This window comes from Orbicella faveolata, unplaced genomic scaffold, assembly GCF_042242905.1.
Source record: "Orbicella faveolata isolate gen_17 unplaced genomic scaffold, um_ofav_v1 contig_3, whole genome shotgun sequence".
Classification (NCBI taxonomy): Eukaryota; Metazoa; Cnidaria; class Anthozoa; order Scleractinia; family Merulinidae; genus Orbicella; species Orbicella faveolata.
The window spans coordinates 21,565,525-21,631,117 of NW_028301558.1; the positions used below are offsets into that span (position 1 = coordinate 21,565,525).

A 65,593-nucleotide genomic window follows, 5' to 3' on the forward strand; every position below is an offset into this window, starting at 1 on the left:
TTATTTTGTGTTGAAATAAATTTGGAAAATTCTCGGAAATATTCGATGATCCATAACTGTACCCGAAGATTTCTGAGAATTCTCGAGCAATTTTGAAAAGTATTGAATTTTTTTCGTTTCCCGAAAATCACTTCGCACCTGCAGGTTAGGTTAAACTGGTTTAACCTGAAATTAAATGTTTTCAGTGGGCGTTGGTGATGCTAATCACAGCTCTGGAAGACAATTAATAGGAATCGAGCAATTTTGCTGCGCAGTGACAAGAAGAGACTATTAATCGTTAGAAACTTCATTTTGAGGTATGAGAATGCCGTGATATTACCTTTCAGTCACATGTTTCCATTCTTCTATTTTATAAGTAACGGTTGATCAAAGAGAAACCGATCCGGGTGCAACGCGATGGCAGGTTCCCGGAAGTTTCTTTGTTTACATGTTTTAGTGGGAGTTATACATGTAGAGACACAGTGCGCGAAGCTTAGCGATCAGTAACTAGCTCGATATTCTGAAGTCTGCTCAAAGTAACCGCGCGTTATTAAATTCCTTCATTTAGGAGTGTTTAAACGTTGCGGAGCTCAAAGGACTCTATTCAGTTCACAGTTGTTATGTTATGCATGCATGCATGGATGCAGACACTCACCTTCGCATGTCGTAGTAGTACCAAATTGTCTTTGCATTAGTGTGACATTTATCCTAAGAGATATTAGCAGAGTGCTAGCAGATAAGAGTTTCAAGATTATGGTAAACGTAGGGTGAATGATAAATATATTAGCCGTTTGAAATCAGAAATACGAGGTCAACTTGATTAGCATGCGCTTGTTCTTTATATGAAGTAAATTAAAATGATAAAGCTGCATCTGTACACGTTTATACAATGCTATTGTTTTCTTCTCGTCCTCAGCAAGCAAACGGGTTTCTGCTAACTACAAGATGCCTTTAGACACAGTGTTATGCCTCGATACCTCGGCCTCCATGGGTTTTAATAACAATGAGGGTATCAACCAGCTTAAAGCTGCCGCACTCAAATTCCTGGAGGGAGTGGAGGAGACTGCAAGACAGGCCAACTTAAAGGTAGAGTCGACGTGCGAAGCGTTTGTGATGCATTAATCCTAAAGAACTACATCTGACAGAGAAACCTGCTAAGCGGCCAATAAGAGTATCGATAATTAAGCCGTGTACGGTTTTGAAGAAGAACGCTTTGCAGGTAATTGTAGAATCAAAAATATTATGTATCATATAGTTTTGTTTGTATTGCTGAATTCCAATTCAACACGCGATAAATTCACTGGTTGCACCTTCGGTCATTTTAGGCTTCCGGGACAAAATAAAGTTATACTGTGGAACATTGTTTTTGAGGAAAAGTACGTTTTATAAGCTCATTACTGACTTAAGGCCTGTCGTGGTTAGTAATGCAATCACCAAACAGGGATTCCTCTCCAAATACAAACATATTTCTGTTTCCAGTCAGCCGGTTAGAAAGAGAGTATTAATATATCGATAATTCCGTTGCTCTGTATCTGAGACTAAGTAACTGCGCTTTTTCATGTGTATCTAACAGCGAGCGAAGTACAGTCGGAGTTTGCGATTGTGTTATCGATCGTACATGTTATCGATTAAACATGTTGTGACTTTGTTACTTTTATTGCTAACTGCAAAATCTATCGGAGGCAGTGATCTTTTAACCTGGTTTCAGCTTCTCAGAAGACCTTTTCTTCCGTCTCGACGTACGGTTGCTTAATTGATAGATTAAACCATTAATAGACCTCATTCACCGCCTCTAGCTGTCGTAAGGATGTCACCTGGTCTCTATTGGGTAGAAAACAAAAATGAAACCCACTTCACTGAAATTTCTCATGGCATTTGGGTTTTTGCATAAGATTCGGAAGCTAAGCAGGCATGGTTCATTTCTGTGTTTAAGATTATTTCACGGCCTCCTTTAAGATATACAACTTGTAAAGTAAGGGGATATTACTGAATTTTATTGCAAGTTGGCTAATTTTCGAGAATGCCCTATTTAAGGAGCTTTTTTACGGTCAACCCTCATGACCCTCACGGATATTCGTCTTCAAATATTTTCATAAACAAGTTCATTCTTCAACTTTATTATTCGATTGATTTTATGACCAGACTCTTCAAACATTGAATTTTGACAGTCGCATTCGTCAAAATATTAGAAATTTCCTTGAATATTGGAGGAAATACAAGGCGACGAGCAATTAGGCAGATGACTATGCAGACAGAGACACAGTCACATGTAGCTATCACGGCAAACGACATGAGATCTTCTAAGGTCTTCTGCATTTTGTTAACTACGTGGACACTACGTTACATGTTTATTTTGTAGCGATTAAACACCTAAAATCAGACACTTAGCGAGGTTTCTTACTAACTGTAAACCAAAAGCTATCAGTTTTCTCTTTTCATTTCAGTTTATTTTGGCAAAATTAATCTCAATCTCCAAGAACTGATTAATCGAAAAATGACTCTAAAAGTTTGGTAATAAGCAAAGATTTTTGTGGTCCAAATCATAGTGTTTTTCTACGCTTTTGGTTTTGTTTTGTTTTCACAAATGAATACAGATTGCTTCTATCTATTTAATCACGGTTGATTGATGAACTGATCACATGAGAGAGCACCGCTGTTATAAAGTGAGAAAATAATAATCGTAGGGGAAAAAAATGGAATAAAAGAGAGAGACCTAAATATAAAGCCGAAATGTTTTTCACTATCACGGTTCCTGCTTCTCTTCAGTGTTGTAGCAACTACACAAGAGTATATACGCATGAATGACAAATGTTTATCGCGTTTCAGCTTCCGAGCTAGAAATTAAGTAACTTTTTAGCTTCCTTGATCATGTCAAAACCACAGCTACATTCGCTAGTCATTGGCTATTGATAAATGTCCGATTTAAGGGTAATTATTTGATCCTAAGCATGACATATGCGCATAAGTAAATGTCACTGAACATATGTTTAGGCATAGACCATTATAAATTTACGGGCGAGGGAGTTCATAACGCGGATGGCCAATAGACCTTATCACGGTTTTGGAAGCCATGTTGACGGGTAGGCATCACATGTAAGAAAGCTCAGTGTTTGTATGGGAATCCGATGGCAACAGGAGCCATAATCGGGGACGAAGACCGTAAGTCTCGGGATCCGCGCGCACCTATGATATGGGACAATTTTTCTATTTTTAGAACAAATTGCGCCATCCTGACGTCATATATCCGCGTGGATCCACGCACGTGTCAGGGGTTCTCGCGTGGATGTTGTCACGTTGCATGATCAAATGGTGAGAGTTGCGAGATTCTCTTGCAGATTTTTCACAGCGATGGCAGGGAGTAAGGCAAGGAATTAGATCCAGGGCTCTTATATGTAGTTTTGTGCTCTGAGCTGATGGAAAAGGTGAGTTTTTCAGTGTCGAAAACAAGACTTCAATTTCGCGTTGTGAATGAATAATATGTGCTCGCGCTAGTTGAACGCGTAAGCTTTTGCTTTTGTTCTGTAAAGAAAAGTTATGAAAGAAAACTCTTTACTTTGGTATCGAGTTAATTTGAGAGTTTCCCGAAACAATGCTTAATCATAGCGAAACCCTGTTTTTGATAGTTTCTTGTTGCTTCTGTTCGTTTGGCGAGTTTGCACAAGATTTTTAACGGAAAGTCTGACGCGTACATAAGTAGCTCATTTGCATAGTGCAGCGCGTGCACGTTCAAATCCGAGTCGGTGTTTTCAATTGTCAACAAATCTTGACAAAGATTTCTTTCGTTGTCTTTTGCGCTGAGAAGCTGCAACAGTTTTCACCAACGCAAAAAGGCTACTAACATCGTGTGTATTTCTTTAACATGGTGTAATTTTACACTGCGAAAAGAAAAAAAAAAAAAGAAAATAGACATAGAGTTTTCATAACTCAACCAAAAAAAATTAATCGAAATCGTTAATCGAGTTGATTAAAGAACGCGTCATCGTAACTTTGCTGATTATTTCTGCTGTATTCACATATTTTCAGCTAAGCATACGAATACGTTCTCAAACATTTATCAACCTTAAACATATTTAAAAGCTAGAGATATTATATGAGTTCGATGTACGCTTTCACACAAAAGTGGGGAAGTCCAATTTGTCATGTTTTACTGACTGTTCAAAACACGCATCGGCGGGCGCTCTTATTCATCGAGAACAGACAATTTATTGGATTTTTACACAAACAAAACTGAGCAGCATCTACAGACATAAACCTCATTGCCATTTATTGGGCCTTGATAAAGCATCAACCGTTGCTTACAATTCAGGCGAAACTCAAACTTGCAATTACTTTATTTTACTTTTCGGTCGAGATAGACCTGGCGAAATCCTCGCAGGCGTGTGGCAAGAGGAGGGAAACTTTAAAGTCCTGAAACGGTACTATATCCAAATATATCCAACTGTTTTTTTGCTGTGTTATGGAAAAGCTGTTAATCTTCAACATATGTGAAACTTAGAGTAGAGTAATGTGGAGCTCTTGTAAATGAAGCAGCGGAACACAACTTGGTCAGCGATATGAAGCGGGACATAACTAAATTCGGCACTGTCTTACTTCACTCAAACTGTAGCAGCTTACGACGAAAATACTGAAGCAAAATTCCAACAGACATGAACGTATTGATTTGTGGCCAAAAACATCAAACATTTCGGGAATTTTGGACGCCATTTCCCCGCGCTATATCCGCAAAAATCCACGCAGCATGTACGCGCGTGTGCCGCACATGATGGCGCAATTTGTTCTAAAAATAGAAAAATTGTCCCATATCATAGGGACAGCCCCAATACTAGAAATAGCGCGCGCTTACGGTCTCCGTCCCCGATTATGGCTCCTGATGGCAACTGATTTTCTTTCAAGTGGAATACTGAACAATTTATGAATAATTATTAGACAAAGGATTGAATGTAGCTGTTCCAGAAAAGGGCCACTCACGTTTTTACTTAAGTGTCGTGATACATTTCTTAGTCTATAATTTGTGTCCGCGAAGTGGTGCGTACTCAGCCGCGTACAAGTTAGCGGGAAAAAAATGCAGACATATGTATGAAATATTAAAAACGTCTAGTATCTTGACTTTGTTGGTCATAAATTGTTCAGAATTCAATTTTAAAGAATCTTTTTTTTTTTTTTTTTGCCATCTGATTCCCATACACACATTTTTTTAAAATGTGTCAGTAATTAAAATTACTGACACTGTTGCCTACCCTTGAAAGCCATGATGGCGTATATTGCCTAACTGAAAATCCTGTTCAATTCTGTTGATTTACTTACCAGCCACTAAGTTGTTGTTATCCATGCATATATTGACATTCGTTCATTCACTAATCTCTGCAGCCAGTGTTGTAATGTTATTTTAATCCGTTACGATTCCACATAGGAAAACGTTGCAATCGTCGAGTTTGGAGCCAAAACACAGATTTTGCACAACTTGTCAACGAACTACTTAAGCCTTAGAATGAAAATAGGTAAGTTTTTAACATGAACATGTACTCTTTCCAAACTTTGACTAAGGAAACATTTAGCTCGAGTTTAGTAAGTCATGTCATATGGGCGGCAGATTAAGAAATCATTAGAACTCTAGAACAAGTAACTTTCTGCTGTGTTTAAATTTCAGGTAACTTGCGCCCTTAACTTATCCGCGCACAAATGAACTGCTTTGTAACAGAGGAATCGTTATTAACTCTTTCGAGACCGGGGGAGGGGGGGGGGGGGAGCTTTTCAGGCTCTTCAAGAGTTTGAATCGCCGTTGTTGTAAAACTGCACTGAAACATGCAATAAACCCCAAATGTGGAAAATTTTCCTAAATTAATCTTGGAAACAGTTGGAAAAAGTTAACTTGTCATTGGTTATAGATCTTGGTCAGTGTCCATAGCAACCGTATTTTGACATGCACGTTTTTAAATCCGCGCTTTGAAGAATATTTTTGACTTTCTTAAAGTAAAATTCTTTAGATACTTTTAGCTTTCCTTGTCAGTTTTGAATATTTTTGAGCCATTTTTGGTGGTTTCTAGAGTTTTGTGAACATCATAAAATCCAAGGTGGTAGCTCTTCGGAAATACGACGTCAGAGCTACGTCATAACACGTCATCGATCCACGTTGCAGACTTTAAAGGCAATATATTTGGGTCACATACGAGCTATGAATCTTTCAAGTTTCATTTTTATAGCCTTAATACTCCAAACAGGAGTAAGAGGGCGAGACTCTCGCAGAAGACCAGATAAATTTCCGGTCTGAAAAGGGTTAATTTCTCTTCTATTTTTGCAGCTGGACTTCAAGCTAATGGGACGACCCCAATGAAAGACGGCTTGTTGATGGCACTGCAGGAGATTGGAAAAAATGGTGAGAAATTTACTGCTTAGCGATTTTTTTCCCACTGATCCGACCGAGTTAATTATCTTGCGCGACATCCAATGAAATCGAGACGGATTCGAGGAATGAATCATTTTTCCTGTGAACTTAAAAATTGCGATATATCCTCTAGTTCTTCAAATCACCAGGTCAAATGAAGACGGCATTGACTCGCCGGAGTTTCTTATCGTCATTTAGGGCAAGTTATTATGAGCAACACCAGCTAATTTTGTAGCGCAGTCATCTCTTCTTGTTTTTTTTTTTTTTTTTTTTCCGTTTGTTCACCCTACTTTTTTTCTACTTAAATGGAAACAATTTGTTCCAATCAACCAAAATGCCCTTGCGAAACATTTTTCAAAGCGATTGGCTTCGGGCTCGCTGAAAAAGCCCGGTTTGATTGAGTATACTTAACAATTATTCCACGACTGACGCGTTGAATATGAGTTGATAGATAACCAACAATGCCTATAGTTATCTCTTAACCAACGAACGCGAGTTGAATTATTAATTTATTAAAAACTTCCCCCAAAAATAGAAAACTAAAATGACATAAAAAGAAAAACGACCCAAATATTACATGTACGCTTACCATATTTGAAGAGCATGCTATAATGGCTCATAACCCATAATGGCTAAGCCAATGAAAACTCTCGAATTGCATTATCTAATGATCCAGTTTTTAATAATTACGATTTGCCCGTGATCTATCCTACTAAATTACACTTCTAGTCTTTTGACCTTCTTCACATACCTATATTAGGACAGCGAGTCGTTAACAGGTGGCCTTCTAAATCCTTATGTTAATTACAGGAGGAGTGCCGGGTAAATGTAAATGGAAGGAAGCTTTGTCCACGTATCATTCTTATGACCGACGGAAAGCCTACCGATGAAAACGGTCGTGAAACACAGCAAGTAAGAACATTTATTATATTACAAACTGAGCGAGTGGTGAAGATTCTTCGCTGCCTTTGTCCGTCTCTTGTCTACCCAAGCGGAAAAGATGGAGCTATCTTTGTTATCTTGGCAAATTTCAATCTGCCACGAACATTAGAACTCGCGGTTTTTAGACCTTTATTTCCGAGAATTTACGGCCGCCATTAATTTTCCTTGTTGAGAATTAGAGAAAATGATGACGTCATATTCTCAAAAATACCGCATGGGTTGAAATTATAATGACAATTCATGTTGAAAATTGCACAAACATATGAGCCAAAGTTTTTGTTATTTTTTATGCGGATTGCTGTAGTAATTGTTATTATAATTTCAACCCGTGCGGTATTTTTGAGAAAATGACGTCATTTTCTCCAATTCTCAGCCAAGACTTGGAACAAGGAAAATTAATGGCGGCCGTAAATTCTCGGAACTAAAGGTCTAAAAAACATGAGTTCTAATGTTCGTAATACACTAAATTTGCCAAGATATCTAGGAAAGATCTATTCGGTACGAAAATGTAAAAAAAAGTGGGCATCGAGGATTTGATCATAGTGGCACTTAAATATATTAATTAACATTTGATCGGTGATGTCATAATCAGTTTTTACCTTTTCGATCAGTCGTGGCAGAGTTTACTAGTCTAAAAACAGCGCGTTTGGCCGCTCCGTTTTTGTTTCGTCATTTGAAATAGTTTGTGAAATTTCGTTTTCTTTATGCCATGCTTTGTTCAGTCAAGATGACTGGATATAGGCTACGTGCTTTTTTTTTTTTTTTTTAATTCAGTGGCGGACCTAAAGAATGCCCCCCCCCCCCTTATTTTGGGTAAAAAATAAAAAATAAAAAACCGCAGAATGAAGAAAAGCCGGCACTATTGCCCGATTTCAAATATATATCAAAATTTGCGTAATTAACTATAGTTAACTAAGCCTTATCTGATTTGATTTTTAGGAATTGACAGGAGTCTTATTGGTTGCAGTGCTGTTCGGGCCTCGCTGGCAGGAAGTGGGTCTTCCATACAAAATCCCCATTGCTTGTGTTGGGTGTGGAAATGCCGATAAGGTAATCTCAATAAAGAACTATTTTATTGTAAATAAATGGAGCGTGCTGGTCTGAACTTTAGGCAAATTTGTTGATGTAGCAAAGATCTTCTTTTCGCAGGCAAATTTCGACCTCAGAAAATTAAACTGGAAAAGTAAACTGACCAAGCACAAACACGTCTAGTGCAATTGACATCGCGAGGAAGGATCGTACTTACGTTTGGTCATCTACATCGCTCCCTGGATTTGGTGTCACAACCCTCCACAAATGGCAAATAATTTCTTACGAACCGTCACTATAACTTTTCAGTTCTCACAAGAAATGACCACCCATGTACAGAAGAGTGCAACACTGCCCCTTGAACGCAGAGATGATCTTCGTAATTAAGAATCCCTCGCCGATTTAAACTAGTTTTCTTGAATTAACTTGAGTAAAGAGAAAGAGGGGAGCTAGGGGGATTAAAGGTGTTGTTTAACTTTTTTTTTCCTTTTAATTCCTTTTTACTACTGAAACTTTGTATCATAGTAAATGGTTTGAACCCAGTAGTTCGAACTACTGAAACTTTGTATCTCGGTTGATATTTTGTTATGAAGAAACTTTTAGAGAGTATTGCACAAACGACTGGAGGGATGTACGTGATGGTTCATAACATGGATGAGCTCAGCACATTCTTTAGGAGGCAAGTGTTGCTGTCACGATTCATCGCTCAGACTGCGCATGGTGAGTGACGTAACGAGTACTTTTGTGACAATTGCCAGGATATGCCTTTGTGTACAGTTAGGGTGGCGAATGGTAGGTATATACTTCGAAAATCCTGAAAATCAATTCGGAAACTTTTGATCCCATCTTGAAATCCATTTCTCGGAATCCTCCCTGATGAATATCGAGTTTATACTATTAGCTTACAGTCACGCTCTCTAATTCAGGCACCAAAAGGATTCGCGCACCACAAAGGTAAAGATAGGGCAATCAAAATGCAATCTACACTGTAAGTGTTTTAATGACACCACATAGGCCCAGGGACATGATTCCTTCATACTGTCAGTGTAAGTTAGAGCAGAGTCCATGACTTGAAGTAAAAATTCGTCCTTGATTCAGTGCTAGTGTTTACATAGAGCGAATTATGTTAAGAATTCTTTCCCTACGAATTCTGTTTTTCTGTATTCATTAGTCACAAGCATATTCCTCAGTATTAATGTACTTCCTCCCTTCGAGCAAATGCGACCCGAGATCAAATTGCTCAAGCCCTTATCCCTGGTATGAAATAAGCTGATTTCTAATCATATTGGCTTAATTAAGTCTTAATGGAGACGTGGTCTGCAAGGCTGCTCATCCGCTTTGCACTTGCTTCTTTGGTGTTGCCCTAATCAGTCATAAATAGTACCTCTTTTTATTGACCTAAATGTCGCTTTATATTGGCCTATGATTATGGCGGTGTTTGTAAGTCGCATTTGGGTCAAACTCGGCTTTTACGATATGAAGAAACTCCTTCTCCAGCATGAAGTCACTGTAAATATTGATACTCCTCAGGAAAGGAATATGGTCCAATCCCGTCCAATCCAAAGTCAGGTGTTTTCAGGTTGCACTAAATGCTCGTTGATTGGTATCCAACAAGTGAGCAACTCCTTCTCGATAATAGCTGTAGAGTAAAATATTGCTTTTCCATCTCAACAGACATGGCTAAGCTTCATTCGTTGCTCGCGTTACAACAGTTTATGCAGGGCCTCGGTGAGGATATGGATGAAGCTGAGCTGGTAAGATCAACCGGAACAGAGGCGAACGAACGAAACCAGCGGACGGACAGAACGAATTAATACCTGGACGGTAAACGGACTGACGGACAAATGAAAGGATACATATACGACTTCTAGCCGGGTTTCGTTAATGTCCATACCTCTAAAGCTTGACGCAGCGTGATAATATTCCCAAAACTGTGCTTTCTCCGATCTGTACTAAAGGCTATCGACGATAATTCATTTTCCAAGTCAGCAGAAATTTGGTGGCACATTTTATTTTATTTTATTTTTTACTTCACTTCACTTTATTTTGCACTTACATCTGGAATTACAATATTAGCATAAAAGAGAAAAAAAGATACATATATAACAACAGGAACCATAATCGGGGACGGAGACCGTAAGCGCGCGTCATTTCAAGTATTGGGGTTGTCCCCATGATATGGGACAATAATTCTATTTTTAGAACAAATTGCGCCATCGCCTGCGGCACACGCGCGTACATGCTGCGAGGATTTTTGCGGATGTCGCGCGGGGGAAATGGCGTCCCAAATTCCCGAAATTTTTCATGTTTTTGGCCCACAACTCAACGCGTTTACGTCTGTTGGAATTTTGCTTAAGTATTTTCTTCGTAAGCTGCTCCAGTTTGAGTGAAGGAAGACAGTGTCGAATTTAGGTATGTTTCGCTGTAAGCTTATATATATCGCTGACCAAGTTGTGTTCCGACGGATGCCTCTTTTACATGGCTGTACATTACTCTACTTTAAATTTCACATATGTTGAAGATTAACAGATTTTCCATTACACAGCAAAAAAACTAGCTGGATATATTTAGATATAGCAGAGCTTCAGGACTTCATAGTTTCCTAGCTCCTCTCGCCACACGCTTGCGAGCAATTTCAGTCTGTCGCGACCGAAAAGTAAAACAAAATAATTGCTAGTTTGAGTTTCGCTTGAATTGTAAGCAACGCTTGATGTTTCATCAAGGCCCAATAACTTCACTTCCGTATATACTGTTCAGTTTTATTCGTGTATAAATCCAGTAAATTCTCTGTTGTCGATGAATGAGAGCGCCCGCCGATGCGTGTTTTGTACAGTCAGTAAACATGACAAACTGTACTTCCGCCGCACTTTCGTGTGAAAGCGTACATCGAACTCAAACAATAACTCTATAGTTTTTAAATATGTTTAAGATTGATAAATGTTTGAGAACATATTAAAAGCTAAGCTGAAAATATGTGAATAAAGCAGAAATAATCAGCAAAGTTACGATGACGCTTTCTTTAATCAACTTGGAATAACGATTTCGATTTTGTTGATCGAGTTATCAAAACTCCTTGTCTATTTTCATTTTCGCAGTGTAAAACTTCACTATGCTTATGTTGAAGAAACACACATGATGTTAGTTGCCTTTTTTGCGTTCGTGAAATTTGTTACAGCATCTCAGCAAAAAAGATAACGAAAGAAATCTTTGTCAAGATTTGTTGACAACTGAAAACACCGACTCGGACTTGAAAGTGCACGAGCTGCACTATGCAAATGAGCTAATTGTACGCGTCAGACTTTCCTTTCAAAAACTTTGCAAACTCACCAAACAAGCAGAAACAATGAGAAACCGTCCAACCAGGTTTTGGTTCTGATGAACCATTGTCTGAGAAACTCACAAATTAACTCGGTAACAGAGTAGAGAGTTTTCTTGCTATATTCTTAAGTCAGAACAAACGCAAAAACATACGTGTAAGCTTACAACTAGCGTGAGCAGATCTTATTATTCATTCCCAGCGCGAGATTGAAGTCTTGTTTTCGACCCTGAAAAACCCACCTTTTCCGTTAGCTCAGAGCATAAAACTACATATAAGCGCCCTGGTTCGTATTCCCTGCCTTATTCCCTGCCATCGCTGCGAAAAATACGCAAGAGACTCTCTCAACTCTCACCATTTAATCACACAACGTGACAACATCCCCGCGAGAGCCCCCGACATGTGCGTGAATCCGCGCGGATATATGACGTCAGGATGGCGCAATTTGTTCTAAAAATAGAAAAATTGTCCCATATCATAGGTGCGCGCGAATCCCAAGACTTACGGTCTCCGTCCCCGATTATGGCTCCTGATAACAATTAAAGGTCACTATGGTATATGGTTTGTGCATGGAGGCCTGCAGAACCGCGAGGTTATCGAGTTAGCCTCCATCTCGTTTGAGTAAACATAAAATACATGGGAGTAGAAGGACGGATTACTAGAGGAAAGAGCTAGAAGAATAGCGGAAACTTACGTTCGATGTTGCTGAGATAGAACATAGTTTTTAACACTTTTGGAATTTGGAAACTTACGTTTGATATTGTTGAGATAGAACATAATTTTTAACACTTTTGGAGAAAGCAAACTGATTTAGATCTTTAAACTTCCATGGTATTTCTTGCCAATGGCCATATATGAAATCATTTGTATTTTTTGTAAGTTTCAACGCCTTTTGCCAAAGGCTTTACTTTACTAAAAAAATAATAATAATAGCAATAATAATAATTATAATAATAATAATAATAATAATAAAGAAAAAAGGCTTTACTGAGGTAGATTATAATTATAAACTGAATTCATGTGAAATGAATGTCCTCAACAACACAATCATTTTTTTCAATCCTGTGAATTGTAGATGCTACGAATCTGAACAAGGTTGTTTAAAATATGATTAATCAAATTTAACAACGCTTTAGTTTTGCAGTTGTTGTTGAAATGATAACATTAAATAATCTTCAATGAGGAGGCCTACTTCACGAAGTTGCTTACAGAAGGGTCTTCTAATAAGATTGAATAAGAGCAAATATAGGAAAAATTAAATGAGCTGGATTATGAAAACAAAAAACAAAAAAACTGCGGAACCACTCGCCTGCGGCTCGCCACTTTGACAGTGTTATGACGCAATTTATCATCAATAAGAGGGCAGACGCATAAAAAACATAAATGGAACATCTTTTTATGCACTAAAATTGTGCTTTTTCCCCTACTTGCGTGATTTGACCGTAAAGGAAGGCATTTCGGTGCTTTAAGACAAAATGAAGAATTGTGGGATGTTTCCCCAGAGTTTAACTCCTTTAACCCTCGGCTCAACAAACCTATGGTTAAGAAGTCTCGCCTCGCTCGGATTACTTCAACCTTGGCCCAACACAAGGTTTACTTAGACTCTTTTGAACAACCAGGCCTGTTCTTGGTACAAATTAAAGCCCTCGAGTAAGAAATAAGAGCCAGATTCCACTTAAAGCCCGTGAAAAGTGTCATCATTAGAAATTTCTCTATTTGCTTACTTCTAATTAGCAGGCGTGAAAGCTTGGTTTAGAAAGATAACAACGGCTTGAGAAACGTATTCCTTTTCAAAACAAGGTTTGTTTATCCACACGTGGATGTTACACTCATTTTGCCTCGACTTCAATGTAATTCACTGCAAATGCAAATAGTTCGGGAGCTATACATCGTTGAGAAAGACATTCTTAACTATATACCTACAGAACGAAATTGTTACACTAGGGTAGATCTTCGAGATAGTTTGTTCAAACAAAATACGTAATGACAACAGCACTGGCCGAAAATTGCCTTACACATTCAAAGGTAGCTTTTCCTAACTCGCGCCGGGTTAACCGATCTCAAGGGCCCATGACAACTTATACAGTAGGATGAAACGGCTTGCGCCAGACACCCTAGAAAAATCTTACGGCATCAGGCAGCAGTTTGTTTATGAAAATCGTAATATATAACTTTGATTCTGCCTGTAAGCGCCTGAGTCTGGATCACCATTCAAAAAACATTATATTCGTTGCAGATGTCCAGTTGATTTATCACAAAAACAACAACAAAATCTCAGAGACAAAAGTAAAATAATTAAACAGATGTTACCTCCCACTAAGCTCCCGAAACCTCTTTAACACACACACTGGGGTGGCCTGAACCGTTTACAAGGTTTATAATTGGCCAAATAAAACAATAGGTCAACGACAGAAACAAAGCCCCTGGTCCTAACAACAAAAAAAGTGCTGATTAACAAGAACAAATCAAAATAGAGGTTTTAAAGTGGTGCAGGTCAACTGGGGGCTAACAAATGGGATACAGTTCGAAATCGAGATTTATCAACTTTGTCGGTAAGTTTAGTTTGCAAGAAGTAACCGGGATTTGGCAGCAATAGAAACGTGGAATGACATAAAGGGATTTGTTTAATTCATTCTTTAAAAAAATAAATAAATAACAAAACAAAACAAAAAAACAAAAACGTTTATATTGTGGATATTATTTCTAAATCCCCAAATTCCTAAACGCTAAAGCACTAAAGCCCTGAATGGCTGAATTCTCTGGAAACCAGTAATACATAGCTAGATCAATATGAATTCTTTATTTTAGCACGACTCTATGCTTGAGGGTCCGTATTAATCAAAGCTAATACAATAAAAATTAATCAAGAAATGCTAATTATAAATATATACACCTACAGCTATAAAATTACTCAGAATGAGTTGTGACCTTTTTTTTTTTTTTCAAAACAAAAAATAAAACGTTTATATTGTGGATATTATTTCTAAATCCCCAAATTCCTAAACGCTAAAGCATTAAAGCCCTGAATGGCTGAATTCTCTGGAAACCAGTAATACATAGCTAGATCAATATGAATTCTTTATTTTCGCACGACTCTATGCTTGAGGGTCCGTGTTAATCAAAACTAATACAACAAAAATTAATAAAGAAGTGCTAATTGAAAATACTTACACCTAAATATAAAATTACTCCGAATGAGTCCTGACCTTAGTTGCGAAAGATGTTAAAATCAAGCAGTAACCTAACAACGGTGGTCTTGCTAGAGGACGACCCAAATAAAACAGTCGAATGCAGATAACTCTGCTCCATGCAGAGCCTTAGCGTTATAAAAAAGGGAGGATATAATACGATTTTATTTTTATCTTATTTTACAAAAACATGTCTTAAAATTCTTTGATGTTTTTTTTTTAAGCAGTTACATCCATAAACACGTAATTTCATCTAAATAACATCAAAAACAGCAATCCTTCTTTTATTTTAAAAAAATAAATCAAATATTGAAGATCAATTACTTGAATACTGGAAAGAAAGGCTAGGGCTATTGGGCCCACCCACTGGCTCAGAACTTTCCTCCGTTAAACGGGTTTTGATGTATTAACAGAGAGATCGTGGATACAATTTCTTAATCCTAAAGCCCTTAGCACGTATTTTCTTTAAATCTTTAAAGAACATTCTTATTTAAAAAAAAATTTGCATATTGGGTTAAATACTAAAAAAGGATATCGAATTTCAAAAAACCGTCAACACCGACAACTGTAGTAATGTACTACTTGGAACTGGTTTATCAAAGTAAGTTGACATTGAAAATTTGCATTAGGGACAATTGGAAAACATCTCTCGTTATTAAAACCAGTGTTCTTTTTTCCCCTCAGTCTTTACATAGATAAAAAAAATGAAGTGTTTGCTTCCCTTGTCGCATTCTCGCAGCTCTGTCCCTTGCCTACTCGAACCCACAGAGTCACTTTTGAGTTTAGTTTAAACAGGAGGTGTGACTACAACGCGGAAAAACTCAAAAAAGTCAGTCTAACCTGCCACATATTAAAATGCATATAGCCATTGACAAGTTATTTATATTCTGGTTAGCCAAAAGGTTTAGTACTTCAGTTTATTTCTACCTCTGCTTATGAAAAAATATCTGTACTATGCCACTTATTCCACTGAGATAATCTCGATTCCACCCCTCCCCCTCTCCCACCGCCCAACCCCCGCCCCACCAGGCCCGTTCTTGAACTCAAGAGTTACTGAGTGCGATTTTCGTAAATATATATATTAGTCCTACACGTGGCATTTGTAAATCCGTTTTAAATGAACATCAATGTGTATCCTAGGTGGTATGTGTTGATAAAGCCGTTTCGGCAACTATGCACACAATTTCAATTTCTGTAGATTCACTTGCTATTACGTACGTGTTCAAATTAACGAATATTTTTTTATCATTTTCGCGCGCAATTAAACACCTGATATGACCAAATGCAGTCCAGTTTTGAGATTTTATAAATGAAGCATTCATAAACGCTCAGATTTCCTAAGGGGACAGCACGGTTCTATATCATATAACCAATAATGTTTAGATTGGACAGCACGTACATTGTAGGCACGCATTACGCATAATACGCTTTAGTTGAAATTGGCCCATTTTGTTTGTTTTTTGTTGTTTATGTTATTTTTGGATTGTTTCCTTTTATTTTTGTTGTAGCGTCCTCTCATGGCGCTGCTCTTGGCAATGTTAGTCGCTGATGATGATGATGATGATGACGATAACGATCGGGTGAGTGTAACTGCCTGGAGTAATCTGACGCTTTTATGATTAATGTCTAGATACATTTTAGTGTGTGGTATCCCTGTGTATTTCAGTGGTATTTAGGCGAATTCTTATGACGAGGTAAGATAAAAATCTACAAGTGCGAGCTTTTGAATTACTGCGAGTTGCGACAGTGAATCCTGCATTAAGCGCACACCCTTGGGACCCTCACTAGTGTCCGTTCTAAATAGGCTCTAATACATTGTGCAATGATAGTTAATTATTAACCCTTTTGTGTAACAAAGCGTAAGATCAAAGACTACTCATAGCACTATGTCCAGTCAGTCAATGCCTCAATTTGGAATAATCCCCTTGGCTTTAAAACATCGCTGAACAATTTTAAAGGAATCTGAGCTGAACTTTTAGAAGTAAAAGTAAAAAGTCCTTTAAGTGTCCGCGCTTAACTTATTGTAGGTTTGTGCAACAAAATGGCTTAATATTGGTGTCGGCGTCCACTTAACAGAGGTGTTCGCTGAATGCAGGTTTATTCTACAGTAAATGTGGGGAGACTCAAGCTGGTGTCCACTTAATAGAAGGTGTCCGCTTAATATGGGGTCCACTTAATACCGGTTTCGCTGTATATGAAGAAATATAGGGTCCAATGCAGTTTTATATGCATAAAACTATTTTCAAAATAATGTTGCAAATTTGCCAGCATTAGAGGACTGCTTTTATATGTTGCCTTTTTTTATCTCAAATTCTGTCATTTTTTTCTGAATGCTTATTGGTTTTTATGCATCATCATTTCAAGCCGTCACATTGTCCTATAGGAAAAGACTCAACAAGAAAATAATTTCAGCGTGTCCCACCACTGGGTGGCAAGCAATGCCAATGGATGCAAAACCTCATTGCTACTGGTACAAAGATAATTATGTAATACTTTTCAATTGCCGCATAGAAACTAATGATTATTTGTGTCATTGAACTCCATCAGAATTACCCCAAACCTCCTCCGGTGGGGTCACGTGTTCGGAGGGGAGCACACTGGAAATGGGGAAGTCAAGATGGGGGAAGAGCTGGTACCATCGTAAAAACAGATGGTACACCAGGTCAGTTCCGCCATCGGCAATGCTTTTTTAAATACTTCTACTTTATTCTAGTGATCTGAGGTGGAGACTTAAGCTCTATCTATCGCGTCTATCATTCTTGGCAAGTTATTGTATACTCAAAACGGCTGTATCTGCTGGGGTTCGTCCCAAACGTAGAATCAACCCGGTCCATGATCCAAGGCCAGGCCAAGTAATATTGAACTCTGATTGCATCACGAATATTTTCAGGTTGGGTGGATGTTGAATGGGATAACGGGAATGAAAACTCCTACCGTTACGGAAAAGATTCTGCTTTTGATGTTAAGGTAAGACAGATTTCTCACTGCCAAAGTGTTTTTAATTGGCACGCGGGCAATAACACTGTCAAATTGTAGGTTGTTGATGAAAACAGACGTGTGCTACTTCTGGAGGGAGTTCAAGTGGGATGTCGTGTGATCAGAGGTTAGAATTCTCCCAACTTAGGCCTGGTTCATAGGATGCACTTCTGCCGTGTTAAATTCAATTCAGTGAAATGCGGCTGAAATTGAAATTGAATTCCACACGACAGAAATGCGACGTATGAACGGGGGCTTACTCGTCAACTGTCGAAAGTAACTAAATTGTCATCGAAACAGCATCGAAAAATGACTTATTAGCAATCGGCCGGAACGAAATCCAAAACAAGATGGTCTGGAGGGGATGCTGGTATCTCCGGTTGAATGTTTAATTCTTGAAAATTTGTCAGCTGTATCACTATATTTCATAGCTCTCACATGTCACTTAGTAGTTAAAAATAAGTCATACATATGACGGACCTTTAGAAAAGTCTAAATCTGACTAGATTAAGTGACATCAATGCTTATAAAGACTACCTTCCTGCCAGTAACAACTCTCCTAGTAAGTCTATTTATTATACTTTTTGAACTTTTAGGACCGGACTGGAAATGGGGAAACCAGGACGGTGGAGCCGGAAACATTGGTCGCGTCTTTAGTGCTAAGGGTGGAGTCGTAGAGGTAATTGTAGTTGTTGAGGGTTGTGAAAACAGGCTATACCTTATCGCAGTCTTAAACCAGTTACATAAGTTGTCAGTTTCAGACATTTCCAAGATTTGAAACTTAAATTCATTCCCTGCTTGGTCTGAAAAGTTTGAAACGTTTTTACCCATGCGCAGGTTCGTTGGCCCAATGGACACACCAACACCTATCGCAACGGTGCAGAAGGAGCAAATGACGTACTCGTTCATCCAGGGGTGAGAATTAGAAAAAAAGAAGGAAAGAGAGAAAGAAAGAGAGGAGAGAAATCAAAATAGCTTGAAAGAGAAACAAACAGTTTCTCTATATTTGTTTGTAAGCCAATTTGATTTTATACCGATGAAGTACTTAACATATACCCGGATTAAGTGCTTAACATATACCCGTTTGGTTTCTCTTTTTGAGTCTCCACAGGGAGAATACAATAGACCTGAGTAGCATAAATGTAAATAAGGATCGTATAGGATAAATAGCCTACTTTCTTTTCTTTGCCATCTCTCAGGTGATATACTTCATTTTCGCACCTCTCTCTCTCTTTCTCTCTCGCTAAACCCCTCTGCCAATCTCGTACCTAAAGTGTTTCTTTTTCAAATGAACATCGCTTAACCTGTGGCATTTTTCACTGTTTTTCATCTTAGGACGTAGTCATGATACCTTCCCTTTCGGGAGGTTCACCAAGAGGAGGAATGCAGTCTGAGGCTTGTCACGTGATGTAAAGCCAATCAGAAACATCGTAGGATTCCTATTGAGCTGGCATCATGACTAAAGTTAAACAGTCCGTATTCTAATCCTGTATTCGCCTAAGTTAGCTTTGAGCAGTTGAGAATCAGAGATTCATAGTCATCTCTAAGCTCAATCAGATTACGTAGCTGTTACTTGGAAAACTAAACTGCTTCCTATTGATGAAAGTTGAAATTTTAAAGGACCGAGCGGAGTGATATTGATCGACGAAACAGTGATGTGATTTCTAGACACCGTCTGTGGAAACGAAGTAAAACATATATCGGCCTCACTAGACAATATTACATTTTTCAGAGAGTTCACTAAGACATCCGTATCTTGTTATAATCTGATGAAGTGGGTTTTCAACTGGGTAGCAGTAAGTACTCAGGTAACTTCCACATTAGACTGTTTCAGTTTTAAAAATATTCTTTTTATTACGAATTTGAAAACTGTATGCTCGTTGATTTTCGTATATCCTATCATTAACTCAAGTACTTGTCTTCCCGTTTAGAGCCAGTTTACATGTTGTTAGTCTTCCAAAGTCACCTACATCCTAAAGACACGTATTCCTTCATTATGTGTATCGTTTGCCAGGGCTGTTTTTGCTAAATGGCGTGCAAGTTTTCGAGTAGGCCTTAAAAGAGATTGGTGTTTTTGTATTTCTGATCGCGGGCCAGTCTCTACTACATGTTGTAAGCTCACGCATTAAGAGTGATTTTCTGAGAGTGTCGAGAATAGGAAGACAGTCACGAAAAATCGATTTTTCTTTTATTTCGCCAAAACATACCCTTGGATGAACTTATTCATGGAAAAATGGTTTAAAGTTCCAACGATTTACTTTACGGCCAAAATTTGAGAAAGTTCGAAATTTGCATATCATGGCGGTTTTCGCGGCTTAAAATGTTCAGAATTTCACGCTGCTTTAAGAAAACAGCGGGGCGTAAAAACAATCCTATGAAAACAAAACTTGGCACAAATATTATTTCATTCTTATACTCGTGATAAGTTTCTTGAAGTTTTGTTTGTAGCTTTGTAACGAAGGGTATTTGTACAGTCGCCATTTGTGTCTCTTGGCAAGGAACAAATAAAGGCCAACTTTGACTAGTATAAATGGCCTCTGGTATATATCATTTGGTCAAAATATCTACATTTCAGGAAACCTTGGTTATTGGTTTCTTCACCCGAAAAGTTATAGCTCTGAGAATTAAAATGTTCTCCGTCAGTAAAATAAGATGTTACGGCATGTAAGCGAGTTCAATTTTATGCAAATCACAAGGTTATTCTTTGGAAGTCAACGGTTTAAAACAGGAAACTACGACTCACCGTTACTTACCTTCCTTCTGCTGCTATAGAAACGATTTTAACTTCCCAGTGTCCTTGTGAGCTGTTCTGTAAAATATTTCCAATAAAACAGCGAGCATAAACGGCCATAAAATTCGACAAAGTCGACAATGTTTATATTTGAGATGAGACGGTGAGTGGCACACACAGTCCTGGCCGTTTTCATCGTCTTGCACAGTCGAGAGTCCTTAAAAACATGATAGAATATACGCTTTAAACCGTAGCAAATTAGTTTCTCATATCCATATGCCTCATGTCGACTCATGAGTAAATAAATCAGTCCCCGTACATTGAATTAACAACTCGACTGACCTCTTAGGTTAGGAGGTCACCTGATATGTCATTATGTTACTTTTTCCCGGTTTCACATTACACGCGTATCGCCGTATTTAAGGACGCTCGCGCGAAAATTTTCCAGTCGATAGATTTTTTCTTAATGTTTACGGCAGTCAGATAATGAGTTACTTGTGACAGAAATACAAAAAAAAAAATGGGCGTCACCGACTTCGTTTCAGAGATAAAGCGTGTAGAAAACGACCTGATTTTGAAAATTCAGCATGGTCTACAAGGGTTTATAGTTAAAAATATCGAATGTGAGTCAAAGGAGGCAAACGATCTTACTGGATAGCACCCCGCCTGTGGTTTTTAAAGCAGCGACTATCCCGGTCAGATCTCCAGACATCGTCAGTTACACGGACTAATAAGTGGAGATAAATAATGCCCTCTGCAGTGAATGCGTTATTTAGTAACACGAAAGAAACGATCTGAATACGCGAATCTCACGCGAAAAAAATAAGCTTTGCTCTCGCTGCTCGTATATCACCAGCCTTTGCTAACTAAAACGGCACAGCCTGTGTTTCTGTGTTTTAATCATTTCAGTCACTTATGACGCTCAATGTTGCTGTTCTGATGAGGTTTTAGAAGTAGCCCTAATCCACCCCCACCCCACTCCCAAGAAAGGTAATTTCAACAGTCGATCGTGACGGCTAATACTCCCGAAAGCAGAATGCAAGCTGCATTTGTATTGAGGGGCACTAGCCTGCGAGCAGGCATATGTTGGAGAAGAGAAAGTAGGAACGGAATAAAGGAATTAGAAGTGCCACCGAAGCCTGTTCGCCTTAAAAGAATTTACCTGGACACACTCTAAAAAGCCATATTACCATTAAAACGGATTAACTCTGTGCTGCTGTAACTGAGGATCATGTATTAAATTTTTGTTTAATTTTTCACACAAAATGTCATGATGCTCTTGACAGATATCGCACTAACTTTATAAGGAAGTGAACATGTTTGATTTGCACTAACAAGCGCAACTTAAAACTATTAAGAGTACAACTTCAACAAGTAAATAATAAATGTCTGACACTTTTTTGACGCCTTTACGACACAGGCAAATATTGGACCTTCTCAAGATATGTGATTGTCAAGTTTTACAATAATCAAATGAGAAGGAATGTCTTCAAATATGGCCGGGATAGGAAATTGAACGGTAAATTTGGAAAGAAAATCTTAAGTCTATATAACAGAAATTTCAGATTAGAAAAATAAAAGAATGAAACAAATGTAACTAAGCCTTTATTTTCATAGCGTAAGTTTGTCACTTTTGCCAAGCGACACGAAGCGTTACTGAAAGCAGGTTGCTTGCGTTACTCGAATAAATAATATGCAGAATTTAAAACATTATTATCTTCGGCGGTCCAGCTTTTCCTGCAGATAAACGGTTTCTTATTTTGGAGTATTTATCTTTGCGCACGTTTAAATGTGTGCCAAATGTTACTAAGCGCAAAACTATGAATCGCGTCGACATCAAAGAGATCAATCAAGTGTTGAAATTATGTCAGGGTATCATGCATTTGTGAACGATATCTTAGAAGCTAACAATTATGTCAAAATGTTGCTTTTTCGATTTTCTTTTTAAATCGAAATGTCTTCAAAGAGAATTTGAATACCGTAATTCAACTAAATACAGTGATGTTGAATACGGCGTTAAGCGTGTAATGTGAAACCGGGGAAAAGTAACATAATGGCATATCAGGTGACCTCCTAACCTAAGAGGTCAGTCGAGTTGTTAATTCAATGTACTGGGACTGAGTTATTTACTCATGAGTCGACATGAGGCATATGGATATGAGAAACTAATTTGCTACGGTTTTAAAGCGTATATTCTATCATGTTTTTAAGGACTCTCGACTGAGCAAGACGATGAAAACGGCCAGGACTGTGTGTGCCACTCACCGTCTCATCTCAAATGTAAACATTGTCGACCTTGTCGAATTTTATGGCCGTTTATGCTCGCTGTTTTACTGGAAATATTTTACAGAACAGCTCACAAGGACACTGGGAAGTTAAAATCGTTTCTATAGCAGCAGAAGGAAGGTAAGTAACGGTGAGTCGTAGTTTCCTGTTTTAAACCGTTGACTTCCAAAGAATAACCTTGTGATTTGCATAAAATTGAACTCGCTTACATGCCGTAACATTTTATTTTACTGACGGAGAACTTTTTAATTCTCAGAGCTATAACTTTTCGGGTGAAAAAACTAATAACCAAGGTTTCCTGAAATGTAGATATTTTGACCAAATGATATATACCAGAGGCCATTTATACTAGTCAAAGTTGGCCTTTATTTGTTCTTCGCCAAGAGACACAAATGGCGGCTGTACAAATACCCTTCGTTACAAAGCTACAAACAAAACTTCAAGAAACTTATCACACTATTTTAAAGTATAAGAATGAAATAATATTTGTGCCAAGTTTTGTTTTCATAGGACTGTTTTTACGCCCCCGCTGTTTTCGTAGAGAAGCGTGAAATTCTGAACATTTTAAGCCGCGAAAACCGCCATGATATGCAAATTTCGAACTTTCTCAAATTTTGGCCGTAAAATAAATCGTTGGAACTTTAAACCATTTCTCCTTGAATAAGTTAACCCAAAGGTATGTTTTGGCGAAATAAAAGAAAAATCGATTTTTCGTGACTGTCTTCCGATTCTCGACGTTCTCGGAAAATCACTCTTAACAACGTCATTCCCGTTCAGACAAAGTTAGATTCCTGTCACCTTCATCGTAAAGACACGCATTTCTTTCATTCTGTTTATCAGTGCCATGCAAGAAACTGATAGTAGGCTTGATAGTAGGCTTGCGTAGGCCTTATTTGAGATTGGTGTCTTTGTATTACTGATGGAAGGCCAATCCTTTCTAAGCTGATACATAAAGACCAGCTCAGACGGTGTATTGTTAACAACGCCATTCCCATCAACATATTTAGATTGCTGGGTATACACTTTATGAGTGTAGAAAGATAGAAATCAATTAGGGCTGCTTCGTATTGAGTGGATGAAGCTAGCATTTGATGCGAATTTATCTGACTATGGAAAATAAATGAAAAAAGATAATTGAGTTGTGTTACACCAATCTGCGTTCTCTTTATTTCGAGCCTTAACACAGATTTGTTTGTCTGGTTGTTTCCCTAGGGGTGCTCCCCGAATGTTTTAATTGGGTGCTTACGAAACGCCATCGGCAGAACATTTACCTTACCCCACTGCACCAAATTCTAATCTTTCTCCCTCTCAGTTCAAAGCGGTCCAAAACTTATGCCCTTTTAGCGCCGAACATTCCTGTCTAGCTTATATTTAGGAGTATCGCCCAGACAAAAAAATTGAGCTTACGTGCGTGTAGCAAACTGACAGACTCCTAGAACTTCAAAAGAATCGATCCGCAGTGACGGCAGTACTCACCTTACAAATTGTCAAGCAGTCGTTGAAAATGTTATCCATTCGACTTCCTTGTTACAGTAACTTGTTTTAACCCTGGAGGGCTTAGTCTTTCAAAGCCTGTGGAGGCAAGATTTCTACCCATTGGGGGTTAATATTTTACATTATTAATCATCTAACGCATACGAAAACTCCAAAAACATGTGAATCTTGTTCGCAGCCTGCACTGACGTTAACTTTGATTTTTAAGCTACTTGCTCCAAGGATATTCGAACGCTCCGGATCTTCAGCAGACGCCGAAGATTGTCGAAGGCGTTTGGCCAAACCAAGGGCCTTTGTCGCTTTCAGCAAGGTTTTTCTTTTGTTCTTTCCTTGACAATATGGAGCTTTTTCTTTCTTCTTTGAGCCGGTTTTTTCGTTTTCTTTACCCAAGGCCTTTTTTCTGCTTTTGATTTTTCCATAGGAGTTAGCGTAAAGAGCTTCCACGTGGGAATTTTTGTCAAGTGCGTGATGTAAATAAAAATATGCAAATGACATGAAATACGAGCGATGAGCGTTTGCCGCGAAAATTTCCCCAGGGTTCTCGCCCGTTGACAAGATTGTGACACCTTCCTAGTTTATTAACTTTATTTGAAAATACGTTTTTTCTAATTAACTCGGCCGCTTTTTGAGATTTTTAATGTTTTTTTTTTTGGAAACACTAGATAAAATGACGAACTTAAATTTTGTCAAATAAAAGAAAAAACGATTTTTTTGGCCTCTGAAGGTGGGAAGTAACCTTAAGCAAACGTTTTCAAGTTAATTGTGTGTTACCTGACAAACTAAATTTCTTTTTTTGAAATATCTAAACAAATAGATTATAATGGTGTGTAAAACTGCGTCATATATGCATAATGCTGGCGAAATGTGATGGGTTAATTGGAAATAGGCTATCTTTAAAACGAAGAATGGGGAATCGGGGAAAGGGGAACGGGGAACGGGGAACGGGGAACGGGGAACGGGGAACGGGGAACGGGGAACGGGGAACGGGGAACGGGGAACGGGGAATCGGGTAACGGGGAATCGGGTAACGGGGAATCGGGTAACGGGGAATCGGGGAACGGGGAATCGGGGAATCGGGGAACGGGGAATCGGAGAATCGGGGAACGGGGAATCGGGGGACGGGGAATCGGGGGACGGGGAATGGGGAACGGGGAATCGGGGAATGGGAATGGGGAACGGAGAACGGGGAACGGGGAATCTTTAAAATGGGGAATCTTTAAAAGCGGGAATCTTTAAAACGGGGAATCTTTAAAAGCGGGAATCTTTGAAATGGGGAATCTTTAAAAGGGGGAATCTTTAAAACGGGGAATCTTTAAAAGCGGGAATCTTTAAAATGGGGAATCTTTAAAAGGGGGAATCTTTAAAACGGGGAATCTTTAAAAGCGGGAATCTTTAAAATGGGGAATCTTTAAAAGCGGGAATCCTTAAAATGGGGAATCTTTTTTAAGCGAGAATCTTTAAAAGCGGGTGATTTCTTGTCAACCACTGTTTCGACTTTCCGTCCTTGTTCGTGGTTTTTGTGATAAAAACGGCTCCAAACGACCCTGCCCCTATCACATCTTGTTCGCCGAGATCATTCCACTTAAACTGTGGAAGACCTTCAGAGCGACCGATTTTTTCTTCTTTAAAGCGAATGCAATGATCACTTTGAAATTGTCTTCGCGTGACTGCACGGCGTAGAAAGAGGTATCGTTAAACACACGATGACGGATTATACACGAAATTCGCCGCCACATCGTTCGGTCATCGAGCATCGAATTACTTTATTGCTGGTTTTCAGTGTCACGCCGTTCAAAATAAATCAAAATCAAAATCAAAACAGTTCAAATGATAAAATCCTGAATCTTGAAGAGAAAGAAGGTAAATATGCAAAGACTTTGGCCAAGATTCAGGTCATAGCAATGTTTCTTACGCAAGATATGCGGAGAAATTTTTTACCCAAATATATTGAGATTTTGATAGAGACGCCATGCTGGCACCTATCCGGAGGGCGGCCGGAAACAAACAGAAACATCTGTCACTGAGTTTTGCTACAAATTATAAAAGCGTGAATTTATCTCTTCAGGAACTCAAAAACATTTTATAAATAATACTTTTTCTAATACATGAACTGTTCAGATAGCCAAATTCCCCGAAATAAGTCACTCTTTTAACCAACACGACAGCTTTCTTGCCCGTCATGTAAATGCTGCGTCACGCAAAAGCTTAGAAATTCAAGCGTAGTCTATTACAAAACCAAGAACCCACTTGGAGCTAAAATTTGTATGAATATTAGTTTCCAGCTGCTCTTACACATCATGAAAGTAAAATCTCAGGATGATTAATAGTTTTGTAGTTTGAATTTTAGCGACGTCATGTGAACCAGATTTAGGGGACTGTTGATTTATCGATTAAATAGCCAAAAACGTGTTTTCCTTGCCATATATTTGTCATTAAGTCGTAAGTCCTTCCATTAGCACATGATAAGGCTACGACAAATATCCATCGTTGTGAAACTCAATTTAAAAACGTCACAGTCCGGAGTTAAGATAAATCCAGGTGGTTCGATTCTTTGGTCCGTCTGGCGGATCTCAAAGAGTGGGAATCGAGATTTGAACCGCTCCACTATCCCACTAAACCGATGTGCTTTAATAGCGTGCAATATAATTACAATGAATAAATTCCACAACTGTCTCTGTCCCTATTGAGTTGATACATTGTGACAGAATAAATAGCTTCCGGTGGGAAACTGAGAGATTCTCGTTCACTTTTAAGTAAAAGATTAACGCTATTAAATATTCCCCATTTTAAAGATTCCCCGTTTTAAAGATTCCCGCTTTTAAAGATTCCCCGTTTTAAAGATTCCCCGTTTTAAAGATTCCCGCTTTTAAAGATTCCCCATTTTAAAGATTCCCGCTTTTAAAGATTCCCCGTTTTAAAGATTCCCGCTTTTAAAGATTCCTCGTTTTAAAGATTCCCGCTTTTAAAGATTCCTCATTTTAAAGATTCCCGCTTTTAAAGATTCCCCATTTTAAAGATTCCCCGTTCCCCGTTCCCCGTTCCCCGTTCCCCGTTCCCCGTTCCCCGTTCCCCGTTCCCCGTTCCCCGTTTCCCATTCTCCGATTCTCCGATTCCCCGTTCCCCGTTTTAAAGATAGCCGGCTCTGTTTAACAAGGTCACTTACGCACGTATGGGATCTAAATCTGACCGGAAGCAGCTTGCTCGAGGCATAACCGCATTGCCCTTTCGCTGATAAAATATGATGGCAGAACATGTTCCACGCAGCACAAACGAGAGATTGCTGGTGTTTTTCACTTCATATTAAGTACTCTAGACCCTAGACTCAAGTGCCTTGGTGCATTGCGTGCAAATGAAATTGTTCACTACCTCTGCCATATCTTCGTGTGTAGATAACCTGAAATAGGCGATCGCCCCCATTAAAATGGCACGCCAGGTATCCATTGTGAAAACAATTGAATTCTACTGATCAAAAACAACAGGTCTTCCTTTCAATTATTTCAACCTATCCAACAATTCAGAATCTTTGTTAAGGACTTCTTATAGTTCATGTATACCGATTATCAGTTAATGAAGTTTTGATGACTTTATCACAAATTCTACTTCATGTTTGTCGTAAGGCGCTTTTATTAATTCGACCCCCTACAATGTAGGTCAAATATCGAGACAAGACGTGCTTTTGTTCTTTGAAAAATATTTTAGTCATATCCATGCTCTTATCATTGGTGTGCTTGTAGTTATAGCTGCGTTCTGGGGTGCATTATTTTGAAACAAATTTATTCCACCATAAGAAGTGGGCATTATTTAATAGTCATCGCTAGCTAATCTGAATCTAGGTTTTAAGCAGTGTTGATATTTCCTGATGTTTCCCTTGCGAGGAGCAAGTGGATGATAGATGACATAATACAAACGACACGTGTCGCTTCCATTAGCGAACACGGCACATGATCAAAGATTCCTGACTACGCCTTCGTTCGGTTATCAGAAAGTTCAGGTTGTTTGGTCTTATCTGTTCTGGAATTTTACCTTTTACAATTTTAGATTTGCGCAAACTCAAACTGATCTTAAATTCTCTAACTCGAATCAATTACGTTATTCGAATTAAGACGGCAAATTGGAACCGCGATTCATGAATAATGGCACAAGCTGGACGCTGGGTCCACTTACAATATCTTGAGAAGATTTTAATCCGAACTGATATTAACCAAATGAAATCGTAATTGTTGTCTTTAGCAAAATGTTATTAAAGTCTTAATCCACGATTATGTAAGAATATTCCAATATTAGTGGTTTTGTGGTGACAGGCTAAATCTAATAAGATAAACTGTTTACACGATAATTTGGCGTTGGGCTTTACTTGTTTGCGGGTGTCACCATAAATGCAGCCTTTTGTTTTGTATTTTTACAGCAGTTCGCTTGTCTTTCTCCAGGCTAATTTTTATTTACACGCGGGATTAAACGCTTACATCAGTGTACGTTTGCATGCTTCCATGCCAGTTATCAGTACCATATGAGAAACACTCCAACCGTCGGAGTGATTCAGTAAACCGCTAGGTGGAATTCTCAAGTTTCGTGCTCATAGCCCAGAAAATTTGAGTCGTAGTGTAAGCCTCCGAGATCCATCCATGACTTGAGATTGAATTACTCGCGATGAAATGGACCAGCAAGTTCAGTGACTAAACTGTGCCCACAAATCGGATGAATGAAAATTCTCATCGTTTTGAGCACTGAGGGTATCGAATTAAGTATATTCATTCCCTTTCAGTGGAATTTCTTTAATCTTGGCAAAAAGCTGTAGTTCTAAATTTGGCGTCAAACAAAGAGATGATCAACTTAGGAACGTAACCTCGATGTATTTTATCCGAACTTTACTGCATGCAGCCATAATTCCAATAACAATGATGGGCACTGGTGCCACTACACAATTCTCAGCAGAATTATTTTGTTTACTGACCAGGGACATTAAATCGAACTTCTCGTTTCAAGTTAAATCAAAAGCTTCGTCCAAACAAAACCCCTGTTCATGTTCGCATACTTGCTAATCAGTCGGAAAAATTTGCGTGAGGCTTTAAATCGTACAACGGAGTCACGAGAGGTTAGGTCAACATAACGGTACTTGCCCTATAACGTACAAATCCATCCGGAATATGTTTTGTGTTGTCTAATCAAAAGACTCATGAATGAGTCAACGAGGAATAAATCACTGAATAGAAGAAACGCTAACATAGGAAATTAGCCAGCCAGCCCAATAGAAATCAATTAGTTTCATGCAGCTGATTAGGAACGTATCTGGTTTGTTTTTGTAAAAGCGTAGGCGGTTTTGAAATCAGTACTTTATACATCAGCGAATTATGACCTTATCTTTTCTCGGTATGTCATATCATTCTCCAATTTCCGCATGCTGTGTGCTCTGTGGCGTTCAAATTTCGATTCCCACTTTATCCTTAAAGTTATGACTTCCTTTGTTTTCAAAGCTATAAATTCCTTTTTATTTTTCCTTTCTCAAAGTCATGACTTCCCTTTACCTCCGCGTTATTCCTTAATTCCAGTAGTGATTAAAACGATTAAAGTCTTATCTGAATAACTAAAAATAGACATTAACCCAAGAATACCGATCTATGAACCTATTTATTTTTTATGCCGTTTGATTTTGTGTTCAGAAGCCAACATGGCGGCAGCGCAGACGAACATTCCCTAGACTCCCTGCGCTTGGAAGTTAAAAAAAAGAAGAAAAAAGAAATCAAAAACAAAACAAAAGGAAAAATACTAGGTACGGTAATTACACATGGACGTAGTGCTTTGTGGATGGAAGCAGTTAAATTATGAACTCTTTTTAAATCTGGTTGGTCGGTTAGTAGTAGCTCAGATCAAAAGCAGTATTTAGTCCGAAGGAAACAATCACTCGAGGAGTAGCGATTTCAAAGGTAACTTCTAATAAAAAAAATGGAACCAAAATGATCTGATCAAGGTTGTGTTATGGATACAATGTATCGATGGCCCATGCCTCGAAGGCAATATATATATCCCGCTTGGTGTAACATAGATTCATTTGTTTCTTTTATCTATATTGAAAACCTATTTAATTTTATAAGATCTATAGCCCTGCAACTGGCACTCGTTTAACCCCAAAGAAACAAGGGTCGTTATTACTCCGGAAAATTGTGGATAACTCCTACGGGCACAGACATAACAAGCACAACCAATTTTAATTTGCGTGCATGTACTTAGTGGTCTGAGTAACTGCACGGGAGTTTCCGCCACTTTCCTAGAGATAAATTTCGAGTTTCGCGCTGTGAATGAACGCAGGCAGCGACAATATTTGTGGTTTTACCCCTCAATCTTCAAGTATGTAGTGGTTTGAAAATCTTGTTATAGTAATTAAAGTTCAACTTTTCCACTGATTCAACCCCGTCAGAAACCGCTTCCTAAAGAAACATTTTACATATCGTACACTCCACCTTTAACTACTCAGTCTGTACTAGCGACTGTATACGAGTTACTGATCATGGGGTGAAAACTTTAAGTTAATTATCTTCCCATTCCATTTAATATTAGCCCACTTGTATTCAGGATGTGCGGCGCACACTAACTTAATTTCGCGTTACTGAAGAATGAGAGACATTCAGTGGTTGACTTCACTTCAAAAGTTTCTTAACTGACTCACTTTCAGAAATTTCAGATATGCTTAATCACTATCTAATTTCGAATTGATTAGGTAAAAGACATGAATCTCTCGTGCAAAATGTAATGAATGTAATCAACCTTGAACTACTACAAAAAGGAGTTTTCCTGAACTGGGGCGGGAGTGATGTGCTATCATTTTAACTTGTAACTGAAAAAATGGCGTCGATGAAACAGTGTTAGAGCTGAGAATGGACTAAATCTCTGAAAATACTGGTTCTTCTCTGTTTCCTTGCTTCTGAACAATACTTGTAAAGTAAAATTAAATTTTCTGAACTGATGGCGTCTAGTACCAGCTTCAGTAGAGCTTGATGAACTTTGGATGATGATACCAACTGTATTCTTCGCTAAGACAACTGAAACGTCGCCAACTATAATTGTAAACATGTCAATTTTACGGAGAGCTGGCATTGCAAATTGTAATCCAGCTCGTTAACACGTGAATCGTCGCGTCAGCGATACAACGGTGTTGCATCTAAAGAACGTTCCAACAAATCCGAATAAATCTGGCTATCTACATTTATTAAAAAGAAGATGAATCATGATCACACCGGGGTGGCAATTTAATTTTTTCGCAATACCGTTTATCTCATACCGCTGCCGTATAATGCGATCATTGATGCCTAACAGACACACAGCATACTTAACATATTTTCCACTAAGACGCAGGTCGTATTTCTTACCACAGCTTGCTTCGTCAACGAGCTGTTTAGTCTGTTCTCTATTTTTATGTTATTATAATTATTATTTTTGTTTTTCTTGAGATAGTACCTTAAAGCACATTGACTTCATACTTGGAATATCGTTTTGGTAAAGTTGCCGATCCGTCATGACAATTCTCTTTAACAAGATTATAACTTTAAGAGGTTTTCAGCTCGAGCTAAAATAATTATCCCTTTGAAAAGGCAATGTGTAAATATTGGAGCTATAAACTACCAACACCGAAGAAACATATTAAGAAACATATTATTGCGAGTGATATATGATTTATCCATGCACGTTAAAATATTTCCTTAGTGGCAATCCAGTGAGAAAAGTTACCACGATCCATATGCATTATTTTGATGGAATAATATTACGGCAGGGAGAAAAAGCAATAAAAGACCTAATTAAAAAAAAAAAGGATAAATGTCTATTAAATCCATTTGGAAAGTTAAAGCTGCTACCATGCCAGTTAATGTTTTTCCCAATGCCTTTTTTAATCATAGACGAAGCAAACATCAGCTGGTTCCTTAAAAATGTGCCGAAATATAGTTTTGAAACATTCAGATATGTACGTGCAGCGTTATATTCCAAGCTTATGTGGGTCGTGAACCGAATAAAGCTCTCACTAATAATCCAGCGATGTCACCTCACGGCAATTCCATTCTTTAAGTGCGTTATTTTTATCTGTTCAGTGCATCGAACACATTCTCGGCATATCATTTAACCTCATGCCAGATCGTTCAATACATATGTCGTCAGTTGTTGTTACCAAAGATTTATCGTTTCAATGAGAAGTCGCTGATCTGTAATTGATGTTTCATGAGGTATGTTCAGTTCTTTTGGCAACAAAAGACCTATGTAAATGTTCTCGGCCTCAGATGAAGATGTCACACGCTGCTATGTTTTATTTGTGAGTAAATGACTGGCGAAATAACAGACACAGTCGATTGTCATTTAAGAAAAATATCCTTTCAACATCAAAAAAATTCCGCTTTGCTGACATTCGACACCTAACACCAGTTCGTAACATGTAAATATTTTAAGCTTCAAGGTTCGGAGTAACATTCCTTGGGGTCAATGTTGAACTTCGTGTGTTGTGTCGAAATGACAAGGGTAGTGAAAACCAGAACATTCACAGACATTGCCTAAGGGATGCCATTGTTATTGCGCTCTCCTCCGGAAAGAGGCACGACATAAAAGCTGTTAGCCTGAACTTGGACAGCACACTCTACAACTTGCCCTAAACTTGGGAACAGGATTCCGCTCTCCTCGTGGCTTGACTTAAATCTTTCACATAAATTTTCCGTGATTAGAAGGTAGGTTTGAGGTCATTTCAACTTCCCTACCGTTCACCACTTAATTAGGCAAGTAATGGTAAGAACTACACGGTGACAAAAAAGGGTATTAATTGAAAGATTTGACATTCTTTGAAAATCAAATATATACTCATTATCTCAGAGTTTTCTTACCCGCCTTCGCGATAGCGGTATTGAGTGATCGAACATTGGAGTGGGCTACACGTGGCTAGCTTGTCAGTTTGAGGAGAAGCTCATGCTTGGGTCCATGATCGATATCATCCAAGTGAAATATCTTTAAGCCGTTCAATCTCTCGTTTTTTAGTAATCCTGGTCTTAAAAGAACTCGCAAGAATTCTAACTAGACAACGAAGTGTCAGCGGAGACGCAAGGAATCTTTCAATCAGAAATGTGTCCAGAGTTGGAGTGGCCCTTCAGCGCGTGGACGCAAAACTCTATTTTACTGTCTGGAGTTGCGATCATAGCCCTCGGCCTCGCTTCCTCCTTCGCATATGTTCTGGGCAAAGCCTACATCCAAGTACGAAACTTTGATGGTCCACCGTGCCACTGGATCAAGGGACACATTGATCAGGTGTGATGGAAATAAGCATGTTTTCACGTATTAATCTCCGTTGCCTTTTCATTCATCGTTTGTTGTTGTTTTCGTTGTCGCTGTTGTTGTTGTTTTTCATTGTTGGCCACTCTAAGCTTTAAGCTTGAATGATTGTGCATCTCTGGACTTGTTTTCACTTGACAGTGTTACGCAATAAAGTTGAATAAATATGATATATCATGACTCGGCGTGCTCGAGTTCACACTGCAAGAAATTTCAAAACAGTTCTCCAGAACGGGCTGCGACTGTGTATCTAACAACATCTCTTATTACTTAAGTCGATTTAGCAAAAGCACGTGGCCAATTGTGATCTTACTTCTTTCACTAGTCGAGTCGGACTGTAGCCGAGTGAACCCCGCTTAGAATTGAACAGTCCTGTATGGAAACAATTGATGTGAAAATTAGATAACCTAAGTTAGATTTATAATTTTACCAACAATAATCCTCTCTCCTTGTGAGTAAAACTACGAAAAACTGAATGTAAATCAGGAATATGTATCTTGTTGTAGATAACATTTCTTCAGTAAATCTTCTAGATCCCGGAAATCTGCCCTTTTGGATTCAAGGTTCTATAACGACAGGAGTGTATAACATGTTTCACACCTTTTAATATCTTCTTCAGCGTTTAGCCTGATCTCTCTCTTTATTTTAACTGCTTAATTTTTAGCAAAGCCTTTCCGGACTACTCATCATCCTAAATCGAACGTTAACTGATTCAAAACCGGATACGTTTGCTACTTTCAATTAGAATAGAAACCACGGAAGAGCAGGCAAACATGGCTGTCTGCGTAGATATGTTTAAGAAATTACTCGTGATTCGAGTATTCTTTGTTAAATTTTCTTTGCCGTGGAACAACATAATAGTTCGTAAGCAGTTTACCGTGTTATCTCGGGTGTTAGTCGTTGGATTTAAGTTCAGTTTCCTCAGTGGCGCAGAGATCTTCTAACTGAGGCAGTTCATCCGAACGGAATTTGACATTTGCAGCCCGTAGTTGAGAGATAAATAAACACGTGGTAACACACTTCATCGCTTTAAAGACTTTCTTCGTATCCAATCTGACGGATAAACAGCCTTTAAAATATCATTAAAAACGTTATATCGATATTAACAGAGTTACAGCGCATGTATAAACCTTTCACTCCACGGACACCAAGAACGCAATGAAACCGTCTGTAATTTCCAAACGCGTCTGTTAGAAACAGATTCTTGCGCCGTTTGATCCCTTGGGGATCCTTGGGGCTTGAAGAATTTGAGTGGCTAGGTTTCTAAAACCTGAGCTTAAGACCGCATTTGGACGTATTTTAAGGAATTAAAACAGCACGTATATAAGGATATATACAATGAAAGGTTGTTTTAATCAATCAGCCAAGCCAAAAGCATGTTCAAACAAACCAGGCTTGTTGCAATATCTGATCTGAATCCGTCTGCATGTCTGGTGACCGTTTCCTGTGGGCAGAAAAATAATAGCAATAGCATTTTACCTTAGAATATTTAGTCCTGAAATACCTAATGCATTCCGATCCACGCATATATACCGACTGCATGAAAGAAGATCTTGTAAACCACTCATGAGAGTAATTTTTACAAGGTACGTCATCGCAAAAATAATCGCATAGTTGTGGCGTGATGATATACATACGTGTTGTATGTCATTATGAGATAACGTGGCTCCGTAACGTGCGAGGTTTCAGTTTGGTGGCCGACCGTCTCGCCAAGTGGTATTAGCATACCACTTGCACGTTGAATTGGGAGCTATCAGCACAGTGTTCAGATTTCGAGTGTCAAATAATTAAAAAAAAAAGAAGAAAGAAAAAGAAGAAGAAGAAGAAGAAGAAGAAGAAGAAGAAGAAGAAGAAGAAGAAGTAGAAGTAGGAGGAGGAGGAGGAGAAGAAGAAATCATTCTAGTTATATCGAACTTTATAGCAGCGACTAACTGATATTCACCGAATTACTTCTCGCAATATACTGTATCAGACATCACAACATTAAAATCAGCATGCCAAACGAAACTTAAAAGCCGGATCTCAAAATTGTTTTTGATTGTTGAAAAACATTGTCCCAAAAAGCCCTGGGAACGAGGCTGTCCAAGCTAGTGTGATAAGAAAATCCCCGATTTAGTTTGTTGCTTCGTGGTAAAGCGAGCCAAGTCCACACGGGACGCCCTTGCGATGGTTGAGCTAAGATTCATCTTTGTTTCTATCCAGGGAATTTTAGGTAAAGGAACTCAATACTTATCTCATTAATTACTTCGTTGTCCGGCACAAGTATTCTATTTCATTAACTGGATTTGATATTATTTTACACTACCATTACCATTACATTACATTACGGTTACCACTGCAATTGCCATTGCCATTGCCATTGCCACTGCCGTTGCCATTGCCATTGCCATTGCCATTACCATTGTCATTGCCATTGCCACTGCCACTGGCATTGCCATTGCTATTGTCATTAAATTTATCGTCCTTTCCGAAGACGCAATTGCTGAACGCCACTTTTGCTTTAGAGTTGTGGTATTTCACGGTTTTATCTCTATCTGCGTACTGCTGCTTTAGTTGATCTCTCTTTGGCGGAGGGGGGGCGGGGTAGGGGCACTGTGGTCCACTGTGGTCTACTGTGGTTCACCGTGGCTTTCTCTCTTATATTAGAGAGGAAGAACTGCTACAAAGTGCTGACGAAAATAGCGCGTGATTACAAACGTTGTAACTTCTGCCCCCCCCCCCCCTACCCCCCTCCCCCAAAAAAGAGAGACTAAAGCAACGGTACGTAAGCCATTCAACGTATCTTGAAAATTTATACTTTAAATTTGTTGTCCACTACAGGCTACATTTGATGGTCAGGGCCTGAAGTTTCACCTGGAATGTACAGAGCTTTACAAGACTGCCTATCGTGTTTGGTTTGGACCTTTAAGGTCGGCAGTTGTCCTCTGTCATCCTGAGACGATCAAGCCAATCCTAGCCACAACCTTTAAGGAGAAAACAGTCTGTCATCTTCTTTCTTCTTTTCTTGGTAAGTTTGTGGAGAATGAATGAATGCGAATGAATGCGAATGAATGCGTTGAATGCTAGCTGTTTTTTGTTTGACAGCAGCATCGAAAGCTTGAAGTTTTTAATGACCAATAAACGAAATGCATTGAGGACGGTGAAGCCACGAGTCAACTAAGACTATCGATAGAAACCGAAAGAAAATATTCCGATTGTCTGAGCATAATTTATAGAGGATAATTCCGTATATAGATGGTGTCATTGAACCCTCCTTTCTCATAATGCATGATAGGAGTTTCTAGAAGAGATAACTGAAGGAGTGGAGAAACTCGCCCCTGGCTCGTGTACAAACAGTTGTCCTTCTTTATTTACCAAGTCGTCTTTCTGTAATTCTACTGATCTTAAGATAATCACTTGCGTAAAGATAAAGGTCAGCGAGTTATTTAATGTGTCTTAAGTTTGATTATAGTTTATGACTGTGTTTTTCTAGTAACTATGTTTGTTTATTGTCAGGTATCGGTCTAGGTCTTCAAAAGGGGGAAAGATGGAAGAGTACAAGACGACTTCTGACACCAGCATTTCATTTTCCTAAAGTAGAACCATACTTAAAGATTTTCCAAGAGTCAGTAAAAGTCCTGTTGGTAAAGTTTGAGATTTTTTTGCGTTCAAGAATACAGGGAAACAATAATTATGAGGGTTTTAAGAAATACCTTCAAGTTTTTGCCTCCTCCATGACTGATATCCAACATTTTCAATTCTAGCCTATGGCCTCGGTTAACCTTAGTATCACGCTTTTCTAAGATAAGGCCTGATGCTCAGGTTGGGCCTTTATATAGCTGTAGTAGGTGTAGTCAGTGAAGAAAACCACGAGGAAAAGGGGGAAATAGTTGTTTGGCAATCTGATGCAATCACACCCGCTGATGTTGATGTAAAACGAACGGTGTCCAGAAGATTAGCTCGAAGGGAACGAAGGAATGATTTTTGGAGGGTGAATGAAGCCACAAAGTTCCTGGAAAAAAATATTCCATGGTACTTGGCACGTATAGTAACATTCCAATGAATTGTTAGTTTCACTTCACATGGTATATCAACTTCATTATCCTCATCCAAATTACTTGATTTTCATTGGTCGAGAGCAGTACTATTAATCCCTTATGTCTTGTGTCTGTTGAAATCTATAGTGCAGCCAAAGGCGGCAAATGTGGAGTTATTTATGAATGCAAAGGATTTCTTTTCACATGTCAAAGGGTCGCCCTTGCAAGAATTTTGTGTTTGTTATATTTCAGGCAAACTGGTCGTTATCCACGAATAGCGAGGTGGAGCTTTTTCACGACATTGGCTTGTTGACGCTGGACATAATTTTGAAGTGTGCCTTCAGTTACCAGAGTGATTGTCAAGTCAAAAGATAATTTGCTTTGTCTCTTACACATTCTTCACTATGTATTACAATTAAACTTGAGTATCAGTAAACCAGTTAATAAACGTAGAGCCTTGGCTGAATATCTTAAAATCGACTGTGACTTTCTCCATTCCGTTGAAACTTCGTACTATAATTACCTACCAGGTCTGGATACTTAAGATAAGAACAGGCTGTTCCAGGCAAGCTTTTTTTGATTCAATTCTTAATTTACTTCTCTGCTAGGATATCCTAAACTATGGTAAATTTGCTCTGGAAGTATCATGCCCACTTCTACATCCGTAACTGTAAATATATTTATTACTTTAAGCAAGTGGTCAATAAGCAGATGCTTATCTTCAGTTTTATTTTCCCAGCACGCCTGATTCTTTCATGACAGCGATTCACGAGAATACCCGAGCAATCATGGATAGATTTTTGTAAGTAACTCTCTTGCTATGTTTGCTACGTTTTTGTGCACTATATTAAATGCAATTTGTTTACATATTTTAAATTAAACAAAGTAGGGTACGATCCCTCTGTGCGGTCGAGTCCAAAACCACATGGGATGGATAGACCGCCTAGAGGGTTTGAAGAATGTTCCAATACGTTGCACTTCCTATTGGAAGACCCTAGCCAGTATAGTGAGTTAAGTTTAAATATTAACTGAGGGACAGAATATATTTTTTATTGTCTGGACAATAATTTCTAAAAAAGGATTATAATTGTAATTGTGCTATTCTCAGCGACGATAGTTTGCAGCCAGCCTAAACGTAGATGACAGGGATCTAGAGAGACAGGGTTTTCCTGATTGTACTCAATCGCTATTTATCCAGAAGGAAAACTAAACTATCTAGGCGAGGGTGTCTAAATCATGATTAAAGTTTGAGGTGTGAGGGATTTTCTGGGAAGGGACGCTAGTGAAATAGCGTCGATTTAGGATGTTCATCCCAAATGATTAACGTTAACTCTTCGAGCAATACCACATTGACACATAAAATCTGTCATCAACTTTGCTGACCACTCCAGTCTAGAAACTGGCTCTCTTATTTCCACCAATTCTGGCTCTTTGTACCGCCAAAGATATAACAGAAACACAGTACAAACAAACAAAATTAGAGAGAAAATAAATAAAGGATCGGAATGGAGGAAGAAACTGTCACACTGACAGCTGGACTGGGTACATATATGAGGTCGCTAATTTATTTTTACTCTAGATCTAAGATAAAAGCAAACCTGCGCCAATAGCTGATGTATTTGTTTTTTTTCTCTATCGTCCTCTTCTTCTTCTTCTTCTTCTTCTTCTTCTTCTTCTTCTTCTTCTTCTTCTTCTTCTTCTTCTTCTTCCTCCTCGTTTCCCCCTTTAGAAATCCACTTTACCATTCAGATTTTATCTACAACCTGACTCCCACTGGACGAAAGTTTAACACTAATTCTGAAATTGTCGCCCAGAAGGCTGATGAAATAATCAAAAAGAGAAGACAAGCCATAATAGATCAGGTAAGTGTGTCTCGTAAACGTTAATGATCAAGACAACATTAGTGTCTCCTTTTCCTGAAACCACAGCACAGGGAAAAAAACAACGATGACATCTGACATGAACCTTTCGACGTAATTCGAATTGTTTGAAGTAATTCTCCAAGGACTTCAAAGTGACGGAGTGGCTAGTGGCTAGTGGCTAGTTGCGTTGTTAGTTGCCTTGTTGGCTGTTTTTCGTGTTGGCTAGTAGCCTTGTTGGCTGGTTGCCTTTCTGGCTGATTGTCTCGTTGACTGGTTACCTTCTTCGCTGGTTGCCTTGTTGGCCTGATTGCCTTGTTGGCTGGTTGCCTTGTCCTTGCATACGGTGGCTGCGCCAGCAGTACGAGCGACAGTCAATAGCGAGCTGTCCCACCAAAACGACACGATGATAGCCTTTTTCTTTGCAGTTAACAGAAATAAAGACAATGCTAAAGTTGCTTGTGCCCCTTCTATTAGTAAACTTGAGAATTCCGGGTTTAATTTGACGAGGAACAGCATATTTGTGTAAAATAACACAACTATTATCCTACATGGCGACACTCGACGAACTACGAGAAAGTTGCCATGCCGAACACCGGCAACCTATTTTTGACGCCAAACGAGAAGCTTGCAGACACAAAATGTTTTCTATTTTTCACTTTTGCAATCTGATATGTTTTTGTAATTGCAGATCCCTTTTCGTGAATATTTAATGCCATCTCTAGTGAGAAAAGCTGCCTGATTTCAATACCTTTCCTTGCCTTTCCTGTTAAATTGATTGACGTCAGGACAGTGAAGTTTTCCCCGCCTGCTGAATCCTGATTGGTCAATTCAAATTTCAGGCCCGCCAGCCATAGGCAAGGGTTGTCTGGTTGCCTTATTTTCCTGACTGCCTTGTTGTCTGGTTGCCTTGTGTGCCTCATTGCCTTGTTGTCTTGCTGCCCTGTTGACCTGATTGCCTTGTTGGCTGAGAGCCTTGTTAGCTCGTTGCCATGTTCGCCTGGTTTCCTTTTTGGCTGGTTCCCTTAGTGGCCAGGTTGTCTGGGTTGGTTCGCTTTATTGGTTGGTTGCATTGGTTTCCCTACTGGTTGTTGGACTTAGTTGTGTTGGCTGGTTGGTTAATTGGTTGGAAGGTTGGTTAGTTGGTTAGCTAGTTAGCCGATGGGCACGGTGAATCAGCGTGTATCAGTTCCACGCTAATTTACTTGTCGCATTGGCTGACCTAGTTGGATGATCGGCTGTTTAGTTCAATTGACTGGTTGGCTGGCTGCATCGGTTCAATAGTTGTATTGGTTGGCTTGTTGCCTGCATGGTTGCATTGATCGGGAAGAAAGTTTGGATGGCCTAGTTGGCTGGTTGTTGGTTGGCTTCGTCTCAATGTTAATTGGCTTGGCCATGGCTTTTCGCTGGGTAGCTCGCATGCTAGGTTGGGCTTCCTTTAATTTTTAATCGCATATCTTTCTAATCTGATGTTTTCCAGCCTAGGCAGCTTCATTGGCTATTTGACTTGTGGGAGTGACTGACCTGGTCTGTTGGGAGGCTGGCTCTTTGGTTTGGCTTCTTTGGCTAGTCAGCTAATAGGGTAGTTGGCCAATATAGTTTTAACAACTATAGACTGCCCGAAGCTCCAATTACTTGATTAACAGAATTATCTGTTGTCATATTATACTGATTATAACAAATTGTTTTTAGCCAATGGAGGAAGCATTACGGAAAGACGAGCATTTAGACTTTCTTGACATCCTTCTCGAAGCCAGGGTACGAAGTTTTTCTACTTTTTAAGAATATGTTTGTTCCGTTTGTATATAATGTTTATAAGGAACAAAATGAGCTTCGAGTGGTCGTTTCATAAACGTAAGTGACGTGAGTTTTGTTTATTTGTTGAAGTATAGTGTGCATGTAACTTAATTAGCAGCTCAAAACGTGTTGTCAGGTTTGGTTAAAATAGTACCGTTTGTTGAGTAATAGGAAAATTTCTAGCTCGCTGAATTGGTCCGGGTAAAGTTATTATAAGTATCGAAAGAAACCCTTGTGGATGGGAAAGTCTTTTGTTAACTTGTAGTTGATTAAGGTGAATAAAATAATAAACTTTATTGGGAATGAAGTTAAACAAAAAAACAAAAAATGAAAACAAAAAAAAAAGAGAGAAGAAATAGAAGATAATAATTCCCAAAAGGGAAAACGCGAACAGGACGCGAGGCGCTTCCCAGAGTAATATATGTATAAAAATATAAGCTATTTACAAGACATATGATATTTACAAGGCATATGATATTATGATATTTACAAGGCATGTAATATCATTAAATAAAAACCCGCCATAGTGAGTTTTTAATATGACGTTTCAAACGTCAGCCTCTTGCTTTCAAGTTGATAAAGAGCTCTGAGTTGTTTCAAGTGTTTGTCATGATCAAGAAGTAGTCTGGATGGGTATCATTAATTTATTTTGATTTTGAGTTTATCTTTCGTTACTTTCTTATGGCATTTCTGTTGATATCGCATTTTTTGATATCGCATTTTACCTTCAGCGTGAGAACGGACAAGTTTTAACAGACGAGGAAATTCGAGCAGAAGTGAGAACTTTCATGTTTGCGGGTTTGGACACGGTGACGAGTGGTGAGGAATTCGTGAATCCCCTTTTCTTTTCTTGCCCCTTTAAATTTTGAATTATTACTGTAACCAGAAACGTATCCATAAGAAAAAACGTTTTCTTCTTGTGTTTGCACTATGAACATTCTCACAAAGAAAACGAACTGTTAGAATAAAAACGCTCTCTGGTTAAAAATATATTGAAAACATAAGCTTTCAACGAACGAACTGTGTTAAACGAAAACGAACTGTGTTAAAAAGGATGCAGTAGGCACTGTTCTTGTTTTCGTTTTTTATTTTTCCCTATGGTGGTCTCTTCTTTCTGTTATCCTTAAAAATGACATCGCTCACCCATTAAAAAAAATGCATTTATTTTTCTTATTTGCAGCGATTAGTTGGATTCTTTACTGCCTGGCATTACACCCTGAGCACCAGCAAAGGTGTCGAGACGAAGTTGACTCCATACTTGAACAAGACAATGGCCTGCAAAAGTTAGCACTCAAAGCCTCATTTAGCGTTATTTGTCATTTGTATCATTCATTGATCAGGTTACTTTGGTAACCAGCTGAAGCGCCGAGAAACAGAGCTGCTTAAAATGACCGGTCACAGGTGCTGTCATCTTGGCTTGTACTCTGTATCCTGTGATCGAAACAAGAGCTACTTGGTCACCCCCTCCCGCACAAATGCTTCTATTTTGCGTGCCAACCCTCGTTACCGAGGTTTTTCCTTTCTAATTCATGCCTCTTTCACAAACGGTCCAAAAATTGCTTCACTGATCGTCAGATACGTGACGGTAAACCATTGGTAACCATCAAACAATTGGTCTCTCCCTATCTTATTGCACATTGAGTGGATTATGGCTTTGTTCCTAGTTAGAAAGTCAATTAATTTTGTTGCGTTATGATTAAAAAATGAATCCATCTATATATCCTTGCAGTGAGTTAGTCTACATGTTAATGGTCCAGCTAACTGCAGTGCAGTCATTGTTATCGATACTGTTTTATTCATAGAGCAGATCTGTACAATGTTCCTTACTTGAAGCTTTGCATCAACGAATCAATGCGACTATACTCTCCTGTTCCAATTATCTGTCGCTCATCGGACAAGCATTACGATTTGCAAGGAAGAACTGTTCCTCCAGGTAAGACTAACCTCTTGCTTTTTTAAGTCAATCGTCATGCCACCTACAATGGTTTCTTAGACAGATTGAAAACAAGACCAGCTTTAGAGACTTGTTTACCTCTCAACAACACGCGACTAAATATAACTGTGATAGTAATATAAATTATAATTGGTAAATGGGCCATTTTCGAGTTACCTTGTGCCTCTGTTTCAAAAGACGAGTCCTCGTGTAAAACCTTTCATATGAAAATTCGCTAGATTTGCATGAAAATGAACCTGTAGGCGGAACACGTTTTCGTATGAGTTGGTTTTTCACGCAGACTCGTTTTGACACAGAGGTAGAAGGCAGCTCGGAAATTCGCCTCTAGTATACCTTAATTCCAAAAAGATTGTAAATAAGAATAATTGTACTATTAGGTCCAGCGTCTAATAATTTCATGCCATTTACTTATATTTTGCCGCAGGTACCTTTTTGTACGTCAATATCTTTGCTCTCCATCGTAATCCTTACGTCTGGGAAAATCCAGAGGTAGAAAGAAAATAATTTGTACACTTATCAAATCATGACATATGATTCAGACACCGACATACTAAGCAGCCGACCAAGACTCGACTCCATTGTCGTCAACATTGTTTATTTTAGTTTTCTTATTCCTATTTTTTTTCTTTTTTTTTTTTTTTTATTGTTTCTACGTATCTGCTTTATATGTATGGTTTTTACGAGTTTCGTTAATTTATACAACTATCAAGACAAATGGATAATACTTGTTGTGTTATTGCATGTTTATTGTAGAACGTTTTTTGTTGTATACGTGGCTGTCTTTGGTTTTCACTCGGTACTCCTGATATATTATAACAAAACTGCTGAAAACGTTAACGATGGGAAAAGGTAATTTTAGATTCAAATAGAAACACACAAAAAACAGAAACGAGCAAAAATAAAAAGATAGAACGTTCAGCCGCATTCTGCAAGTAAGACCTTCTTTCAAAAAGTGCGTCTGCGTATGGGCCAGCTGATCAGAGTTTGAAGACAATTATTATCAATATAGAATATATCGGATGAAAATTTATTAATCTCTACGTTGCTTTTCTTACAATACAACTTCAGGTTTTTGATCCCTTACGATTCAGTGAGGAAAACCGTAAAGGACGACCCCCGCACGCGTTCATGCCATTTTCTGCAGGAGTGAGGTAAGGTCTACCATTCCATATAAGGTATATTACAGATATATTACTAACCAAATAGTGCTCAGGCAGCATTCTAACACTAAATGCAGCTCATCATTCCGTAGAGTTTCGGGGAGACCCGCAGTTTTGTTCCATAGTCATATTCGGCCGAGTTGTTCTTAATTGTTTGCATGTTCTAGTCATGTAAGGTAAACTGAGGGACAGTGTCCCGACTAATTTTGGAAAGTTGTCGTCTTCCCATATTGTATTATACCGTGAAATGCCACCAAATGCTCTGCGGCTCACACAATTATTTTAAATTCTGCTTAGGTATCTTGACATCTTATAACTAGATAATAACAAAAGGTGGAAAGATCACCAGGCTCATTTTCAACGGTTTGTACTGTTGCCACAAGGTGTTCACCAATTGCGTATTTCCTTGATGCTGTTATTGCAGCGGCTGCTGAACAAAAGCGGCAGTATTTTGATCTATCGGAGTAGACGGGCTGAAAGAGGGTGAAAGATGCTGAAAACTAATAAGAAACGTTGCCTAACTGAGACACGAAAATTGCATTGATTGAGTCTTTCGTACGCTGAAACATCTCTCCAAAATGTAGGCATTTTTTTTCCCTTTATTTCGCAGTGTTTTCTAATTAACTTTTGTCCATGATTTGACTTTGCAGGAACTGCATAGGACAAAACTTTGCAATGGCAGAAATAAAGACAACTCTGGCTATGATTCTTCATCGGTAAATTAATAAATCCATTTTGAAATGATAAAATTTTCTCACTAGAAACAATCGGAAATATTAAGTGTTAGATAATTCACCGACGTTAACTTAACGAACTGCGTATATGTGTCACATTCTGGCGTAACAATGCTACTTGGTAGACTGGCGAAAAGCAAAATTATGAAAGGAATGTGGATATGAAATCAATTGATGAATTTTGTTGTTGTTGTTGTTTTTTTTTTTGCTTCAGGTTTGAGCTTACCGTGAGTCAAGATAAACTGGTGTCAATGGATGATCTGCTTACAGTGCTTGTTTTACGCAGTAAGACTGGAGTGAGAGTTAGCATTACGCCAAGAAACCACAATCATATTTCACAACCAGTACCTGGATAAGAGCATTTGAACGCTGACGGAATTCGCACTTGCTAATGAGGCTCGAAGGGCAGGCCATGGAATATTACACAGTAGCTCATAGAAACCTTGACGTGCTTTATAAAGTAAATACAGTATAATTCAGTGGAAAGAAACACAGACAAGGACGACGTACTTGTGAAACAATTATTAACTGGAGAGAGATATACGGCCTGCGGGTAGATAATACTGTCTCGTCGTCAGGCAATTCTTCACGACCATAGGGATGTCTCAGTTAGAAAGCTGTGAAAACGAATGTTGGCATGGAAGGTACTATTGTTATTTATTGTGTCTGTATGACAGAGGAATTGCAAAGTGCTTCAGCGACAAAATATTCGTGCTGTGGTAATTATGTAGTGCTAACATATTCTCTTATCGCCCCGGTGAATTGGGCCTAATGACCTATTTATATCACATTAATTCAGGCCTTCTGAATCTTTCACTTAGTTGCATAGCAGGTCGCAAGTCACACCCAACTTCTACCAACCACCTCGCTCGTCGCCACGGATATCTTTCGTTCTAAATCTTGCAAACCAATTTTCTAAGTTTTGCCCGAGCAGTGATTAAGAGATATTTGATGGAGTATAAGATATATATAAATATAGGGAGTAAGGCTGCAAACTTTTAACAATTTTAATGCATCGTATACAACAACAACAACAACAACGCGGTAAGTTGTTTTTGTTTTAGTTACTATTTATCTTATTTGTTTTTTTAAGTTGTCTTTATCTTTTGGGGGTTTCTAATTATCATTACCTTAAATAAAGTTTTGGTTCAATGTTCGGTGGCAGAGCATGAGGAACTAAATCACAGTCGCTGTGAATATAACCGCGTGTCGCGTGTATTACGCTAGAGAGCAGGAACTGGCTTGTTGGTGGCTTGTGATCCTTATCATTACATAAAGACCGAGAAGGAGATACTAAATTCTTATTCTTTAGTTAGGAAAAAAACTGCAAGACAATAATATAAAGACGCGAGCGAGGTTACCTCAACATATTTCCTAGTCTTGCGCAAATGTTACAGGTCTCGTCAATAGCGACGTCGCAGAATTTTTCTTGAAGTACGACTTTCATTAAGAAAGTCATTTTAAAGCAGTAAAACAACAGCAACAACAACAAAACAGACGGATATAGTCTACAAATTTGTAATGCATGCGGTATTGAAACTAAATGCATGGTTAACGATGTTGTCATAAAAGAATGACACTTGAGAATACTGATATTGAGAGTTTTATTCGTGTAATTATTATTCAGTTACGATACTTAAACTCTTAAATAGTATAGATTCTAAGGAAAACGACCGATTTTTTTACGCTTAAAAGACATGTTTCGACAGAACTTCTGTCATCTTCAGTTGAATGAATGATTACAAAGCAGGTTGAATAATAAGTAGGCAAAAATGCTATTTAAGACAAATAGTAACAACAGAACGTGAAAAGGTGTAAATTAAGTGAAGATGACAGAAGTTCTGTCGAAACATGTCTTTTAAACTTAAAAAAATCGGTCGTTTTCCTTAGAATCTTTACATGTCTGCTGCTATCTAGACCTTTTAAATAGTATACTTTTTGAAGTCACCAGTAAAGTATCTTAAAGTGATGGTTTGTTGATCTTTCTTTCTCTTTTCTACGTGTAAAAATAATATATATGCTTGCAATTGCAAGTAAGAGAAACATATGCAATGTACTAAGGAGTGCTCACACGACAGCGTTTGAAATGTTACTGCTGAGTTCACCTTTTTCCTGAATGTGACACTCAAACTCAGTATTTGGCAAAGAAACCATGAAATGAAATGGCGTCCGTTAGAAACTGGCCTTGTGCGTCAACAATAACGCCTAAAAGCAACCCCTTAAAACCGCATTAAAAAACATGAGCATAACTCTTACATATTTTCTGTTGAACATATCATTATTATATCACCTAGTGTGAACACTTCCTAGTGACAGTGCATCCGTTTTACTTCAATCCTTATTGTTACAGCTTACATACTGTAATTGACCACATCTACTAGACCGATAACACAACAATATTCTATTTAGCTTTGGCGGATCATAGACCTTTTTGAATTCGCTCCACTACCCTGATAACTCTATTGCCTTTTACTATAAATCTAGAAGTGAGTTAGCTGTTATGCTAATAATTGTGAAGAATAACAGATAACATATAATATTATCCTCTATTTTGAAAAAAAGAAAGAAAGAAAGAAGTGGTCTGTTTTGGGAGATGCATTTTTGTGGCGGTTTCACTTTTTCGACACACAAACAAATGTTTTAATCTGCTTTTCATTATGACTATTTTTTAAGGCCGCAATCGTGCCAATTCTTCGCTGCAAAAACATGTCCTCTTTTTGCAGTAAAAACATCACATCAACTGTGACTTTGATATTTTCAAATTTTAGACATATATTGAAACATATGATACCTTTCACTGTTTGGTGAATTTTTCAAACTCGAAACATTTGGCGCAATCTTTGATTGATTGCGGTCTGACAGGTTCTGTCAAATCCGGTCTTGAATAATGGCAAATAATATCTGATCCCGCTATAGTTTTGACTATTAGAATGGTCTTCACTTGAGCCTCGAAAGTAATTCGTACTTGGTCTGGTTTTATATTACCACTGTAAGTGATTGATTCTTAAAAAAGACGGCCACTGTGTTATTCAATCAGTTGTAAAAACAAAATTCATCCTGACTCGCTCGCGCACGTTTCACGCGTTTTGTATTTGTGGTGAGTTTTGATCGGTTGGAAAACACATAAACAGAAAATCAAATATATACCCTTCTGCAACTTGCTTACGTTATAAATTTTATGATAAAATTCATTTACACACTTTACCAAACTCTTCTAATGAAAGCCTAGTTTTTCTCTTTTTGTCTTCACTCGCACTGGCCTGACGCTTCGCGCTCGTGCATGTATCACATCTGTGCTCTTCCTCGCTAAACAGCATGTTCTACAGACCGCCTGACCTCAAAACACCTACTATGGAGTGCAGTGAGCTATGTTGGATCTCTTTTCTAGCTAGTTTGAGAAGAGCAGGGTTTTTTTTTGTTTTGTTTTGTAGTTCAGGTGCTACACATCATTCGACACTTTACTAAAATATAGCAAGGTTGTTTGAAATAATTTGATAGAATATGGGTTAAATTACCAATATTTTTTGGCGAAAATGAAATCACCTTCATTCGCAGTAAAGCTAAAATTTCTCTATTAGATTTGAAATCTATTGCTTATTTTCCCTTCGATTCAAAGACTAGAACCTTGACTATTTTAGTGAAGCTTAACTCGATATTTCTGTACGAACGTTTACTCTGGTGACGTGCGGTACAAGTGTGCAATAAGTACGCATGGATTTTGGGAAAACACTTCAAGCTCAGCCACGAAAAACGATCGTGCGTGAACTGCGTTCGCTTAAATCGTACTACAGCTAAGTTATCTACTGCATGCATCTGATATATTATTTTATTCCAACCTTAGTAAAGCACTCCATTTTGCCTAGAGCAAAATTACAAGGTAGGTGTTTAAAATGTCACCTATTCTAAAGGACAGAGCACTTACTCTCCTGAGTATGCGGAGTTTCCTCGGAATCCTGGGTAATATCCGCTCCATCGCTCCACTTGAACAGTTTCTTGTATTCGTCTCTGAAGGTCTTGTTCATTACACCATAAATAACAGGATTGATCACAGTGCTCAGCTGACCCAAAAATGTGTACATGACGTACATCTCGCGAGGAAGGTTCCAGCTCCCTTGACCAAACCCGATGAAATCCACGATCGCAATCGGTGTCCAGCAGATGAGAAATCCGCATACTGTGAGGAATAAGGTTTTCGTGACGTTGATGTCTTCAATAGTGATTTTCACCGTGGTCTGCTGGTCGCCTCGGCGTCTCATGCTATGAAGCCGCTTTTTGTGCTCTTTCAGGGCCTTAAAAACGTTGTAGTAACAAAATGAGAGTACGACCGTGGGAATGGCAACGAAGACGTACCCCAGCAAGGTGAAAAAGTCGACCTCGACGACTTGAAAGCAAAAGAACTTCCCTGCGTGATAAACGTAACGGTGATTGGAACACAGATAAGGCAGCGGCTCCATCAGTGAAAGAATCCAAATCCCCAAGATCATCCATCGAGTGCGTTTAGTGGTGAAAAGCTTTTGGTAGTGCTTTGGTCGTACGATCAAGAAGTACCGATTCACGGCAACCAAGGTTAACGTCAGAAGCGAGACACAGGAGAGCATGGCGACGACATAACCTTGAAGCTGACAGACGAAATTTCCGTAGGTGCGCTTTCCCGCCACGAGAACTGTAAGGCATGGCGGTTGGCAAAGTATAGCCATTCCGATATCAGCTAACGCCAGCGAGACGATGAACAAATTGGGAATTGTTCGAAGATTTTTATTTTTGCACACCATCCATAGGACTAAGGAGTTTCCAACCAAAGCTGCCAGGATTAAGATAGCGCAGACCAACGCTTCAATGACCACCACCCCAGTTGGTCTTTCCGCAAGGAAAGTCACATACTTCTCCAGCGAGGGATGTCCTTTGCTATGCTCGGACATTTAGGTTCCAGCTCTTTCAAAAATTGATAATTGGCTCGAAACTAAAGAACAGCAAGCCCAAAGGGCGCTCGCAAAAATACTGTCGAAACTGAAACAGCAGGCCCAAATTAGGCGTGTTTTTCGGTGAATGCTTACCTTTCAAAATGAAATAAGCCCGACTGTTCGTTTTATGTTATTACTTCTGGAGCAGATGTCCAATTAATATCGATTATTCTTGTGTCATATGTATGTTAAAGAGTTGTCATTTTTCACAATGCTATCGGCGGAAGGCTTTATCTTTTTGTCGAGAACCAATTTGAGTTTTAACCACTGCTGTCACCTTCATTCAAGGTAGATTGGATAGACATGTGGCCTTCACGAGATAAGAACAGAATTTTTAGAACATATATTCCTTTATTTTGTTGAAAACAAAAGAGGAAGGTTTCAAAACTTCTGCTCATCTTTGCTAATACTCACTGACTTTTGCAATGCTGTTGCATAATGTTGTGAAGACTCAATTAAAATGCCAGAAAAAAAAAATTCCAGGTTTGAATCACCGCATACGGACATAGTTATGCAAACTAGCTGTGTATATGTTTTTGCAATGCAAATTGGGGGCTCCATTAAAATTTTTAGAGGAGTCGGGTTACTTAAAAGCATTTCAAATATACAGCAAGTGTTGTTTACCTCGCTAGGACACTGATGTTCATTGCAAACGTTCACGTCGGTATTCAAAGACAGTATTTTAAAGTTTGGATGCCTTTTTGCCCAGACAATCTGACATTAAGCTGTATGTAGGCCAGTTGTGCATGTAATACAAGATTTTTACTGAGTGTCTAAAATATTTCAACTGTCGCTTTTTCGACACGAATTTCAATCGACAGCGTGTATGACATGTTTTCATTAACGAAGTCCAGAGTGAGCACGAGAAGCAAACAATTTTACAGCTTCATTAAAACTTATGAATAGGAACAACACGTTTCTATTAAAGAGAAAAATGGTCAGTTCCGAAAGCTGTTTTGATTAAACATGAGTCTGAAATGTAAAGAGGAACACCAAAAAGCATACTTATTAGACTTAAGTGAAGAAGTTTACTAAATCGTATTGTGGTTTTCTACCGGTTGAAATGACTTCAGACTATCGTTTGCGGTTGGACTTGTTTGGTCAATCCCAGTCAAACATCCACTAGCCTATTTCCTAATTTGATACTCGCAATGCAAGACGAAAAAAACTTGGGATAAATCGAAATCAAAATAAAATCGATCTATAGATAAAAGTGATATGAAAGTTTTAAAGGTGACGGCACGATGCGATAGTAGCGGAAGAGGCCTTTTTGGTTTCAGCTGTCATACATTACCTAAATTCAAATTAAAGCAAAGGTAGTTTTATATTCGTTTCATGAATAAAACATTCAAAGTGATTATAATTGGAAAATAAGACGCCTTATGAAGTAAAATAACACTGAGAATAAAAGGCCGCATTTGGAATTTGTGGTGGGATAAAATGAACGGTGGTTTATCCTACTTCTGAATTTGTCTAAAAAAAAACATTTTAAAAACCAGGTTTCTTTTCCAATATCTTTGCTAATTGGTACTCAGGAAAATGTACAATGAGTTATTTACCTTTGGTAATTTTTTTTGAGATCGTATCTGAAATGCTCTCACATTTATCTTATTATTAAGGTTACCTACAGATGGTCATTTAATACGATTTGGAGCAGTGTAACATTACCTTATATGGTTTCGTGATAGGTAACCCAACAATAAATGGTATAATCTTGCTCCAAAAAATATAATAAACACATGATAAAATTTTAAAAATGATTGGGGTCGATTTTTGGAAAAAATGGAATTGAAATGAAAGGCTTAGGTAATGGCTTACGTATATGAAAATCATTAAACTGAAGATTACTTTATATTATGCGTAATGTTTTTCTTACCATAAATTAAGAAATATTATTTCCCGATTTTATTTAAGTCTAATGCAAATACTTTGCGACAGTCAAATTTCCTATTATTTAGTACCGAGAAAGAAAATCATGTGAAAGCAACTAGACAGGTGCCATGGCAAATAGAATGTATGCTGTAGGGCCTGACTGCAGCCATGGAAAATAAATAGCTATGTTATCCTTATAGACTCCTAGATTTACTAGCTACTCGTGTGCAACGGATATGATTAAAATAAAAGACTGACAGTGTTGATATCTGGTAACTGGGTATGCCAAACCGGCTTCTGTAAAAAGTAAATATTTATTTCCTGCTCATCCATTTACATGTAATTTGAAAAACAAGAAAAAAAGAGAAGAAGCAAAACAAAAAACGGAAAAAGACAAAAAATGTAAAAGTAAACAAGACACACGTGTATTCATTTACTTCTTATGTTTATTGTTAATCCCCAAGGCGTTATTATTACTATATTATATTTTTATTTTTGTTTTCTTACCATGCATTTTGTGGTAGATAACGTAAACGCCTTTTTGAATCCAATTAAATTATACAATCGCAGCCACGGCATGCATAAGACGCAAAAGTTTAAAATCAGGTCGGAAAAAAAGAGAACATAAGAGGGTCTGGAATTGGCAGTGATTTGTTGTTTATCAGGATATCATTGCTAGTCTAAACAACTATCTTTTTTCGCTTTATTTGCAAAGCTGTTTTTAAATATTTCGTTTGCTAACCGCATATCTGACCAAACATATGGCCAAGGCCGTATAGCGTATGAGATAAAAGCGCCTTGGATTGGGAAAACGGATGTCTCTATTTAAATTCAACCTATCGTCCCGTAAAATCGACAATTTAGCACTTACTCTTTAGATGTAAACTCAGTAAAAGATAATAACAATCCATGGGATATTGGCACTTATATTTTTTACCTTTATTTTTCGGGGGGCTTTCAGCACATTTAAGCAGTGGTTTATCGGGAAAACAGCCAAGGGCTATTCGTTTACGGTGGAAATGAAGACGGGAGATCTGACCTTTTGAATCTCCTTCCTGAATCTCTTTTTTTTTTTTTTTTTGCAATTCTTGGATCCATGCCGCGATACCTTTTTTGCAAGAATGGATACAGAAAAGAAACAAATTCACTGCAAACTCTCCAGAAAACTCTGACATTAATTAAAGAAAAGCTGTTATTTGGAGCGGTAAAGGTGGAAAGTTTGATTAAATATCCGCAACGGACGTCTCGAGTACTAAACTCACAACGTTGATCTATGTGTTTAGACTGAGCCGATAAATGATGTGATGCATTTAGCATATTGTGCTAGCTAAAAGAGCTTTCGGATTGATTGGGTAATAAATGTCGATATCAGAAAACTGACAACTAGAAGTCCACCAATGAGATCTCAAGCAACGCTATTATTCGGTTCGCATATTCACTAGGGCGTTATCACGCTTCGCACATCGCAGATATGACATATATATCCTGATTATTGAAACGCACTGAATTGTATACGTTATTTTTGACGTTGAATCCCTAGTATGATAGAGCCATGGTCGACAACTGGATGGAGGAGTGTCCCTGCTGCTCAGTGTTTCTTAACATCCTCTCTTTCTCGTGCTTTGTTGTCACCATGTGGGCCGTCGGGGATAAAACAGAACGCGATGGCCTCGCGCCACGCGACATTGCGGCACTGCCAGCCGTTTTGTTTCTTCTGCTGTACGCATTTTACCTCTTGGAATGCTACCGCTCTGCGACGAGACGGTGTTTGAGTATAGTTAAGAAAGAATCCGCGATGACGTTCATAGACTCGATCAGAAGACGGCCGCCTGTGATTTTGTTCAAAGCAACTGGCTGGCATTACGAAAAGAAGCAAAGGGCGATTCCTTACAGAGATCGAAGAGGAAAACTGAGGGAACGAATCGAGACGTATCAGGAGAGAGTCGTTACTTTTGACGAAACAGAAGCTTTTAGGTAAGATCATTGGATAAAAATCTAGCTTTTAGCATTGTTTTTCTCCTACGAAGATACCACGTCGACATCTAAAATGGCTAATAACCTCGGGGCATAAAATGACACTTGAAAACAATCCGGAACGCGGTTTCTATCAAAGATTCGTTTAGTCGTCTTTCAGACAGACTTTGACATTAATCCAAAACAATTTTAAGTCTTGCCGAGCTTATCGGCCTTAGAAAACGTTAATATGTAATTTATTTTAGAGGATAACATGCCAGACTTAAAGCAGCAAGAAAATGTATACGGTCATCAAAGGGAAACCTCTCGAAGTTAAGCAGCGAACGAAATGCATGATGCTAACGAGTTGATAAGTTTAGTCCTGATGTCATCTGACTCTACATTTTGATTGTGCATAAAAGAGAAAGGCCATGATCGATTACTCATGTTGTTTTGCACTTAGCATGTACAGCTCAATTTCTTTAAATGAACTGTCAATATTACTTGTAATTCCTTTTCTATGCGAAAAGTCATAATGATAAGAGAAAAAAAAGTTCAAAAAACATAAACAAAAATAGTTACAAAGAGGTGACGGGGGAGTGTAAAAAGAGACTATAAACTCTTTGGGAGATAATCTCACATTGGTTATTATGAATTTGAATTCCTTCCTCTTCCTGAAAATTGTGCATTAAAAAAAGCCCAAAACTATAGAGGATAGACAAAATAAAAAAAGAGATATTAAAAAGCAGAATAGAGATAGGACATAACCTTATAATATTGATAGAGATTTGAATAAATTGAACAGAACTTTATCAAGGCACTTACATACATAAAATGTTCACACTGCTTTATAAAGAAGAAGAATTATTAACTCAAACCTTGCCCTTTAAAAAAGTAATAAATAAATAAATAAATAAGTAAATAAATAAATAAATAAATATAAACGCCGAAATTCACGAAGATGAAGTGATTTTGATATCCTACAAAATAGCGACGATAAATCAGTTAAAAAGTGTGGTGTAACGTTTATATCAACACTGCTTGAAACTGTTTGAATACACCAATAGCCTAGAGGAAGCGCCTTCCCCTAAACGTTTGTTCTAAGAAGACATATAAAACTGAAAATAACATTTGCTTCTAACGTAATCGATGTAATTTCTCACTTAGTGGAAAACGTAAAAACTAATCGGGGAGGCTCCGCTCCGAGGGCCGTCCAACCTCTTATTCTCATGTAGACCATTTTGACAGAAAAGGTGCGCCTTTCGTATACCTTCAATTAAAAAAGGTACTCCATTCACATCTTTTCGTAACTGTCCCGTGTTATGAATAAGTCGCCAAAAAAGGAAGTCTTGTCACTTTCACTGAAGTGTCTAATAAATTTTATTTCATTTATAAATGATACAGCCATAAGGTGCGACAGTTCGAAATATTTTAATGAAAGACCCTTGAAAATAACCAAATGAGATTTTTCTACCCTACACCAAAACCTGTGAAATCCCTGCTATTTTATATGCCTGAAGCCTGAAGAAGAAGGCACTCCTTACGGGTGGAGCCTTCACGTTTAGACCATTACAAAAAGTACCACCTATCCCTCCCGTTAGGGTGGGAGGGGGGGCGGGGGCGGGGTTGGGCTTGAAAGCAGTCAAGCTACGATTTGGGCTTTTAATTGATAGCACATCTTTGCCCAGAGCTTCAGATAATCTTCCCGGGCATAGCACATGCGATTTTTTTTTCTTTCTTTTCTTTCTTTCTTTTTTTTTTAACGTTGGTTATTTCTCGCCTTCAAGTTTCACAGGATGGGCTGACATTACTGAACTCCCAGAAGGATTAGAAAATTACAGTTTGACCAGAATGGAAATGAAGAAGGGATTCCACTTTGCTGATGAGCCAACGAAAAATCTATTTAAGAATCTCTCTCATGCTTTTCAAGCACGCAATAGACATCGGGATAGATATATGGACTATGAGGAAGAAGTTGTGATAGACGGTTTCGAAGATCACGTAATTGCGTACGTTGATCCTTTGAAAAAGGCGTGGTGGATTGCAACGAAGTGGTATTGGATTTTTTCTGCTATATTGATGTCTTCGATTCTTCGGTGGATGATTGTAAAAAGAACTCGTCGGTTGTCTGTGAAAATTTCAAAGCAGGTGGTTGTCAGTTTTTGACGTTTCTTTTAGGAGACAATTAGTACGCTGGATAAAACTGTTCTGGATCGACGTTTTACGACAAAAATTTGAAGCAAGCAAAAAGAGTCAAATAATATTATGATTATCTTAAACCTTATTAACTTCCACACGTGGGAATTTATTTTCACACGGATCACGGAAAGAAGACTTGCATTACAGCGTATCTAAATTTGCAGACTGAATCACAAAAGTAGGGAAAATTGCGCCATTTCTGAGACATCCTAGTGTTAGACCAATGCTGTTGTGCGAAGAACATCGTTACGGTTTGTGAAATACTTTTCATGAATTCGACGAGATGGCACGAGGAAGGAGCAATAATCCATCTAAACAGCGCTATAATCCTGTGATACATCAGCGGTTTAGAGAATCAGAAATTCACGGTTGTGGTGCTACCAGGTAAACCAAACAAAGTTATTTCAAGCTGTCATGCAAGAAAATGAGAAATGGCAAGCTCCTGGTAGATGGACCCAGAAACACGTCCGGAAACTTTCCTGAAAGCACAAACTGTAGTGTTTGCAGTTCTTGACCTAAAACGCTTTAAACCAGCAGTATTTTGTAAAATTGTGCGAGCTGAAGGCAGCCATCTTCAAAACAGATGGAAGATCGATCTGGTAGCGAGAACAGTTTAAAGACTTGAAAGAAGATCAGTTTCTGAAAACATTATCGCATTTCAGTGGCCAAATAAGTTGTAAGTCTTTCTCATACTTTCTTGTCAAATTCTTGACAGAAATTCCACCAACACGTAACGATGTTCTTTGCAAAACAACACTTCAATATGACTCACTTTTCTCAAAAATCACGTGATTTTGCATGCTTTTGTGATTCAGATACCAAATTTGAACACGTTGTAACGAAAGCCTTTCTTGCGTGATCCGTATACAAATAACTTTCCATAGTGGAAATAAATCGCTTAATCGCTTAGATTGTTTCATTTTTTTGTTGTAAAGTCGATCCAGAACAGTTTTGCCCCACGTAGTAGGAATTAGGGAATTGCAATTCGCCGAATGCTCAGACCATGGATGATCTATCTATCTGTCTTTTCCCTTCAACTTGCTTTGTTAAGATAATTATTTCTTTTCAACCTCATAAGGAGGAATGGGCTGCAATTGTTTCAAACTTTTGAAACTCACAAAATTAAAACCACAGTACGTTAAAGTTTCTGACTTTTCCTTAACTTTATTAGAAGTTTAAGCATTTAAACTGTGGTTAATGAGCTCTGTAGTCTACATCATAGCTGTCATCTAAGGTTGTCACCAGTTCTGTTATCTTTCCCCTATTAGCCATTGTGCAAGAACCTTAGGTATATGTCCAATGCAACCCAATAGTTTTACCATATGGGAAATCATACGACAAAGCTCCCAGTGATTTTCCACCATGCTCTCATGTGATTTCAGCGTGCTATACCCCTTCCAACTCCCTCAATCCCCAGTTAGTAAAATCCCATTGTTTTCTGACCCTGTCCCAGTTGTGAGCTAGTATTCAAGCTAGGCTGTTCTCCCCTTTCCCCTCCCTCCCTCCTTGTATTGGTAGCTTTGTCCTTTCCCATCTTTTTCCTCTATGTGGTTGTAATTACCTTTCATGAGAGGGTGGCTTTCTCCTGCTGAACCTTCTCGGTTTCTTCATTGCCACATTCTATTTGTTATATTGTGTGTAAACTATAGCTGCTTAGTCAATAAAGGTTTTTTGGTGGCAGGGAAGTGCAACCTAGGCTGCACTTTGCCCCACAGTAAGTGCTATGGCCACCCTTGGAAATAGGTCCGAATCTCTCCAGGATGGTGTCATCGTACCATCTGACCTATTGTCCTCCCAGAGGGGCACCCCTCTTCTGGTCCATCCTATGTTACTTCCAAGGAAATAGGTCCGGATCTCTCCAGGATGGTGCCATCGTACCATCTGACCTATTGTCCACCCAGAAGGGCACCCCTCTTCTGGTCCCGTTAGTAACTTAGGTTCCCCTAGAGACACCGCTGTTTTGCCACCATAATCAGTGTTTTGTTTCTGTTTCCTGTATCCACCCAGCAAAGGGGAGGGGGGGTTGCAATGTTGTTACCCATAGAAATATCCTTGCTGGTACTGTTAGATCTGCCCCTTCCCCTGTGTGGGTGTGGCTTTAACAATTTATACTAAATTGCACACCAGCAGGGTCTCATTAATCAGGAGACAATCTGGCGTGTCAATTGTTTGGTTACGTGACTGATACATTCTTTGTGTCTATCTTGTTCTGATTTTTTTTATCAGTTTTGGAGCTCTTCTGAGATTTTTTAATTTAAATTTTGAAATCTAAGGGAGTAGATTTAAGATGTTTACTATCAAAATAAACAGGCGATTGTCACTAAGCATTGATGGAATCATTTGAACAATTACAGGGTGGGGTGACTTACGAATGAAAAAAATAAGATACCACATGAGGTTACATTAAGAAAACCGTGTGAAAAAAAGGAGTTTATCGTGTGAAACCAAATACTGTACAACGTTCTTTTATTTAGCAAAAAAAAGGCGCTCTACTTGTTAATAAACTATCTGAGTTTTATTACTTAAATCTTTAATACCAAACTAAGGGGTTCTTAATAAATAAATGAGCATAAAAAATTAAAACTTTATTTATTCTGTCTGATTTCATAAATATTACAACATTAAATAAATAGGTGACATGGCAGCCCTAATATTTTCAGTTACAATTTTAAATTTCTATGAAACAAATAAAAACAGCTATATGCCATGCAAATATCAGTAGAAGTGATGTGCATTGGTCGTACTTAATTAGGCAAGCTAATGCATATATATTTTTTTCCTTTCAACAGAAGGTGTTCCAAGTTATTTGAAAAAAAAAGGAAAAAAGAAAAGAAAAGGAATTTCCGATATCATGATACTGGAATCGTGATAATCGTTATGATCGTGATAATCTTTCTCTTGGATCAGCCTCGCTTGATTTGGTGAACACGTTATATCTTATTAAAATCGATGAGCTTAGGTAAAATAATAAAAAAAAAAAGCTGAACAGAGAACTGATAGAAAAAAATTGCTGGTTACAATTGAAATATCGGTAAGTCATTACTAACTACGAATTAGCCTCAACTACACCGGTACCTTTTTTATTGAAACGTTTTTTTCAATAATTTACACTATCAGTTCGGACCAGGAGGAGGGGTACTTTAGAGGCCTTCATCAACTAACTTATAACACTATGAAGTTTTTAAAGAAATAAAGCAATGGTATTATTTGGGTGTAATACTTCATTCGTCAAAGATCTTGCTGTTTCCTCGGTTTTCCTCCTTTTTTAGCATTGTTTAGCAGTTATGACTATTTTTGAGTTTCTTTTGATGGTTTCCTAACTGTTTATAAAAATCATAAAATGCAAGATGTTGGCTAGACCCAATATGGATTGTGTCAGTCGGACCTCAAAAAGAAATCTTTTTCAGCCTGCTATAAATGCTTCAACTTTTATTTTCAACTCTAAGTGTTACAGGGTGAGTGCCTTAAAAGCAGTCCCTCACTCCCCCCCCCCCACCTCTCCCCCGGTTCCAAAAGAACAAGAAAGCCCAGTTAATGGCTTTTGTAAACAGCGCGCTGTTGCAATTACTCACTATTAATCCTAGTAAATAATTCAATATAATTTCATAAATATATTCTTGGAAAATTAACTTTTCTGCATTTTTTTTAGTACAAATAAAACTATCCACATTATTATTTTCAATCAATTCGATTGCATAATGTTCCTAATGTTTTTGTGACATTATATACGTTTGTTTTTACTTGCAGTACTTCATTTGGAACCAAGTCTTTCTGTCACTGTTTGAGGAAATGACAGCCAGTTGCACCTGACCTTCTTGGCTTGACTCCAAGAGCTGACCTGTTGATTTGGATTTTAAGGTTATGTATAGGAAGTTTGAGGAGCTGCCCAGTCGGAAGCGATGAGCATCGCTCGTCGATGAGGTTCTCTGGAAGGAAAGAAAAAAACAATAAAAGGATCGTTCACGATGCCGGGTGCGGGGAGTAAAATTGTTTGAAGCGCTCATTTTATCTCCACCCCTTCGATAGGATGTTGACTCATCGCAAGGCTCCTTATACCTATGAGCTTGTTGATCGAAAACCAATCAATACTTAATCAATGATTAAAGGTAGATCAACTTCATTGCCTGTGTTTTGGTTTGCTTATATTGACAGAAAATATGGTCATAAAAATGATCACTCACTAACAGTGAAATCAAACACTTAACCACTCAATAAACTTCGAAATAAACATTTAGCTCTTTTAAATAAAACAATTTATAATCTTTTAGCATATATAAAACCAGTGAATCCCACCCATTCCATTGGCTTAATCGTTTAGACCTCACGGGATTCTTTTACTTGCCCAATTGCTAATTTGGTGCTACTATTTAATAAAAAAAAGAGAGAATAGGGGACTGTTTCCCCTTTTCCCTTGGTAAACTATCCCGCTGATTCTTCCTCCGGTAAATATTTGCCTTGTGATGATGATGATGATGATGATGATAATAATAATAATAACAATAATAATAATAATAATAATAATAATAATAATGTTAATAATAATAATAAGAAGAAGACGAAGAGGAAGAAGAAGAAGAAGAAGAATCAACTTTATTTATCGAGGGTAAAACAGAACAGTAATAACTGAAAAACCAGTGGCCCTCATATAAATATTTACAGAATAAAAAGATGAACTATTAAACATTAACAATATAGAAAGATTCGCAAATATGCAACGATAATATATATATATATATATATATATATATATATATATATATATATATAAAACTAAAATATGAGACACACTGAAATATTAAAAAGCACAGCATTGGATCAAGTCTAACAATTGAAACAAGAAAATTAAAAATTTAAATGATAAAATGGCCCAGATCCTTATAACTGCTCATAAAATGTTTAAAATGCATTTTTTGAAGCTTATAAGATTAGGTTGGCTTTTTTAAAATATGGACAGAGAAGGCTTAATATACCTAGACCACTTAAAGACAAGCAAATTACTACAGTGCTCCTCTTTATTCTTACCTCGAGTTCTACCTGTCCGGAGCGAACGGCCAGCTTATAATTGGAATCATGGTTCCAATGCATGACAGCGTAAATAGGACCAGATGAGGTTACGAGACAACGCTTGATTAGGAATTCTGTAAAGCCATACCAAAAATAAAATATTTAGTGGTTTATGGGAGTATCATCAGAGCTGCTGTGGTTGAATAAATGTGTGTGTGTGTTTTTTTTTTCCGAGTTGCTATCGCGCGTTAGAGACCTCCGGCTTGAATTTCAGCAACTTTTTTGAGTTCAGATATACACAGGGATAGTTTTTTTTTTTTTTTTTTTTCTTTTTTTTTTCTATTTCTTACAAAAAACACTGGAGAAAAAGGAAGAAAATTCACTCTTTTTTTTATTTCAAACATCAACATGTCAATTATTTTTGTTCGCGTCATCATTACATCAACAAGCTAACTATGTTGCTATCAAGTTATATCAAAAACACTTGTGGGTTTCTAATTTTAGAAGTACGGCTTTCATTTTAGCACGCGCTTTTTACAGGGCAGGGTGTTTTCTTATTTGATTCGTCGTCATTGATGATGTTATTTTCTTCTTTTTCGCCCGACAATCGTTGTCAGCGTGCCAGTGTTATTGTGTTTTCTCAACCCTCTAGCTAACCAGTGAACTCTAAAAGTCTAGATCTTAGCTCAGTGCAGAAAAGGATTTTCGTTTAGATTAATCAGTGCACTGTGTTGCGTTGGAGTGTTTCCCTGAAAACCTATTGTCAAACCACGTAATCACACCGGCTGGTGATGAACTTAGGGTTTCGACATCTTAGTCTCTGCTTAGACAAAAATGCAAGATACTAAGTTGAACGTAGACTAAAGCTCTCTTAATATATAAAGTTATATTTTTTTGTTATGAAAATAACAAATATTAAAAGAAGAAAACTACGACGTTTCCAAGTCATCTTGACTCCATTATCAATTAGAGTTGTTAGCTGTAGTTTCGAGATTTAAAAATACAAATAAAGGTGATAGAGTACGTTAGCACAATAAGTGTTTCTATCACCTTTATTTGTATTTAATCTCGAAACTACAGCTAACACCTCTACTTGATAATGAAGTCAAGATGACCTCGAAACGTCGTAGTTTTATCATTTTAATATTCATTATCAAATGTATTTCGAGACGTTCTCTTACATGTGTTATTAAAAAATAACGAAACAACAACAATGATATATTGTCGCTATCTTCCTTACCAGTGTATAGAGGCTCGCTCCGTTTCCCTGTAAAGGCTATTCCACTTACGTTGCCATCACTGTGAGCTTCAACCTTCAGGAGAGCTTGTGAGGTGCTTCTCGTGTAACGGTAAATTGAGCGCAAACTACATTTGCTGCTGAATTCCCTCAGGCATGGCTGGTTTCGTATTGGAGTCCAAAGCATCCCAGCAATGATAAGACTCTGAAAAATATAAAGTTCAAATGCCTTGTTAACGACACCTAATCCTCAGACTTACACAGGTAGTAGAGTCGTGCGCCTTTAGGGTAATTGATCACTGGTTTTAGAACTATTGCTGTGCATAAATTAATTTTGATTATCCAAAACTAATTTTCTGTGTTAGTCTTAGTTTGCTGAATACTTTGGCTTTGTGTTACGGAGTCGCTCTGAACTCGTGTACTTGCAAACGAGACCTCGTCAGCAATCCAGTGCTTCCTCGAGTTTTTCCGTCGTTGGCAAAAGCCCAGAGTAATTTCCTCTCCACTTACGATTGGTGCATGCATAGTTTAACGTTATTGGCTTGCAAGAGGTTATTCGTATTTTGTTGGCAAGAGTGATTGCTTTGTTTCATTTTATCGACGCTCATTCAAAGCTTACATTACTTCGAAATTCCTCTGCGCTAATAATCATTCGATAGAAGAAAAGAGGAAAAAATACTGGAAGCTATAAGTTCAGTGTCTTGGGTTTATTAGCGTGTTCAATGGTACTAAGTTTTGATTGGCTATTTTTAACTTAATTGCTCCGCTTTTTTTGCTTTATTTTGAAGGTCAATGTCGTAGGGCAGCTATTAACAAAATCATGCTGCCACTACGAACATCACACCCTTTTCTGAGTGACATTCATGACTGAAACAAAATTACCGCAGCGTTATAAGCAGCGATTTAGAGGAGTTTAACTCGAGGGGAAAAGGAACAGAGATGACTCGATCCATCTTCTGACTGACATTTCGGAAAAAATAATTTGTCAGTTATGGCATCGTAAGGTTGCCGTAAATCATTATGAAACAAAAATAAACATAAAGAAAATGAAGAGAGTTGATGGTTGGAAATAAAAGCAATGAAAATTTAAAGTTATGTGGATGATGGCGAGTGAGTGATGCAGATGCCTTGAATAGTTTCGTTTATCTTGGATAAACTTGGAAAAACTTTGCTCCATTTCAAGCATGGTGATCAATACTTTGCTCCAGATGTATTAAATATGTCGGGTCTGACTATTTGTTAATTGCAATTCCCAAAAAGTAACGAAAAATGCATCACTGGAGTAAACATAGTCGATGAAAGTTGCCCTTACTGATCGATGCGAAACCAGGAGTTTATGGGACCACACCCATCCAAACGTGGGTAGCCGCTGCGGAAGACGTAACCACACCCTATGAACCTTGGGACAAACGATCAATATGAGTTTACGCAATGTTGTTTCACTGGGAAATGCAAATTGTAGCCACGTGTAGAGTCTTACTAGAAATTGTTTCACGTTCATGTTCTGGAATCGGCAAACTGCCAAAGTTTTGATTTGTTTTTCTTTAAAATACAATCTCGATGAAATAATATATTTCCTTAAAATACTTCAGCCGTTAAAATTTAAGTTGTTTCAAGATAAAAAAAAAAAAAAAACAAAGTAAACAAAGCCGTTCGCAAGCGTGTATGCGGTAAAAGTGTTGTTTAGGTAAGCGGCATTGTTTTAATAAGAGAAGGCGGAGATTAAGGTCAGAAGTTTAAATGCTCTGCTAAATTGGATCACATGAATGTCCTTAAATGTATAGGTCGTAAACAAGACAGAAATAGCCGCAAGTAAACCGAGAGTAGGTTCGTAAGAAACCTGTCATCGGAAACTAGATATATATATCAAATTGCGTTTAAAAAAGAATAGTTTTTAACTGATATTTTCCGCACGTAACAGTATCCTTTTGCTCGTCATCTGTGACTGTCTTTCCAAAATTAATGTTCATTGAAAAACAAAAACAACAACAACAACAACAATAACAACAACAAAAAACACTGTGAGATCTAGGGAGGTGTAAGTTTGAACGCATCTCGGACAAATGGTCGTCGCAAATATAGAAATGCTAAAATAAAATCACTTCGATCAGGTTTCCTCAGACCTACTTAGATGTGATGGTAAATTAATCTGCGGAAAAAACACGTTTTTCAACGACTTCCGGAGAAAGGATTAGCTTTCGTGGTAGTTACTTTGGCCCTTGCTGGTTTGCACTGATTTCTTTAGCTGAATTAATGTATTTATTAAAGAAAAACGTGACTAGAGAGAGTTATCTTTATAACCACGCTTGGGACAAATTGATAACCCTCTGATCTACGCTAAAACAGTCGTCCTAAGATCGTTAGTAGGTCGGCGGAGTTATTGAAGTCGGCGATAGATGTCATTAACGCGTAATTAATTGTTACCGCCTTTAAGAGAGGAATGGCACGAAAGAACCAAAAGGGCAAATCATCTTGAGGTTGATAATGCAATAGGCACAACAACTGCTTGAGATTCATAACAACTGCATGTAACAACACCGGCTTAGTTCATGATCAGTGTAATTAAGGTGGTTAGCTCGTGTAATCCAGCTAGGCGTGACGCGGTTAAGACTCATAGCAACACAGTTCACTTGAAAGTAACTTTTAGTAGAGGTAATAATAATAGAAAAAATAAAATAAAGATAATAATAATAATAAGGTTAAAAAAAAAACCCGACTAAACAGTTGTCATGTTTATCCGCCTTGAGAGTGCGTCTTCATATAAGTCAAAAGACTAAATTTCTTATATTTGCCATGTCTTCTCCGTTCGTTTGTCAATTCAATTTAAGCAATCCTTAAGACGATGATTTTATTTTTTAGTGATGATTTTAGGTTTTATGCACAGTCTCAATACATAACTGGTTCTTCCGCCTTCTATGCCGTTTGGTATAGAAACGGACCCTAAAATCTCTTTCTTTTCTTTCACTCTCAAACATCAATTTCAATACGTAGACATGTTAGACTTTGCATTTTGCATTCGTTCCAGAAATATTCAATTATATAGCCTCTTAATTTCCACTCAACAAGCAATTTTGTTCTACTTATAAGACGTACTCACCAGCCACTTTGCCACCATGATCAAAATGATAGAACAGAGTTCCAGCGGGGAGAAAGCCAACAAAATTTGTGTGTCGTACATTTCAAAGCCTTGCTGTTTTATACTAGAACGTGCTTGCCGCAAGACGGAAATA

General features: G+C 38.1%; 4 protein-coding genes across 5 annotated transcripts; 3 read left to right on the plus strand and 1 right to left on the minus strand.

Moving 5' to 3' along the window:
- The first annotated feature begins 895 nt into the window (after positions 1-895).
- On the plus strand, positions 896-20,343 carry LOC110054848 (uncharacterized). The gene is made up of 14 exons (XM_020761206.2): positions 896-1,065; positions 5,390-5,477; positions 6,278-6,355; positions 7,179-7,273; positions 8,243-8,353; positions 8,926-9,052; positions 10,007-10,086; positions 16,345-16,416; positions 17,384-17,498; positions 17,727-17,803; positions 17,873-17,939; positions 18,409-18,491; positions 18,650-18,727; positions 19,148-20,343. The coding sequence occupies exons 1-14, from the start codon at positions 925-927 to the stop codon at positions 19,223-19,225; spliced, it is 1,290 nt and encodes a 429-aa protein (XP_020616865.2). The 5' UTR covers positions 896-924; the 3' UTR covers positions 19,226-20,343.
- Positions 20,344-32,310: 11,967 nt separating this feature from the next.
- LOC110054854 (cytochrome P450 4F2-like) lies at positions 32,311-47,106 on the plus strand. Of its 2 annotated transcripts, none has more exons than XM_020761215.2 (15): positions 32,311-32,530; positions 33,327-33,593; positions 36,438-36,624; positions 37,113-37,240; positions 37,886-38,004; positions 38,376-38,435; positions 39,363-39,495; positions 41,185-41,250; positions 42,021-42,108; positions 42,470-42,572; positions 43,092-43,222; positions 43,668-43,732; positions 44,312-44,394; positions 45,054-45,119; positions 45,352-47,106. In XM_020761215.2, exons 2-15 carry the CDS (start codon positions 33,411-33,413, stop codon positions 45,491-45,493), a joined length of 1,554 nt encoding a protein of 517 aa, XP_020616874.2. In that variant the 5' UTR covers positions 32,311-32,530; positions 33,327-33,410; the 3' UTR covers positions 45,494-47,106. The 2 variants fall into 2 exon arrangements, with proteins under 2 accessions (XP_020616874.2, XP_020616873.2); XM_020761214.2 differs by lacking the exon at positions 32,311-32,530 and adding an exon at positions 32,719-33,022.
- A 1,260-nt stretch (positions 47,107-48,366) lies between these two features.
- LOC110054896 (melatonin receptor type 1C-like) lies at positions 48,367-50,242 on the minus strand. The gene has a single exon (XM_020761268.2). It carries the CDS (start codon positions 50,054-50,056, stop codon positions 49,040-49,042), a length of 1,017 nt encoding a protein of 338 aa, XP_020616927.2. The 5' UTR covers positions 50,057-50,242; the 3' UTR covers positions 48,367-49,039.
- Positions 50,243-52,974: 2,732 nt separating this feature from the next.
- On the plus strand, positions 52,975-60,242 carry LOC110054829 (transmembrane protein 151 homolog). Its single transcript, XM_089298220.1, has 3 exons — positions 52,975-53,944; positions 55,711-56,071; positions 59,870-60,242. Exons 1-3 carry the CDS (start codon positions 53,523-53,525, stop codon positions 59,930-59,932), a joined length of 846 nt encoding a protein of 281 aa, XP_089154346.1. The 5' UTR covers positions 52,975-53,522; the 3' UTR covers positions 59,933-60,242.
- The last annotated feature ends 5,351 nt before the right edge of the window (positions 60,243-65,593 follow it).

What these genes read in the sequence shown, in the direction of transcription:
- LOC110054829 (XM_089298220.1), top strand. Translation starts at nt 53,523, where the DNA reads ATGGTCGACAACTGGATGGAGGAGTGTCCCTGCTGCTCAGTGTTTCTT. An exon ending in GACGAAACAGAAGCTTTTAG is followed by an intron (nt 53,945 to 55,710) that starts GTAAGATCATTG and finishes CTCGCCTTCAAG; the next exon opens with TTTCACAGGATGGGCTGACA. An exon ending in CTGTGAAAATTTCAAAGCAG is followed by an intron (nt 56,072 to 59,869) that starts GTGGTTGTCAGT and finishes TTTTACTTGCAG; the next exon opens with TACTTCATTTGGAACCAAGT.
- LOC110054896 (XM_020761268.2), bottom strand. Translation starts at nt 50,056, where the DNA reads ATGTCCGAGCATAGCAAAGGACATCCCTCGCTGGAGAAGTATGTGACT.
- LOC110054848 (XM_020761206.2), top strand. Translation starts at nt 925, where the DNA reads ATGCCTTTAGACACAGTGTTATGCCTCGATACCTCGGCCTCCATGGGT. An exon ending in CATCGCTCAGACTGCGCATG is followed by an intron (nt 9,053 to 10,006) that starts GTGAGTGACGTA and finishes CCATCTCAACAG; the next exon opens with ACATGGCTAAGCTTCATTCG. An exon ending in ATATGGATGAAGCTGAGCTG is followed by an intron (nt 10,087 to 16,344) that starts GTAAGATCAACC and finishes TTTTTGTTGTAG; the next exon opens with CGTCCTCTCATGGCGCTGCT.
- LOC110054854 (XM_020761215.2), top strand. Translation starts at nt 33,411, where the DNA reads ATGTGTCCAGAGTTGGAGTGGCCCTTCAGCGCGTGGACGCAAAACTCT. An exon ending in AGTGATTGTCAAGTCAAAAG is followed by an intron (nt 38,005 to 38,375) that starts ATAATTTGCTTT and finishes TTTTCCCAGCAC; the next exon opens with GCCTGATTCTTTCATGACAG. An exon ending in AGGAAGAACTGTTCCTCCAG is followed by an intron (nt 43,223 to 43,667) that starts GTAAGACTAACC and finishes ATTTTGCCGCAG; the next exon opens with GTACCTTTTTGTACGTCAAT.